Below are 72,089 nucleotides of genomic sequence, written 5' to 3'. Positions count from 1 at the left end.
GTCATTGCCTGTGGGAGAAGTAATGGGGCCATTCCAAGATTCAAGTTGTGCGGGGGCATCAGCATCCTTTGACCTCTTCCCTGAGGCACCTGGACCAGCTGCCTGGTACAGAATCGTGTACAGCACTAATGCTGAGCGTGGGCCCCGATCTGAAAGACCTTGTTTGTTAATTCTCAAAGCCCTAGTTTCCTCAGCATAACACAGGGAAAAGATGATAGTGCCTATGATGTGGAGTTCAGAAAATGAACCGTGCTCAGCCCGGAGCTTGACAAAGTGAATCTTCGGCCAGTGTCATTTCTTCTTCTTGTTTTTACTGCTAGCACTTAACTTTCCTGCTCAATGATTTGGCACTTTGGTGTTATTCTCTGCAGGAAAAGTTGGTGTTGTGCTTTGTGGAAACCTGTCTTGGTGACCTCAATGACCTGCTGCTGTCCATACAGTGAATAATCTTTCCCTGGACCAGGCAGCTCCTCAATTCTAGAGAGAGGGAAAGGAGATGGGAGGGTTCTCAGTGTCTGCAGGGAAGTGGGGTGTTGACTGCACGTCAGGAACCTTCCTCTACACACTTTGTCTTCCAAGGAAGCCACAAATTGGGTCCACAGTTACTAATTTTTTTCAATCAGGGACGAATAAGGAATTTTTCCAGCATGTGGTCAGTGAATATTTGCAAAGAAAACAAATGAATGAATGAATGAATGAATGATTTCCTTTGCTTTTCTTTGAGAGGAGGTCTGCTCAATGGTGAGAACACGTGCTCAGAGCTGGATGACACAGGTCTAGATCCCAGCCCTGCCACTGCTGCCAATCTAACTGTCATACCTCTCACCTCCCAGAAATGGCAGGGACTGAATGAGGTAATGCGAGTCCCTTAGCACGGGCCTGGGGGATTCTTTGTCAGCAACACCAGCAGCTTCTGAGTCACAGCCAGCGGTCTTCCCTGGCTCCCGTACCTCCACCTGAACTGCTTGTTAGATGCAGTCCCATTATGAGTTTCAAAATAGTGGTGGCTGTGATCCCACATATATTTATTGGCTAGCTGTATTTGGACAGAGTATCTATTTTTGCTTAAGTCTATATTTGAGTGTCTGTATGCATATGTCCTACAGTCCCCTCGGGCCCTCTGTGGACACATTTTGTGTATTTAGATCTTTTCTTGCTTATCACCCTCCTCATCAGTGAGCACTTTCCACGCCTGGTGGAGATGGTTTAAATTCTTAAAGTTTTTGAGTGAGCCAAGGGCATCCAATTGTCTTTCTCCTTTATTGCATTCCTTACTAGGGGCAAAAAAATGGCTGAATGAATATCTTTTTGAGCTTTCCAAAAAATAAATCATTTCTAGGCTGAGAGCTAGCGGGAGAGATGTCTGCATAAATGTTAATTAGGGGGAAAATAACACTGTGGCCCACAAAAAGGATCAGAAAACGAATCCTTTCTACCAGTGCTAGAAACGTACATTCCCCGGTTGAAAACCAATCCAGGAAAAGAAATATGGTTCCAGATGATGGATGTATTTTGAAAAGAAATCATGGGGCAAGTCCTTACACATTTGATGATGGAATTGTAGGTTGCGGGTATGAGAGACAACAATTTGTATTCTCTGGTAATCAGGCAAGTTGTGGTCTCTCTACTGAGAGGTTGAGGGTACTCTCTCTCTGAACTGTTTTCCTCTTATTTTCCAAGGCTTTGGAATAAGAAACGTACTGCATGCAGCTGCTTTACCACTGCCCAGGGCCTGAATTACCAGTGTTTATGAGTGCAGGAGGCTCTACTGAAGCCCTGTATTTATCTGTTGCAGTGTTGTTTGTTGCCACAGAATTTGAGTTCTCCTGAGAAAGAGGCCAGTGGAAACCAGAGTTCTTATTAACTTCATTTTAGCCCATTAAACAATGTTCTTATTGTATATAAACCTGAGGCAGGGATCAATTTAGGGGGAGCTATCAGGCCCCAAACAGGAGTGAGGTGGTCTGAAGACAAAGCTTGGCAAGACTCAATTTTGGCTCTGGGGAGAAACCTGGCAGGACTTCTGGAAGGCAGCGTGGGAGGAAGCAGGATTTGCAGTGACTGGGAGTGGGAAGGGGGATGCCTGGGCAGGGGAACCACCATGAACAAATGCACAGGGAGGTGACAGCTTGGTGTTCTGATGACTGAGTAGCTCTGTCCAACAGAAATATAATGTGAGCCAGTTTTTTAGTAGCCATGCTAAAAAAAGAAACAAATGAAATTAATTTTAATAAATATTATTTTAACCTGATATATATAAACTATTATCATTTTATCATTCCATCAATATAAAGATCATTCATGAAATATTTAGCATGCGTTTTTGTACTAAGTGTTCCAAATCCGGGATGCACTTTACCCTCAGAGCACATCTCTGGTCCGAGTGGCCACTTTTCAAGGCTCAAAGCCCCATGTGGCTGGTGGCTGCATATGGGCTGGGCTGGAGTGTTGGGGTCCTTTCCTGGCGATGTCTCCAGGGAGATGGACATGCAGACATGACATGTGCTCCAGTGCAGCGAGCCTTGACTGCCTACATTTGCAAAGTGTCCATGGCCACATGTGTCTCCTCTCCTCCCCTCCCAGCCCTTTGGGCTCTGTCAGCTTCCTCAACACACCTCCTGACCAGGCTGGTATGGCTTCTTCTCCACGGAGACACCTACTCATCCTTCCAGTGCTGACCAGGGTCATCTTCAGGGGACACCTGCCCTGCCACCCTCCCTGGGGGAGGTTGTGTTTTCCAAGAATGGCGGTCACACACCCCCATCCCAGTGCTCTTTTTGTTATATGGTGTGGACACTCCTTCTCTGGAGTGGTGGGCTCTGTCTGTCCCCTTGAATCTGGGCTGGCCTTAATGACTGGCCAAAAAGTAGAGACACTGGAAATGACCTACGTTGCTGCCGAGGTGAGGGCATGAAACGTTATGTAGCATCTCCTTCTTGTCTCTTGGGATGCTTGCTCTTGGATTCCAGCCACCATGCTCTGAGGGAGCCCAGGGCACACAGTGAGGCCAGGTGCAGTGCTCCAGGCAATCGCCCCAGAGGAAGACCAGCTGACAGCCCACATTCACCACAGATGGGTGCCTGAGGGATCCTTGGGTGAACCCAGACTCAGCCACCAAGTGTCTGCATCTGCCCAAGAACTGCCGAGCTGACTGCAATCAAACTCCAGGATGGTGAGAGAGAGTAAGAAAACAATCATTGGTATCACAAATCAATAACCCATAGGTTAAGCCACTAAGTGTTGGGGTGCTTTGTTGTAGATATAGATAACCGAAAGAATCCCTTTCCTGACACCCCCATCTTCAGGAGGGTCATTTGGCTCCTTTTGATCTTGGGACCACCCTGGGTGGCCCTTGGCCACTGGCCCTCATTGGACCACAGGCTGTAAGTGCATGTCTGTTCCCCTCTAAACCACACTCTTCAAGGCAGGGACCAGGTTGTCTAGGTTTATGGGGTGGGTGGCTCCATGCCAGACACTCGGCACAGCCCTCGAGACTCTGAGTTCTTATTTGTTGAAGTGAAAGGGATGAATCAATATTTGTTGAAGTAAAAGCACACAGGCTTGTGTCCTCTGGTTGGTTCTTCCTGTTAACCCTATCAGGTGAGGAAACTGAGGCCCAGAGAAGTTGAGGTGACCGACCCAAAGTCACACAGCTGCCACGTGGCAGGATTGCATGTCAAGTCCAATGGTCCACCTATGAGTCCCACAGATATGCCTTTGGGGCTGGCAGGGTCAGACCCGGGCTGCCCCTGGTCAGTGCTGCATGATTGTGCCCAAATCCTTAAGCACCTCGGCCCTCTAGGCTTCCAAACATGGGGCTGAATCCCGCCTTCCTCACCACATCTGACCAGGCTGGTATGGCTTCTTCTCCACGGAGACACCTACTCATCCTTCCAGTGCTGACCAGGGTCATCTTCAGGGGACACCTGCCCTGCCACCCTTCCTGGGGGAGGTTGTGTTTTCCAAGATTGGCGGTCACACACCCCCATCCCAGTGCTCTTTTTGTTATATGGTGTGGACACTCCTGTGGACACATGAGGCCAGAACCTGTGTCCCGTGGGATCTGAGTGGACGGATCATGAATGTAGGGCTACGTTCACGTACGGGGGAAGCTCCTCGTGTCAACTTCCCAGATCTGCTGTCTGCACCGTGGTCCCCGCGTTGCCTAAACCATGGACCCCACATCTCCCACCTTCTCCACTGCTGATGATTCTCTCTCTTGGGGATTCACCCGGCCCCACCCCAGCTGCCATTCCACTTGTGTCTTTGCAACTTGAACTTGAAGTGGCCTCCCTTGACCCCACACATCCCTGCAGCTGCCGCCTTTTCCCCCCTTCATCATCGGTTGGACTTCTCTCAAGAGCTGTCTGTGTTCCCGTGGGCCTTCTCTAACAGGACCGCTGTCCCGTCATTGATGAGGCCTGCAAGGACTCCATGTTCTCCTCTGCTAGGCTCACTGCTGGCCCCCCATGGCCTGCCACCCCGTCCTTCTGTGGCTTGCAGGCACCACCCCCTTCATTTTCCCTCTGGTGTTCTTGGCCCCTCCTCAGCCTCCTTCCCATTTCCTTTGCAGGGAATGCTGTTGGCACTGTGTCTGATTCCGGCTTTCCTGATTCCTGAGATGAAGATGTGAGAGCAAGTCGTTTATGTGAGAAGTGACTCCAGAAACACCCCCAGGAGTTAAGACAGTGTGAGAGTTGTTCTACTGCTCTGGAGCCTGATGATCTGGATGCCAGCCCTGAGGTCAGAGTGTCAGACCTGCAGCCGCTGCTCGATGCAGTTGCTAGAGGCTCATGTGGCGAGAGGCAGAGCCGTGCCTGGTTACGCTGTGACGAACTTTCCCCGAGGTGACTCCTCTATGGTGTTTTTAAAACCCCAGGTTGACAAGAACCCCCAGGAGGGCTTTGGAAACGCAGTCTCCTAGGCCTCATTCCCAGAAACTCAGATGTGGGCCTGGTGAGGTTCAGGAGTTTTACTTTTTCACGAGCTCCTTGGGTCTGTCAAGAAACGAACCCATGAGGGACACTCAGCCACAGGTTTTCTCTCTGACATTTCATTATGAAAATTTTCAAACATATAGAAAAGTTAAAAGAATTGTACAGGGACCACTAATATTCTTACAACTCAGATTGTGCAGTTAACATTTTGCTATATCTGCTTTAACACAAAACAATCCTTCCATCCATCTACCCATCTGTCTCCCCATCCACCCATCCACTCATCCTATCAGTCCATCCATCTATCCATATCCATCCATCCTGATGTAGATTTCAGTATACTCCATCCTCTAAATTGTTGCCTGCTCAGATCTCTGATTTTCTATGAACAGGCAAAATGTGTCCCGGCAGCAAATTTTTGTGAAATCATAAGAAGATTTCACAGGCTAACCCTGCTCTTTCTCTACCTCTTTGCATCCTAGTGGGGGGTGACTTGTTTATTTGCCTCTCTGAACTGGTCCCTTCAATCTCTGATACAGGTTTCTTTTTATATTCATTTACCACAAATATCTTACTGTAAAATATCTCATTGTTTTTGAGAGTGCTTTACCTCATTCTCTGTATAGTCCTTACTCCTGTGTTTCTAAGTGGAGCTTTTCTGAGATGCGGATGTCCTTGGCTTAGTTTGTGCTTGGGTACAGTGGGCAGACCCCTTGACCAGCTCTTGATGTAATTTTAGAGCTGTCACATTTGCAAAGGCTTGTACCAGGTGACAAATGGAGCTCTGAGCTCTTTGCCCAATAATGTTTCAGAAATGTAGGAAGAATGTAGGTTACCTGAGAATTTGAGGGCGATGTGAGGCTTGACAATCCAATGCTCAGAGCCAATCTACCTGTACTCAGAAAGCTCTTGTGGGAATGTGGCATAATGTAACTGAGCTAGCAAAGCTCATCACCAGAATGGTTGGTGGACGGACTGCCCAAGGGGAGGTAAGATGCAGTGTCACCAGGAAAGAGAAGCAAGGAAGTCTTAACAAAACAAAACACTGAATACAAGATGAGCATTAGTTCTTGCATTTTCTAGGTGATCTCGTGGTCCTAGCAGCAGAGGCAGGGAACTGCTTGCTCCTTCCCTGAGCCCTAGTCTGTGCTCACCCGGTGTTAGTCTATGACTTAGGACCAAGTGTGTGATGCTTGTCGTTCAACACAAACACCCCTTTACAAACACGGGATGTGATCTGCCCGCTAGCACGGTAAAAGGAAGAAAGAACTCGTGACAGGACTTAATATTTGATAAATAACAGCCTTAAAACTCAACCCTCAAACCCTGCATTTGAGCTACAGACACATACATAGATTTATTCAGGTCATTGGAGACTGAATAGCTGCATATAGATTAAAGGTCCAGGTAGCATTAAATTGCATTTAAAAATTGAGCATTTTAGGAACATTATACTTTCCTTCCCTTCTTAAAACAGTTTTCTGAAAACAACTTGACCTTTTCATAATGACTTAAATCATTTCCCAGGAGAGGCGCCAGGTGAAATCCAAACCCCTGTGGCTCAGGGGTGGTAGGAAACTCAGAGAGGTGATTCATCAAACAATTCTTAGAGGCTGGCTTTGCTCTCTTCAGGACTCTTCTCCAGCCCCCACCAACACACACTCAAAAGAGAACAACCAGATAGCAAACCCCAAATTCCATGGACAACAAGGGCAACAAAACCAGCTGACAAGGTATACTTACAAGTCCCCCAAACTAGTGGGCAGTGATGAACCACCAACAACCAGAGACCATGGCATTGACATCTGTGTGGGTACAACAAGGAGGAAAGAGAGGGGAAGGATCTAAGGATCCAAAACACGAGAATCCAAATATTCTAGCAAGTGGTCCCTGGAGAGTGTGGTCAGGCATTGAGAACAGCAGATACTATCACATGAGTGAGTGCATGGGCCTACCTGAGATCACCCCAGGTGAGTGCTATGTATAAACTCTACCAGCAGGACCGAAGAGGCTGCTTGCTGGGTAGAGGATTTCCTTTTGGGGTGATGAAAAGATTCTGAGACTAGATAGTGGTAATTGTTGCCCGACATTTAAAATAGACTAAAAACCACTGAATTGTACACTTTAAAATGGTTAAAATGGTGAATTTTATGTTGTGCATATTTAATCTCAATGGCAAAAAAGGAAGATCCAAAGGGCTTGGGCAGCCTAGCTCCTCTGAGCTCTCAAACTGACCTTGCAGTACAGACCCCTACTGAAGAGAGGTGCTGGCACAGGTGTCCAAGTGTATCAGGTACAAACCCAAATGGGAGGAGACAGGGCCAGGTTACCCCAGAAAGTGATCCCAGCACAGTGGGTCACTACACCAGAGGATGTTGGAGATAGCTCTGTGAAGTAAGGGGAGCTGTCCTGGAGGAATTGCAACTACAAGGCAAGAAAGCCTCTCGGGGGGTGTTGGATGGGAATAGGAGATGTTGGCACTAACTCTTGGCTTTTAATACATATACAGATAGATAAATAAAAATAGGTATTTATGTTAGGGTATTTATATTTATCTTCTAGCTGTGACTATTGAGAGGGCTTAGAAGCTGTGACACTCCAGTAGCAATGAGCATGCCCAACACTCTCCTTCACGCATAACTTGTCTCATCATTTTCAACTATTTTGTTTACAGGAATACAGGGAGCACTATAATATAGTCATATAGAAGAGAAGAGAAGAGAATAAGGACTGGGGGGCAGGGGACTTGTCTTTGTTGCCCACAGCTCTGCCCCAAGTAGCTTATGGTACAGGGCATGTAGTAAGACCTCAGTGAATTTTTTGTTGTTGTTGTTGTTTGCGGTACGCGGGCCTCTCACTGTTGCGGCCTCTCCCGTTGCGGAGCACAGGCTCCGGATGCGCAGGCTCAGCGGCCATGGCTCACGGGTCCAGCCGCTCCGCGGCATGTGGGATCTTCCCGGACCGGGGCACGAACCCGTGTACCCTGCATCGGCAGGCGGACTCCCAACCACTGCGCCACCAGGGAAGCTCCTTGTGTGCACTTTGTTCTGACCATCCTAAATAGCCCAAGGAACCATGGGGCTATTAGAACCAACTTGGAACCTGGAGGCGCCCCTGCACACCTGGATCAAGAGGTAGTTGGGGCATGGGGAAGGTCCAGAACACATCTAAACCTTTTAAATTGGGACCTCAGGGGGAAGGTCCTGGGCATGCATATTTCTTAATGCCCTGAGAGTAAGTCCAGAAGAAGCTGAGGTTGAGGACCACTGAGGCTGCAGAGAAAACGGAAGCTTTTAAGGACTCTTCCCAAATAAGATTCTTTTCTCCTCTGATTTGTTACTATTTATTAATACCTGTGATTGGAAGGGGACAAGTGTGTTTGACTCTAACTGAATTTGCTTCTAAATTCACTTCAGGAAAAAGTACAAACAAAGCCTACATACTCTGGTCCAATTCAGGGGTTCTCAACCTCATTCACTCACTGGAATCCCCCTGGGGAGCTGTTGAAAGTTCCAGCAGTGGCCCCACCCCATGAGGTCTTGCTGTGATCCATTTGGGGTTCCAGATGCCCCAGGGGGTGATCACATGAAATCAGAGCCAGAACATTGCCTTGGACCTGGACATTAGCTAGCCTTGGTCCCAGTAGAATAGCTCTGGAGGTTGCTTTCAAGAGCTGTCAGCCTTCCACAGACCAGAAGTCCCTTAGGCTCTCCTTTATCCCTCCATGCATGTCACTGTTTCATATAATTTGCATAAATTCAGGCTATGTTTCCACCCAAGGTTAATCTTTTTAATTAGTTAAGCTGCTATATCATAGGAAGCAAACAGTGACCCTTAAGTAGATAATTGGCAAAATTGAAACAATTAAGTGATTTTCCCCAGGAGAGCATTCAGCAAAGCCATTCTAGCAACAGGCGAAGGAATGACACAAAATCATGGAAAGCATTTCGTGGCACGTATGAAAGAAAATATAGTGCGTGTTTGCAGTCTACTCAGATTGCCCCACTGGAAGAAGGATTTCCACTTGCTCCTTGGTCAACTCTTCGAGTCAAGTGGTCAACTCCAGGCTTCCTTTGTTATCAGACTCTAGAATGACTGACAGAAAGAGAGGCGAATATTGTCTGCACGGTAGGTTGCTCAGTCAGAGGCAGGGGCAGAACCTGCCATGGGCAGGCCAAGGGTGCAGGGCTTTGCATCTTTTGAATTGGCAGCCCCAGCTCTTCCTGAGTAAAGACAGCCCCCAGGGTGTGGTGTTTGGCACAAAGACCCAAATCCAAGCTTTACTCCACTGGTCCCTTCCCCAACACCATTCCTCAGCTACAACTGATACAATGGTCTACCATGAATGACACCACAAATAAGGACTGTTAATGATCAAAAAAGAACCAGCGAAGAACCTGAGTAAGGGTGGAAAAGGGAAGGAGATGATAAAGACGGGTGAGGAACACACACAAAATTGTGCTAAAAGCCAAAGGACATAGCCAACCCATGTTTCTCCATGAAATTCAAAGACTAGAAAATATATGGCCACTGTGAAACAAGCTCTCAAAGGAAAAAAAAAAACCTGAAGGGAAGAGGTGATGATATGAAGAGTGTCAACTAGATAGAAATAAGAAAAGAGCAAGCAAACAAGGAATCAGGAAATGTCTCACCAGGAGCCCTGCTGACAAGGAGTTTGAGGTGGACCCTGAGCACGCCACCAAATTCAGAAGCTGGCAGCAAAGAAGTGGTCATGAGCATGGAATTCAGGCAAGCTGGATGTGTGTGGGAGCAGAATGCAAATGCTCTAGCATGACCATTTTGAGATAATTATCTAATTAGCAAGAATTTGGAGGTGATGAGAGAGAGAGAGAAAGAAAAGGAAACTGGTATAATTATGCTGCTTTCCTTGCCTTTCACAACATGAGGATAAATGATAAGGCTTCAAAGTTATAATTCAACCCATACTCATTTAAGTATATTATATAATCTTTTAAAGGTAATTATAACAGGACTAAAAGCTTCTCCAATTATCAGCAACCCAATAATGTTGCCAAGACTGAACCGGCACAGGAGTCAGACACTGCTAGTGGTGTGTTGATTCCTGCCATCTCTTTGCGGGGAGATGTGGCATGATCTAACAGTTTTAAATAAATATGCCACTTTAGGAATTTATACAACAGATTTTGGGGGAAAATGCTCATGGCAGGTGGACATCCTAGGGGCACATGGAGGGAGGGGTGTCCCCAAGGCCATCTCTGTGTCCCAATAGCTTAAGCATGTTTCCTTCCCTGAAATGCACACTTGATGACTCTACATTTACAGCAAAATTACTCACTCAAGTTGCTTTGCCATTTTCTAGCTATGTGAATCTGAGTTACTCTTCATCTCATTTTTCTCTTTGGCAAAATGAAAATTGCAGTATCTCCTGTTTTATTTTTTGTTTTAGTTTTTGTTTTTCTTGCTGTACGCGGGCTTCTCACTGCTGTGGCCTCTCCCGTTGCGGAGCCCCGAACGCGCAAGCTCCGCGGCCATGGCTCACAGACCCAGCCGATCTGTGGCATGTGGGATCTTCCCGGACCCGGGCACGAACCCGTGTCGCCTAGCATCGGCAGGCGGACTCTCAACCACTGTGCCACCAGGGAAGCCCCAGTATCTCCTGTTTTTGCCAGCATCAGTTACCTTGAGTATGTAACAAGTGAACATATAATATAGTGGTGTGAAACAACTTTTACTATGCTCATGGATTTGGTGAGGTGGGAATTCGGACAAGACACAGAGGGTGTGGCTTGTGTCTGTTCCACTCTGTCTGGGACCTCATCTGAATGACTCTGAGCTTGGGGTCTGGGATCACCTGAAGCCTCATTAACACATGTGTCTGATGGTTGGTGCCAGCTGCCATCTGGGGCCTCAGTTCTTTCCCACGTGGTCTCCTCATGTAGGCTAGCTGGGGCCCCTCACTGCATGGTGGCTGAGTTCTGAGAGCAAGCATCCAGGAGAGACAGAAAGCCCGATGGAAGGCCTACTGCTTTCTTCTGATCTAGTTTCAGAAGTCACACAGTGCCACTTCCACTGCATTCTGTTGGTCGGGCCGTTACAAAGTCTGCCCAGGCTCAAGGGGACACGTAGTAATTGGCTCAGGCTACCAAAACAAATACCACAGACTGGGTGGCTTAACCAACAGACATTAATTGTCTCACAGCTCTGAAGCCTGGAAGTCTAAGATCAAGGTGTGAGCAGCGTTGGTTTCTCCTGAGACCTCTTTTCTTGGCTTGAAGATGGCTCTCTTCTCCCTGTGTCCTTACATGGTTTTCCCTCTTTGTATGTCTGTGCCCTAGTCTCTTATAAGGACACCAGTGACCACATTGGATTAGGACCCAACCGAATGGCCTCATTTTACCTTACTCACCTCTTTAAAGGCCCTACCTCCAAAAAAGTTTACATTCTGAGGTTCTTGGCGTTAGGACCTCAACACATGAATTTTGGAGGAACACAATTCAACCCATAATAGGAGGGAATATAGACCACACCACTTGAGAGGAGGCTATTGTCACATTGTAAGAAGAGCTGGTGGGATGGTTGTACCTACAGATATGGCCTTCTTCGGAAAATACAGTCGACTAATAGTCTAAATTACATAGATAAAATTGATTAATAATGACACCTGGTATAATTAGTAGGGTGTAATTTACTGGTCTCAGGAAATAGGCCCTCTGGTTGAAGGGCCTGTACACACCCAGGGCACATCATCACCCACAGGGTGATCTTAGCACCTACCATGTGTAAAGGTACATATGGTTGGGACTGTGACCATGAATAGAAGTGTCCCTTTGAATTAACCCCTGAAAACAGCTCCTGACTCTAATCAGGTTTTTGGCTCCCATCTCTTCTGACACAGGGTTCAAATCTAAGCCTTAAAAATAGCACTCCTGGGGGACATCTCCGGTGGTCCAGTGGTTAAGACTATGTGCTTCCAATGCAGGGGGCCCGGGTTCGATCCCTTGTCAGGGAACTAAGATCCTACATGCCACATGGCATGGCCAAAAAAAAAAAAAAATAGCATTCCTGAAAATGAAGTCTTGGATGTTGTAGCCAGTGCTGCCAACATGCCCCACTCATATCCCCACTCCCACCAGGATGTGCACGCCCCTTAACTCCTATCCTCCACCCCTGCATCTCCCAGATGGGCTGTTTCTGGCCTTTGGGCCGCTTTGCCTGACTGTTCAGCAGGGCAGGATGCCTGCAGGTTAATGGTCCTCCTGCACCCAGCAGCCTCTACCAGTGGCCCAGGGGAGCAGCTTACACACACTCCAGGGACCTCACCTCGAGTCCCACACTGGCATCCCAGGGTCCTGAGTGGGACTGGGCTCAGTTATCACGGTGACGACAGCATTCTTGCTGCCTTCTCTGTCCCATCTCACTTCCTGTCCCCCTCACACCTCACAGTGCTCTGGGAATAACCCCCACCCCCAAATACACTGCCTGCCCTGGAATGTTACCTGGAAGAACCTAAACTAAGACAGATACACTGGGTGGCTCTGTAAGGAGAGTGTGGAACAGACAAGAACAACCACTTTGAGGTTGAAATCAAGTCTTTTATATTGCTTCTCTCATTTGAACTTGAGGAAGCCCTCCCCACTCCAACCCCACGACCTCCCTACCCCTACCCCGTGTCAGCCTGGCCTCCCAAGAGTGCTCCCCCAGTCTGGGCCCTACAGCTCCCCCCCATCCTCGCCACATCACAGGAAAACGCAAACTGGGTGTGATGGCACACCCCGCTCCTGCCGCCTCCAGTGGGCTCTCTGATGAATGCCTGTAGGATTACAGAAGCCACTCCATTTAGAGCACCCCGTTAATACAATGGGAACAGCCTTCCAGTGATTGAGTTTATCTTCCCAACAAAGCCAGCACAACAGTTTGGCTAGAATGGGAAACACAAGGTCTAGAATTAGCCTATGAAAAGTCATTGCCAAGCATGGTGACATTTCTATGATGACAAGATAATCACTGCCTTGGTGATTGGTCATCAGACAGGAGAGGCAGGCTTGAGAATCCTGGGTGTCCCTCTTGGGAGGAACCATGGAAGCAGTGACTGGGGTGGGTCCAGGAGGGCCCCTGCTTGACCACTGCTTTCTGATGACTCCCAGCCCTGCCAGCTCCCCCAGGACTGTCTTCCAGCCCAGGGATCCCAGGGGCAGCACCTCTCTGGGTGTGCCAAGGAATTCTGGCTGTATGGGCCACTGCAGGGCCATCACAGATGTGTGCTCCCTTCCCAAGCCTTCCCCATACCCTGCCTCTCCTGGGGCCCGGGCAGCCGCCAGAGCCCCGCCAAGCCTGGCTGGAGACTGTCTCCTACAGCAAGGGTGGCCTGTCCTCCAGGCCTTTCCAAATGGGCCCAGTCTGCCCCCCTGCACTTGCCTTTGTCCACAGAAGCCTCCTCTCCTTTCTCAGACGTGTTTGCCACTGCTGCCCTTCTCTTTGAGTCCAGTACTTGGGGAGGCTCAACAATCCCTTGGTGCCGTTGGTGGTATTGGGTGTGTCTGGCTGAGTCACAACCCCCTTGGACCTGGGGGATGGTAGGGGCTAGACGGGCAGTCAGCCTCCTGACCCAGTGCCGCCTGGACAGGACACACTGACCCGAGGCCCTTCTGGCTACAGGTGTGGCCTTGGGGTTGTAGAACTAAAACCAGTCACTGCCACACAGGCTGGGGCCTCAGCCACAGCTAACTGAAATCTGACTAAATAGGATCCCCAATCCTATGCATCCAGAAATAGAAACAAACCAAAGATGAAAGGGAAATGAGCCATTTTGGAAGGGTTTATGTTTCTAAAATGGAAGGAAAAAGAAAAACAAAGAAATGAGGAAACTGGGACAAGTTGAAAAATACATTTGGCAATCAAGAGTTGTGTTTGTTTTAAGTAGATGAAGAATTTTGAAACACAGAGCTGGGTCAGGATTTGGAGTGTTGGATGGAATGCTTTCAAAAGTGATGTTAAAGAAAAATTCAGCTGGGGAAATTTAAAGATCTTAGTGACTTTATTCAATGATTCATGAATCAGGTAGCATCCCATCTAATGAACAGAAAGGAGCTCTCAGGACCTGAACAAAATGAGGCTTTTATAGGCAGAAGGGGACAGGAAGAGGAAGCTTCTAGCAAAGAGTAGATTGTTTCAGGCAAAGTCACCTTTCTATGGGGGACAGAAGGGGTCTGTTGGGCAGGTCACCTCACTAGTGCTGACCAGGTAATCCCAGATTGACTGGTTAAAGGTTACATTTCTGGGAAAAGCTGAAACTACATTTAGTCATAAGTATTAGATCTCAGTTTGCTGACATGGGGCTTAGCACAAGTGACTCCATTTTGGGCCTGTGGTTTCTTCCTTCTTTTTTTTTTTTTAAACAGTGATTAAAAGAACTTTACAGAATTTACCCCGAGAAGGAAGAAATAGCCTTTGTTAAGCTCTGGATGTGGGAATTAATATGCATTCATTTATATGGCCCAGGCTAAGAGCTGACTATACTCTTAAGGAACGTGTAAATCTCTGCCACAGACAGTGGAGCGAACAGTGATGATTAAACGTTTCATCAGAGGCCTGATACTTTGTTGTATGTTCATTGTGGCTACAGGAAAGGATGCTGTAACAGATCTTTAAATAGCAAACCTGCGGCTAAATTTCACTTCATCCATCAAAAGCCGCTGCTATGCAATGACCTAATTTTAGCTGCTTATCAATTCCCCAGTGCTTGTTAGTTGATGTAACTTTGATCCTCTGATGTTAGATGACTTTTGTGCTGAATATAGCTAGAATTTAATATGAATCATTTGGATGGCTGCCCAGCTGAGCTCAAGTGTGTGTGTGTGTGTGTGTGTGTGTGTGTGTGTGTGTGAGAGAGAGAGAGAGAGAGAGAGAGAGAGACAGACAGACAGACAGACAGACAGAGAGACAGAGGTGATGTGGGCTTGGAGATGGATGACAACACAGATACCAGCTTCCTTAATCCTGGGGCGGTCAACTTCCCATCACCAGCATTTCAAGCATTGTGTCCTTGGACTTTCATTTTATTTTCCCTCCGAACCAATGAAATTCTTCTTGTGGCAGGCACACATGAGACACCATGATCTTGTGCTCTTGCTAAGATCTAATGAAAGTGTCAATAATTGCAAGACATTTTAAGTGAATGTTTTCTAAGCAAATCATTGCCTTTCAAAGAGCTTTTCTTTCTGCTTATGGAAAGAGCAGCTGAGATGCTCCAGGGGAGCAGAGAGCATTTTCATGGCCCTCTTTCTCTCATATATTCTGGATTATTAGAGAATGCCTTTTAAACTTGTCTACTGTCAGGTTTTTCATCTGAATTGTGATATTTCTTTCTGTCATCCTAGCTCTTTAAGGGCGTCTGGGTCACACATGTCATTCCTGGGGGTGTGTGGGTGCCTCGGCTCTTCTATTTATTTGGCCTAGTTGGTGTAATTTCTTACCACAAAACAGAGTCACGTGGTTTGATCTCTATTTTCTGAATGTTGCAGGTGAAGTTGAAAGCCAGTGGGACTGGGAAGATTTTCTGGGATGCACCAGCCTCCCTGGATGGACCTGGCCTGGGGCTGCCAGCCTGGGTCTGCCCTCTCACTCAGGCTGGGGTGGGAGTGGGGCTGTTTAATTTCTCTAATTTGATTATAGAAATGGGGGGATGTAATGAAACTTAAATCTGAGCTGGCTGCCAGATAAGTTTGGTGGAGGAAGAAATCAAGGCTCCCCATCCCAGGGATGTATGTGCATTTTACTCTTCGCTGCTATTTCTGTCTGCCATCATCAAGGGTGCACATGAAAACAGGCACGTGCAAATACCATACTGGTGTGTAGTGCAGGAGGAGTTTTTCATGGATATAAGGTGTCTTAAAATCCTCAGAGGAAAGCTTCATTTAAAAAGAGATAATCGGCTGCCGTAATGAAGTGTCTAGAATGAAATCAACTTAAATACACACACTGACTGTTCAAACCAGTTTCCAGGTAGCTTGACAAATGTTAAAGATGTGCTTCCAGACCAGTCTACGGGACACCCGCAACTAGGAAAGATCAAAACATTCTATTTCATACCCTAGCCTCTCAGTGACACTTCAAATACTGTTCCCGCAATTTGTTTGAGTACCATGTCCCCTTCCCCGGGAAAGTGGGGAGACCTGGGCTGGTCGGCATGTCTATGAGTATCTGCAGAGATCCAGTTGTGTGTGTCAGACTCCATCCTGAGCAAAGCATGCAGTGGGGAGAGTAGGTGGGGATGGAGGTCACGTCAGAGTTAGAGAAGAGAATCACTGGATGTGAGGGCCTCCACCAGGAATGGTTCGCCTAAAACAGCAGCAGTGGCAGCCCACATCGGCCACAATGCAACGTAAGACTGGGCATAGTTTAGAGAAAAGTGATCAACTCCACAAGGTGTGTATTAAATAGTGGTAAAAGCACCATGATAATAATTTCAGGAAATACTTGTAGAACACTTACTACATACTAGACACTCTTTAAATGCTTTTTAAAGATAGCTACATTTAATCCTCCCAATTACCTTAGCGGGTAAGTATTATTATTGTTCCTACTTCACAAAAGAGTAAACTGAGGCCCAGAGAGGTGAAGTACCCAAGGTCACAAGGCCAGTACCCGGAAGAGTCAGCATTCAAAGCTAGGCAAAGTCCAGACTGTGTGTTTTCGATACCAGCCTATACTGCCTCTAAAGAACTAGACAGCTCCAGCAAGTGCTCTCTGGCTCCTCCAAAAATGGTCTGCCAACCTCAGTGAAAGTGGCCAGTGGTGCTGGCTGGCGATGGAGGCCCTGGTCTGTAGTTACTCTTGTTGGTCATGAAGGCACCTTTGCGATGGGTGTCTGATGAAGTAGCCCCAGGTGCAGTAACATCCATGCTGAATCCCGGTGCTGATCCAAAGCTGGAGTTTTCAGCCTGAAAGTGGTTTAGTCCATGGGTCTGCCTGAGAGTCTCATGTCTGAATGCAGCCAGCATGAATATTGATAATACTGCAGCTCATGTCTGGCTTGAGTTGGGGATTTCCTTGTGATGCTCCCCTTGGTTGGCGTAGATTTGTGGGGGAAACAGGCACTCAGGGTGGGTGGTCTGCCCTGAGATTCCTGTGTGTCAGAGGGTCTACAGCCTGGAATCACATGGGAAGCACAAGATTAATCAGTCTCTGAAACAGTGGAGACAGATACCAGCCCCAGATGGTCCTTCAATCACAGAGTGACCCAAGGTCAGGGAAGGCTCTCCAGTCTACAGGTGTGACTGTTTGGTAGTAGCAAAGGATATAGGATGGTAGAACATCCTGAAACATAGACCAGAGAGGATGGGTCCATGAATGGAAAACAATCAAGTGCCTGGAGTGAGACATAAAGGAAGGAGGATTTCAGAAGGTCTTTCCAGAACCCAAGGGAGTGGAGAGCAGAGGGAGGCAACCACCTGTTATGGGCTGAGTTGTATACTCCAAAATTCATATTCCTAACCCTCAATATCTCAGAATATTGACTATATTTGAGATAAAGCTTCTAAAGTGTGAATTAAGTTAAAATGAAGTCATTAGCGTGGACCCCAATCCAAGCTACCTGGTGTCCTTATAAAAAGAGGTTATTAGGACCCAGACACACACACACGGCGAAGACCATGTGAAGAAATAGGGAGAAGACAGCTGTCTACAAGCCAAGGAGAGAGACCTCAGAGGAAACCAGCCCTGCTGACACTGGGATCTCAGATTTCAGCCTCCAGAACTATGAGAAATAAATGTCTGTTGTTTTTGTCACAGCAGCCTGCGCTGACCAATACACTGCCCTTCTCAACTCTCCGAGGCCAGTTGGGATCTCTGGAGTTTCTTGTGAGATGGCCCTGACTCAGGTGTAAGCTGCACCTTCTGTCCCATGCATGCTCCTGGAAAATGCACCAGCACCTTATAAAAAGAGAGATAGTGGTCCATTTCCTCTCAAATAAATAAATACTGTGATCCCAAAGTGCTTGTTCATTGGTTCACTCCTTCACCAAGTTCCTACAGCTGCAACCCCAGTCCATACACTAAACTCACCCCTCACTGCTACAGCCCTGAACTGTGATCCAAAGATGCGCTAGCAGGTGTTTTGGAACAGGAGCAGAGATGGCCTGCAAGGCAATCTGGGCCAGGAGGACAGAGGTGTCAGCAGGAACTGGGTCCCACTTCCTATGGAGTCTGAGGAACCAGGGAGAGCCAGGGGGCCCTCTGAGAGGAAGGTTGTATGCGTGAGATCCTTCAAGGGGATACCGGAATAGATTGGCCCTGAATTTGGCAAAGGGGCTTAATTGTGAGCTGAAATGTGCTGCTGGGAGAGGGGTCTCCCTGCACTTGAAAAGCCCTTTCTCCAATCCCAGGTTGGAGCATAACCCCTTCTGGCTGTTAAAACAGCAAGGCCACCTCTGATCTGGGGCTCCCTACCACCTAACCTGAAGGCATGTGACACCCTTTGAGTGGGCAAAGGGAATTGCAATCCACTTAGGAGGGTTCAGGACTACAGAGGGAAGTCAATCAAGATGACTGGTTTGTCTTGAGGTGGAACTGATGGAATAACTTGAGAACTTTAGTGAGAATAGGAGGAGACCTTTCAAAGAGATGAGGTCACATCATCTCTTTGAAAAGAGGACTTTATGAAAATAAAATGCATGAATTCTGATTTAAGACTTCAGTAGATGAATCAAAAAAGGATCACCTTTACTGAGTCCTGAATGTACCTCTGGTTTGAAAGATGGAGTGGGATGAACCTATCACAAAACAGAAAAACAGAGCCAGACAGAGAGCCAGTGAGAAATTATGAGTGAGGAGATAAGAAGCACCAGAACCAGGATGACTAACATAAATAGTAGGGGTCTGGAATGAAGAAAGGGGACAGATGGACAAGTAGTAACTAAGGAGCTAGAGCAAGAAGACCACCCATTGCTGAAGAAACATGTGACTTTGCACAGTCAATGGTCTCTCTGAATCTCAAGCACAATGAACAAAACAAGACACGTCTTTGAATATATTCCAGAGAATTTCCTGATAAAGTGAATAAAACCTATAAGCATTCAGAAAAAAATTAAAAAGCATGTTATATATAAGAAAAAAATAATGAATTTAGCATTAGATGTTTCATCAAAAACATTGGAAGATAATAATTAAGGAAAAAGCCTCTATTATCCAAGTGAATTATATTGAGAAAAATGGAATTCATATTCCATAGCAAAGTATTGTCATTTTGGCTATATAGGGCCTCAGAAATATAACCATGTACATTATCTGAGGATAATATAAAGAAAACTCTTGAATCAAGCTAGAGAAGATGAAGAGTTCTGGGCCCTTGTGAACAATGTCTTGTGCTAGCAATATGACATCAAAGTGAATACTGTGAATCACCGGAAAATGAGCATGTGAATGTTAACTAAGGACTCTCGAGACAGAACATTCATTCCAGAAGAGAAAGCATAATGGTAATCTGCTATTTAAAATACTTACAATATTGAATATTTCACCAAAACCAAGGAGTTAGGGCTGGATGTTTGGGTGTGTGGTGGTGGGAAGGAAACTTGAGGTGTGGAGACAGGGGAAGGAAAAGCATTGGAGGTGATCATGAGCAGGGTGGTGATGCCTTTGAGAACTCATACATTACCATGGAGAGGTGGGTGGGGTGTGGGCAAGTAAGATACTTAGGAGGGGATAGTATTGTCATAATTAATGTCAATATATTAATAGAGAAACAGTGGTGTGATGGTTAATTTTATTTGTTAACTTAACTGTGCCATAGGGTTCCCAGACACTTGGTCAAACATGATTCTGGATGTTTTCTGTGAGGGTGTTTTTGGACAAGATTTACATTTGAATCCATAGACTGAGTAAAGCAGATTGTCCTCCCTAATGTGGGTGAGCCTCATCCAATCAGTTGAAGGCCTGAATATCACAAAAATCACTGAGCTCCCCTGAGTAAGAGGGAATTCCTTCTGCCTGACTGCCTTTGTGCATTGGCTTTGGTCCACATCAAGGACCCTGAAAAAGCACCTTCTAGGTAAGACATTCCTGAATTCCCGATCCACAAAAACTGTGAGGTAATACATGTTTATTGTTGCTTTCAGTCATTAAGTTGTGGGGTAATCTGTGAGATAGTAACGAATATATATATGGATATATGAATATTACTAGGGGCCTAAGTCCCTCTGATGCTCAATGTGTCATCAAACCCAACTACAAAAGTTCAAAATTTGTTTAATTGTCCACTATTAAAACTTCTGGACATGAGAAATTATATCTTACAGTTGTATTAGCATGCTTTGTTAATGGCATGAAATTTGCCACTTCTTCTAATTTTTTAAAGAACACTATATCCAGATCAGAAGAAAGAATCCCTGGTTCATCCCAGGTTGGATGAACAAGGAAGAATTTAAGTTGTAGACTGCCGACATGTGGTCTAGTGTGTCCTAGAGGGTTACTATTTAGTAACTAGTCATGTTAGTCTGGGATGAGCTTTGATTGATTACATTGGCCAGCTATGACTTAACCAGGAGACTTATCCAGCCAGTCACAGCCTTGAGATACATTATGGAAAACCCACTTAAAGGACTCACAAGGAGACAGGGGACAAGCAGATACAGGTTTTGAAGTGATATCAAAAGGAGGAAGGAAGAGGCTCACAAACTCTCAAGTGTGTGAATGGGTCAAAACTTTATGGGATGCTATAAAACAAGAGCTATTGGTGAAATGGTTTAAATAGTGTGAATTAGTAATGTTCTTGGCAACCAGAGCACGGTTTATTGCTTGAGATGGTTTTGGCTCAGTTCCTCATGTAGTGGCGAATGAAGAGATCCATGTAGAACTCAATAGTAGAAACAGTTCCAGGCTTTGAAAATATTCCTTTATGTTTTGAGGATGAATATTAAAACCTTTGTAATACTTAAAAATGATGTTTGTGGCTATTAAGTAGCCATTATTCACTGAATCCCTGCCTTCTAAAATCATTAAAATGTTTTTTCTCCTGTTACTTAATGTGTATTAACATTCAGTAAAATATTGCCTTTATGTTTGAACATGATGTTGGAATTCTTTCAATTCAAGACATTTTCTGTGTGTTTTGTTCTGCTCTTTGAAATTGTTTTCACTTTGTAAATTCACATGCAGCAGAGATCCCATATACCTTTCACTCAGTTTTCCCAGTGGTAACATCTTGCAAACCTATAGTACAGTATCACAGCCAGGATGTTGATGTTGATGCAGTAAAGATACAGGACACTTCCATCACCACCTGGATCCCTCATGTTGCCCTTTTATAGCCACACCCACTTCCCTTCCTCCCCACCCCACCCCTTTAACTCCTGGCATTCACTAGTCTGTTCTCTACCTCTATGATTTTGTCATTTCAATAATATTATGTAAATGGAATCATACAGTATGTAACCTTTTGGGATTGGCTTTTTTCATTCAGCATAATTTCCTGGAGATTCATCCAAGTTCTTGCATGGATCAATAGTTCCTTCCTGTTTATTGCTGAGTGGTAAACTGTATGGATGGACCACAGTTCAACTCTTCACCCTTGATGGACTTTTGGGTCATTTCCAGTTTTTGATTATTACAAATAAATCTGCTGTGAATATTTGTGTACAGGTTTTTTTGTGGACCTGTTTCCGTTTCTCTGGGATAAATGCCCATGTATACAAATGCTGGGTTGTATGCTGATTTCATGTTTAGTTTTGTATGTAACTGCCAAACTGTTTTCCAGGGCAGCTGTGCCATTTTCCATTCATTCTCACCAACAATGTATGAGGGATACAGTTTCTCTGATCTTATCGAACAGTTGGTGTCATCACTATTTTCTATTTTAGCCATACTGATCGGTATGAAGCAATCATGATTCAGTTTGCACTTCTGTAATGGCTAATAATGTGGAACATCTTTTTTGTGTGTTTATTTGTCATCAGCATAATCTCTGGTGAAATGTCTCATATCTTTTACCCATTTTCTAACTGGATTGTTTTTCTTTATCGTGGAGTTTTTTTTTTTTTTTTTTTATATATATATATATATATTTTTTTTTTGCGGTATGCGGGCCTCTCACTGTTGTGACCTCTCCCCTTGTGGAGCACAGGCTCCAGACGCACAGGCTCAGCAGCCATGGCTCACGGGCCCAGCCGCTCTGCGGCATATGGGATCTTCCCGGACCGGGGCACGAACCCGTGTCCCCTGCATCAGTAGGCGGACTCTCAACCACTGCGCCACCAGGGAAGCCCTATCGTGGAGTTTTGAGAGCTCTTCATATATTCTAGATACAAGTCCTTAGTTGGTTAGATGGATGGGTGGATGGTTTGCAACTATTTTTTCTCAAATCTCTAGCTTGTCTTTTCATCCTCTCTGCAAGATATTGTGTAGAGTAAAAGTTTTAATTTTGATGAAGCCCAGCTCATCAACTTTTTCCTTTCACAGATGATACTTTTGGTGTCATGGCTAAGACCTATTTGCTTAGTTCAAGACCCTGAAGATTTTCTCCTGCCTTTTTTTTCTAAGTTTCATAGTTTTAAGTTTTCCATTTGAGTTTGTGATCCATCTTGAGCTAATATCTGTAGGAGGTGTAAAGTTTAAGTAACGTGTGATTTTAAGTGTGTAACTATGACTGTCTCGATCACACTTTTAATACCTAGAATATAATTCCTAATAATAAAAGTTATGCTTTGCTCCTATGGCCATGAGCACATCATTGGTTACCCCATATTATCTGCACTGGCATCAAGTGTATTTCTTTCTGCTTCTTTGATTTCAGACATCATCTCCTTGCTCTGAATTGTGCTGGGTCTGTCACTTTTGCAGACTAAAAATTGGAATTTTAGCTTCACAGTCAATAGGGTCAGAACACCACCACACCTCTGAATCTGCTTTCCTATTATTAGTATGTTTTTCTGCTAGTCTATATTTGGAATACTTTAATATTTATCTGTTCACATGGATTTAGCCCATTCTCATGTGATAACTTTTATTTGCTTGTCTCTTCTTAATTCTTAAAAACAAAACACAACCAAGCAATTCATAGGAAGCAGAGGATGAAGAATCTTCCTTAACTAGAAGCTTAAATTCAGCTTTCTGCACAAGCTGAATCTGAGATAAGAACTTGGGTACAAGTTTGAACCCAACTTGGCTGTGCTTGGTGCACCCAGTAAAGCCAATAGGGTTGTGGTGGAGAAAAGCTCAGTGTTTATTTCAGGGCACCAAGCAAGGAGCCCAGGGCAGCTAGCGCTCAAAACACCTGAACTTCCTAATGGGTTTCAGCAAAGCATTTTTAAAGGCCAGCTGAGGGAGGGGCATCCCAGGATATGTAGTCAACTCCTGCAAAATTCTCTGATTGGTTGATGGTGAGGTGTCACAGGGGTTAACATTATCAATCCTTAGGCGCCAGTAGGTCTGGGGGCTATGCGCTCATGATCATCAAGTAGTTGTTTTTTTCTATTTGGTGGTAAAACAACTCAGAAAATATGCATCGCATACTATTATCTAGGTACTTCAGAGAGGAGCTAAAGTAGGCGATATGGAGGAGGGGTCTGTCCCAGGAAGGCCCATAGGGTCCTGCTCAGTTACAAGTTCTTTGGGTGGTGACCCCCTGGAAGCACAAGTGAAGGAAAGGGAAAAGGGAGAAGGAAAAGCCTTTCTTAATGGGATTAATGATTAGGTAACTGCTGCGGTGATGGGGACACTCTGATGAGCCCTGATGAACATGCCTCAAGATTGCCCCAGCGAGGGACAGGAAAGCTGGGGTGCTCATCTACCATTCCCATCCCTCTTTGGCTGAGGGTTGCTCCTGGACCATTCCTGGCATGCGGACTGAGCAGCTTCTGTGTGTGGGAGGCAGCCGTGCAGAGAGCCAGAGAGACGTGGTGACTGGAGGTGGCTGCAGAAGTGGCCCTGCTGGTACTGTCACAACTGGGAAGTCCCAGTGTGTGACCTTCACATGTTAACTCATCAGGGAGGGTGAAGGACATGCTGCCTCTCAAAATCCTTTCCCATTTCTAGTCTAAGTAATTATTGTGAATGCAACAAATTCCGTATGGTCCTATATTCTGACATTTTTGATGTTTTCCTTGTCAGACTGCCATAGATGGCCGTATAGATTCCAGAGCCTTTGGTGGAACAGAAATGCAGAAGCCCTTGATTTCCAGCTCTTATCCCAGGTGACCCACCACTCCTTTGATACAGGCTGTAGGGTAGAATAATTCCAGTTCTCTGCTGGGCTTGTGGTTCTCTAACTGTAGTTGGTGACTGACCTTCCTGGAATCATGGCATATTCCTGGTTCCCACCCACAGATCATCTGATATCACAGATCTAGGAGGGCACCTTCCATGTAATAAACAGCCCAGGTGATTCTCTTGCACATCAGGGCTTTAGGCTGTGTGTGAGACGTGTACACCTCTCTGGGTCTGTCTTCATTCCCCAAACCCCAACGCCAGTGGGACCATAGAAGCATCCCGCTGAACATTGAGACTAACTTTAGCATCTCTGGCTCAGGCTGCAGTAAATTCAGTTCCACTAGTAAAACTGGAAGTCAAATGAATATACTCCTTGCATTAAATGGAGAGAAACAGAGAGGCACCCTAAGAAAGAGAGACACAGTGACACTCAGAAAGAACTCAAGACAGAGCTGGAAGCACGACAAGGTGAAAGAGCATTTGCCCGGCTGCATCCCTCACTTGGGAGTGAAATAAGTCCTCAAAGCTTGAAACGTTACTTTTGTGCCACTTCCATAAAGTCACAAGAGCACTTGACATTTCAAGGAGGCTTTGAGAAGAGGACATTTAGCTGTTCCTGATGGACCTGAGGCTCTTTGCCAGGAATTTAGAATATTATTAGAGTCTTTGTTATATTTCAATCTGATGAGGAAAAGAAACAGCTAATGAATCCACAAGGTGACATGTTTTATAGCATTTAAAGGAACTGCTGAAGAGCAAAACTGGTAGCTTTGGCCTCTTGTTGCCATAAAATAAAATGCTACATGCATGGATACATAGGATATTTTTCCTTGTAAAAACAAAATGATAACAACAACAACCACACAATAATCAGTCCTTGACTCTCCTGGCTTCCACCCCAAACCCTGGGCTGTTAACCTGAATTCTTTGTTAATAGTTTTCTTTTGTCTTTTATCTTTTAGGTGTGTTTAGAAATCCCTGGGTTGGGTTAAGCCTTGGGAGCAGCACAGGGGCTTTACCTCTGTTGGTATCACTCCTGTTGGGTCACCATCCAGCATGGCAGGAGGTCTTCCCCAACCAGAATGGGCAGGTTCCATGACAAGGGAAGAGCTGGTTGACCAACAGAACCAGCCGCCTCCAGGGGCTGGACATGTACATGCTTACAGAGGCCCAGAAGTTTCTGTAGGTGAGAGAAGAGACTCAGTACAAGACAATGGGGAGATGGGTGGAAAACTGGACCCCACTGCTACACCTAAAGGGGCAGCCACTCTGTGGCTCCAGCCACTGGTCCTGTATGACCCAGTTGTCACAATATGACCACTGTATTGTTGCTCAGAGGTTGGATATCTGCACTTTCATCTGGAATCTACCAATATTGGGGCAAAAATAAAAACAGAATCCAAGCAGACACCTCTAAAGTTTGGGTCCATGGCTTACCTGTCTCTTCAGTTAGTTTTATCTGCTTCTGCTTCTCTGTCTTCCCAGCACTTTTCTTCTACTTAAGTAATAGGACAGTTTTATTTTAGCTCCTTTATTTCTTAAAAAAATTTTTTTAAATCATATTTCTTACTGAAGAGGTAATGCATGCACTTGGTACACAATTCAAAAGGAATGAAAAGATAGATAATTAAGTCTCTTTCCCAATTCTGCTCCCAGCCACCCAGAAAATTTCTGGAAATGTTCTGTTTACAAATGGGCTCTGTGTATACATATGTATTCTTCCTCGCTCCTTGTTTTTGCAATCAGCAGATTCTTTAATTCTTTTAAGCAGAATTTTAGATTTACAGAATAATTGCTCAGATAGCATATAGGATTCCACATACCCAGTTTCCCCTATTATTAATATCTTGCATTAGTGTGGTCCATTTGTTATCATCAATAAACCAATGTTGATACCTTACTATTAACTCAAGTCCATAGTCTACATTAAGACTCACTCTTTCTGTTGATCAGATCTGCATATAATGTCAGGTACCCCCCCATCACAATACCATAGGGTTTCATTTATAGGGCAGATACCTTATCTCAGAGCACTGCCATCCAACACAGTACATCTCTATGGGGGGCATTTAACGAGTGGTTACTGAAATGACCTCAAAATGATCAGGCTCTGACAGTAATGCCAGTCCTCGGTAGAGCAGGGTCTTCCCAGACATCACCTGTGGTCAGTGATGAGTGGTTGTCTGCAAGGCAGTGATCTCTCTCCAACCCAGTGGATCCTCCTGAAAGTCGTGTATGACCTCAAAGCCTCTGCAGCATATTTGCAATAGACCTGAACATCTGTATCTGCCCAATTCAAAGGACATTTCTACCAGGAGCGGGGGCAGAGTTTAAATCTTCCTTAGGAGCATTCCCCTTATGCAAAAGTGCTGAAGAGTGCTGGCTCTACCCGTTTTTTTTTTTTTTTTTTTTTTTTTTACCTGCTCTGCAAATTCCTGCTTATACTCCTCCTAAAAGTTTCAAAATCCAAAGGGTATCTACTCTCTGGCTTTAGGATTAAACTCACTGGAAATAAGAGGGAATTTTAAGAACTATGTCAGGAATCTCAGTGTTGATTTTGGGTCTGGAAATCAAGTTCCAGGACACTGTGGGTAACTGAGTGGAGGATGGATGCCTGAATCCATGTTGCAATGCTCTGTGCTCACCTGTGCTTCTGTTCCATTGCCCTCATCAATTTGGAGGTTTACCTCTGTGCGGAAATCATGTTAGGTTCACTCTTCTTCTTGAGCGAACAATTCACTTCCCTCCTGCACTTGCCCCCTGCTTTGGCAGGTGGCAGGTGATGTGGCCTCGGAGGGTCTCCTTCAGCGGTACCTCTGCACTGTTTGACCCTCACAGGCAGGCTGCACTTGTGTTTCTTTCCCATTAACAGGATCACTGGGATCTGTGATTACCGAGTGTCTAAATTTCTGTTCACTGTTCTTTCCTTTGGAAAGCTGTCCTGGAAATGGACTAGCTTTTCCAAAAAAGCTTGTCCTGTATGTTTATAGACTTTTAATTTTGTTCAATTTCCTGCTACCAGTGATAGATGTGAGATTGTCAAAGCAGGCTGCTGGGAATTCCCCAGGGTCAGAGCCAGAGCCACTTCTTAAATCTCTTTCTAGAAGAACACACAACAGAACCTTATTTTTATTCCACATGTTCTTATATCCCCAGAACTTCTTGCTCAAAACAAATAGCAAGATGCTCTACTTACATGCATATGGACTCTCCCACGTAGAATGAAAACCAGTGCATTTTCACCAGGCAATTCTTGCAGGCCAGGGTTAAACTTCCTCCCACTTTTCCAGAATCTTTTGTGGGACACCACAGGGGAAAAAGAGGGAAAGGGGTTATGATGGTTAATTTTACATGCTAACTTGGTCAATGTGCCCATATATTCTGGATGTTCTATGAAGGTGTTTTTTGGATGAGATTAACACTTCAGTTGGTGGACTGCTGGTAAAGCAGATTGTCCTCCATAATGTGGGTGAGCCTCATCTAATCAGCTGAAGGACTGACTAGAGCAAAAGACTGAACTCCCCAAAGGAAGAAGGGAGTCTGCCAGCAGATGGTCTTTGGACTTGAACTGCAACATTGGTTCTTCCTTGGGTCTCCTGTCTGCTGACCACCATGCAGAGTTTGGACTCTCTAGTCTCCATAATTGCATGAGCCAATTCCTTATCATAAATCTTTCTCTTTCTATGTACACACCTCCAGGTGTCTCTGTTTCTCTGGAGAATCCTGACTAGTAGTGCAGGGGTAGATGAGAGACAAGTGATAGATGTGTTGCTTAACCCTCTGCAGCAGAGGGGTAAGCAACACATCATTTCTCACAACTCCTGGAGGGTCTGGTAAAGGAATGTGTAGGTAGAACTCCATAAATAATATTTGTTTTCAGATATTTAAAGAATTCCTATTTTACTTCCCTGTCTTGTTTTTACTGCATGACAGGTTTACCAGATCCTTGCTAAAATTAGAGCCAGTCATTTGATGCTCTGTAACTAAAAACTTAAAAATTAGGCAGAGATGATTGCAAATGCAAAGTGGTATCCTCGACTGCATCCTGGAACAGAGAAAGAACATTAGTGGAAATAACTAATGAACTCAGAATGAAGTTTAGAGTTTAGTTAATAGTTATGTTTCTCTCTTAGTTTTGACAAGTGCATTATGGTTATGTGAGATTTTCCTAATAGGGGAAGCTGGGTGAAGGGTGCATGGGAACTCTCTGTACCATCTTTGCAACTCTTCTGCAAACATAAAATCACTCCAGAACGAATAGGGGTCCATAACATATGATGGTCAAAGTTTTTCAGGAGTGATGTTATTGCAGGTGATACTGTTGTCTTTCAGTTTATGAGAAGTATTAGTATTAGATTGCTAAATTACATAGTTCATGTATCTTGGCCAGTTAATGGAAATGAAATGTGATTGTATATTATAATGATACAGAATCATCATGTTTTAGAAATTAACCATGAAGAGCTAACTAACCAGACATAAATGATTAGGTCCAGTGTTAATGAGCAGAGATGTGATTAGATATTATCTATGGGTCGACTACTTTGAAAAGTGATGATTAAGCTCCTAACAGATTGACAAAATAATTCTGACAACATCAGTCATGTATTTTGACATGACTGTAATTATATAAATTATTGTTCACAGGATTTTTGGAAGCTCTTAGGGACTGGGTGGACATTTGTAAATGGTTGGCATGACCACTTTGGGTAAATATAGCCTATCATTTTCTATTGTGACCACTAGAACTGCTCAGAGCCCCACAGGCTGGCCTGGCTTCTCAGATTCCATAGGAGAGCCCTGGAGACCTGGAGTGTCACCACTCTCTGTTTGAGAACTATGTTTCTGAACTGACGAGATGAAATGCTTTTGGAAGATAACAAATATATAACAAATACATATGGTCCACATGCAATTTCCCTAGGCCCTACCATCTACCAATTCATTTTGCTTGTCTCCTTGCAACAAAACCCCATGCAGGGGCTTACCTGCTATAATGCCCTGACTCATTTTTCAATTGTTAATTTAATTGTGTTTAAAAATTTCCCCAGTTTCAAAAGCAGTTTCCTGTCCACATCTCCATCCCTGAGCCTCACTCCCCAGAGTTAACCTTTTTCTTTTCACTGCTTCAGTTGGCATTTGCCCTTATATTTCTCCATATTTCTGATACTACTATTTTTGGGGGTTTTAGGTGTTATCTTTGGGGTTTTAGGTGTTATCTATGGGTCGACTACTTTGAAAAGTGATGAGTAAGCTCCTAACAGATTGACAAAATAATTCTGACAACATCAATCATGTATTTTGACATGACTGTAATTATGTAAATTATTGTTCACAGGTGGCATGCGATGATTACATTCCCTTCCTTGTATAACTTTTGAATTGCCCAGGAATAAATAATTGCCTTATTCTATGTTAAAAATTGTTTAATTTCTATGTGCTTATTGTTCATTCATTTTTGAAATTTCCACTAGACTAGTAATTTTTTTCACTATGTTCAAACCCTCCCATCTATTTCTCGAAAACCCTCTTCTTCCTGTGGCTCCACCTGGCCTGGTCAGTGTTCAGACCTGCTGCCCCGTGTCGTCCTATGGCCTTGTTTTGTTATCAGTTTAGGGGTTGTGTTTGCATCTCTCCTGTGGTAAATCCCCACTTTCCTAGATGTCATGTTCTCCTCTTTTGTTGGTTTCCTCTCATTTTTGTGGTGCTCCTGTTCCAATAGGCTCTTGAGAAAAGTCCCTTTGAAGTAAAACACTATATCTGTATATCTATTCTTTTTCAGATTCTCCTCCCACATAGGTTATTACAAAATATTGAGTATAGTTCCCTGTACTACACAGTAGGTTCTTGTTGTTTATCTATTTTATATATAGTAGTATGTATATGTTACTCTCAAAATCCTATTTTATCCCTCCCCCCACCTCACCTTTCCCCTTTGGTAACCATATATTTGGCAAATCACTGTATCTGAAAATGTCTTCATTCAAAACGATAGTTTGGCTACATGTACTATTCTGGGTTGAAAATAATTTCCCCCTAGAGCCTCAAAAGCATTGCCTGTTTGTCACCAAGCTTCTGCTGTGGTATCAAGAAGCCCCTGGTAGCATTTAGGATCTTCCCCTGTGCTGTAATCTCCCCATGACCTGCTCCAGTTACGAGTGTCTTCTGTCTCATGTTCTGGGATTTCAGTGGGCGCTGCCTGCCTGGGAACTCATTTTCTTGAATTGGTTCATTGACAATTTCTTCCCCTGGGTTTTCTCTGTTTTTTTTCTGGACTTCCTGTCATTTGGATGTTGGGTCTGACCCGCTCACTGTCTCAGCTGTTCTCTGCTGTTTCCCACATCTGCTCTTCTGGTCTGCTTTCGGAAGCTTGCTCCACAAATTCTTTCAAACCTCTATTGACTTTTTCATTTCTGTATATATTTTTAATTTCCCTATTTTATTACCTGAATATCCCCTTTTTGATCACTTCCTGTTTCTGTGGGTGTGATGCAGTGTTCCAATTTTTAATGCTCCCTAAGGAACCACCTCAAAATGAGTGGTGCCAATGACTTCCAGGCAGGAAGTTGACTGGCTGAGTGGGACAGTGGACCAGAACTTCATCATGAGGACCCCCATGTGGCTTGGGCTGTTCTCAGTGTGGTGGCTGGGTTTTGAGAGGGATGGTCCTGACTGAGTGAGGGAGCATCCAGGAGAGCCAGATGGAAGCTGCAGAGACCTCAGCAGCCCATGAAGACCCGAGGGGTCACCTTGGCAACATGTGCTGCAGGGAGATGGGACAGGAGATGGAAGAGGAAGAGCAGTAGATACTGGGAAGGCTGCCACAGGTCTGGCTGGAGATGATGGAGGCCTGGGCAGGGTGGAGGGTGGATATGAGGGACATTTTGAAATAACAAGGTAGAACCAACAGAACAATGTGAGATTTGAGTCTATGTGGAGGGAGAGGGAAGGAGCTGGGTTGAGGATGAGTGCTTGAGCCACTGACCAAGATGGAAAAATTAGGAGGGAGCTTTTGGAAGCTTGGGGGGAATTAAGACTCCTTTTGGCCACACAAAGTATGGGATTCTGGTTGGATCTTCAAGGAAATCAAGAAGGCAGTTGAGTGTATATGGTGCTCAGTGGAGAAGCTGGAGTCTGGAGTTGTTGAGCCTTAGACAACGTTTAGGACAAGGACCTGGATGGCATCCACGGGGAGCCACACAAAGCCTGGAAGGATGGGCAGGGAGGAGGAGAAGGGCACACGACTGACGCGGGAGGACAGGAGAGCATGTTATCCTGGGGTCAAGACAGGCTCTAATGCTCCTGAGAGATGAGGCAACTCAGAGAGCAGCCTCCGTCTTTGTTTACCTGAAAGTCATGGGAGGTTCTCAGTGAACTTGACCAGCAATTCCAGGGCGTGGAGTGGGACACATAAGGTGGGAGGGGGCCCCGCAGAAACTAGAAGGCAGAGAAAGTGCAGATGGCATCTATAGACAGCATTCTGGGATTTGTGATGAGAAACAGGGAAATGAGACTATTGATGGAGGAAGATGTGGAGTCAAGGAAAAACATTAAGACTGATGTATTAGAACATGTTTTCTTGCTGTTGGAAGTATCTGGTAGAGAGGGAAAAATAATGTTTCTGGGAAAAAAGTGAAGTTCCTGAGAAGGTGGTCGGGTGTGTCCAGCACCTGCGGAGGTGTGCTCTGGGCAAGGAGCAGGGCTTTAATCCGCAGATCCAAAAACAAGCAGGTCAGAGACAGGAGAGATGGCAAGGGAGTCACTGCCTGCTTGCTTTTTTTTCACCCCGAAGAAGTTATGGGGGAGGGTGTGTGTGTGTGTGTGTGTGTGTCAAAGGAAAGGTCAGCTTTGGTGAGTGGAAGAGGTAACCCAGAAGGAAAAGGGAGTAAGTGTGCTGGGCTGGTTGAATGTCTTTGTTGGATCTTGTGGTCTCATGTGAGGCCCTCACCACAGTGTAATTGTCACCTCCAAAGCTCACCCATCATCCTACAGCTGCTCTGTGGTCTCAGCAGGGGATTGGAGGGCACAGAGGGCAGTAGCACCAGGCTGGGCTGGAACAGGCCCTGGGCAGCAAAGTGCAGGCAGAAGGCGGAGAGGGACCTGGGCAGTGAGGCAGCACCCAGAGGAGAGAGGAGGGGAGGGGATGCTGAGACTGAGGGGGAAAGGGAGTGGATGTTCCAGGAGAAGAGAATGTACCTCGGCTTCTATTTATTTTTATTTTGGACACGGCTCCATGGTGAGAACTACTAAAGAACTCTGTGTTCTGGTTCTAGCTGTGCTGCCTTTCTTTTCTCCTTTTGATGCATTTTCTCATGAGTCGAGGGAGCCGGATGAACTGTGGTGCTTTGCAGATGGAGATGTGGACACACAAAGTAGACGGTGTGCATCCTGCTGAAAGCCGGACACCAGGCTCTCCAATCCCCGAGGGCTGGACGTGAGGACACATGTTTTATTTGTTTACTATGATTTTCCACTTGAAGCTGCCCTGCCCCATCCTAGGGAGAGATCTGGGGCTTGTCTTGGAGGGTAGATCTTGCCTTTGCTCTGGAGAGTTGAGGAAATGACCCAAACACACATTTCCAACTGGACCTGAAAGATGTTACTTCCCTGTGCACAATGGTTTTGTATGCTCAGGGTGAGAAGCATGTTTCTGTCCTTCGGAAGAAGTGTTTTGTCTTTCTGGTCCAAGAATTCAAGGGCTTTGCTAGAGGAGAGTTCTGACCTGCTTCTCTTTTCTCCTTCTCCTTGAGGTTTGGAACCCTGAAATCTCAGGCTCCAGGTCCTCAGACAGGATCAGCTGGACCTGCAGAGCAGTGCTGCGAATCCCACAGTGCCTTGGCCCCGCTCCCGGAGGAGTTTCCCTGACTGTGTTGTCACCAGAAATGAGGCCTCAGGAGGGAAGGGAGGCCTGGACACTGGATAGTGGACCAGTAAAAAGGGAGTTCTATGGGAGATGGCTGGACTGGGACACTGCTGGCTGGTGGCCCGAAGCACAGCCTCCGGACTAGAGGAGAAGGGGGTCTGCAGAGCAGGGGGAAGCTTCCCTCCTGGGTTGGGATTCCGTCTGCCACCTAGGCACCCTGGCTGAGGTTGCACAGAACCCTGCAGCCCCGTATTCCCTGTGCTTTGATGAATAAGTAGGGGCTTCATCCATGCCTTGGGCGATCCTGGGAGGAACTCAGAGAGTTCTGTGACACTGAGTGATTGATGGAGAAGCCCAGGGCAAGAGGTGGCAGGTGGTAGCTGGGACAGATGTGGCCCGACAGCTCTCTGTGGACAAGCTCAGAAATCAAGGGTGGCCCCTGGACACAGCTCCAAACTTCCTGCAAGGACTTAGGTGTGCCTGGGAGACTGAACCCTTGGGGGTCAGGTTGCATACATGTGGGGTGCGCTTGGACTCATTTGTGAAGACCTTCTGTGGCAGGGGATGCACTCTGCCCACCGCTGCCCCAGGGAAGGCACTGTACTTTTCCTGAGTGGCCACCATGTTTTGTGGCTCCAGGGGTCAAGATTGGAGCCAGATTAAGGAAAAAAATCAAAAGCCCAAATGCTGTTAATTTCAAGCTTTGTTGGCAATTCAGATAAAAAGTAAGCTGTGGGGAGTAGAGCGAGTTTGGTGTGAGGGTTAGGAGGTAACGCAAGGCTGGCACTTCAATCAGGGCACAAACACCGCAGAGAAAAATAAACACTTTAGAACGCACTTGACCTTTTAAATGCTGAGCTCTAAAAATAGAGATGGAGCGCAGTGATGCTTTTACAGAGGCAAAGACGAAGCCGCACCGCTGTGCGTCTTTCTACCTTGGGAGCCTGGCTCCCCTCCCCGACATCAGCCCTCTCACCTGTACCTGGTGCGCAGCCCGGTTACCTGGCTGGGGGGTGAACTCTCCTCTTGCCCAGAGGAGCTGAGGCTGGGGACCTCCGATGAGATCAGCGCATATTTGGTTTCACTTCATCGACTTGCTTCATCACTATGTTAATCTCTTTCCCTCTGTACCTTTTAGCAGGAAGCTTATTCTCCAGGTTGGGAAACAAGAGTTGCTTGCCCAGTTGGGCCTCATCCAAACACCAACATTTTCTTTAAACCTCTTTCAAGTATTTGGTCAGAGCCTCGAGTTTTGGGGGCCATGTCTGAGGTCCCAAATCCAGAGCGCTTGCTTGGCCCAGGGAGAAAAAGGCAGGGCAGGGATGGTGTCTTTCTGTCGCCACCCTTCCTCTGCAGTAATTTCTCATCCCTCGTAAAGCACTGGCCACATGTCAGGCTGGATATTAGTGAAAAAATCGATCCTCAAAAGTGCAGTCAGGCCACAGTCACGCGGGCATCGTGGTAAGAGAGCCTTTTGTAAAGAGTTTTCTGAGCACAACAAGCTTTCCTTTCAGTCACAGTTGTGGCACATTTTAATAAGAAAGTTCTGTCTGAAAACATGCCAACTGGAAATCAGATTATGTGGAGGGGATAAAAATAGCCCTGCCCTGCTACTCAGCACAATGCATCCCATCTTTGAGCTCCTGTCCTGGGGGAATTAACTTTGCAGGGACATTGCCACCCTCCTGGCTTCTCCCAGGAGCAGTGGGTCAAAGGCCGTTCATCTGTCTTTCCTCCCTTTTTCTCCAGGTAATCTAAAAGTGAATTGGACTCAGCTTATTTTTATTCCCTGAGAGCTCTGGCTGGGTGTGAGGAAGGGGGACCCAATTGGCTTTTGGTCACTAAGGCTCTCCAGGGAAGGGAAGAGACTGGATACATGTCTGTCAAGGGGACAGTTTTAATCCATTCTCACCCCTCCCCTCTCCTCCCCTGACCACGCTGGGATTTTGAACTCAGGACAGAGAAGTGGGTTAGTCTAGAGGTTCTTTGGGATCATGTAAAGAACCCAGGGGGTCAATGTCTGCATTTGCTTGTAGCTGTTTTCACCGACTCTTTTTGAGGCACTATCCGTCACAGGCTGGAAACAACCGTCTTTGTCCTCATGACTGGTTTCTGCACTGCGGACGGGCCTCACCAGCTGCTGATTCACCGTCCTCATCCAGGAGGCCCTGACCCAAACACCACTTAGCTGGAGGCGAGAAATCCAAGTCCTTTCCTTTCCGAGTCAATCCTCTAATTCAAGAAACCCAGAGAGCAGGTGAAAATCCTTTCTCAAAGTTCGGGAATGAATGGAACCCTTCTGTTCTGTGAGCTGAGCCAGGCCTTCTTCTTCCACTGGCATCCTTGGGTTGGCTCCTTTTTGTGGAGGTCTGGGGGACTGGAAGGGGGTCTGTCAGGTGGATGGGGAACTTCTGACCCTAGGTGCATCTGCATCGCCAACAGGACCCTCAGGGCGGAACTGCTCAGCTGCCTGCAGCCCCAGGTCCCTTGGGTGCTGGCCAGGTGAGTGCTGGCTCCCTGGTGTTGGCACTTACTTACAACTTAGAACTTTCTCTAAGCAGACCTGGGTGGTGCTCTCCCAGGGAAGGCCTCAGGCCTGGCCACAAAACCAGGGTGCAGCCGAGAAAGCAACCTGGCAGCTTTGAAATAGGGGTTGGGATAAGATGTGATCCCAGAGTTAACAGACCATCCCTATTTGCATCTCACCCTTGACTGAGAGTTTTTAAACCTTGTGAGGAATTTAGGAAAGCAAGCATATTTGTAGATCTGCCAGGCTGCCTGTTCGAATGGTGTTTAGTTCGGCCAATACACATTTGAAACAATTCCCTTTCCCTCTCTTTCCCTGACAGAATAAGCCAGTGTCTTGGTACATCAGTCTTAGCTGGTGCCATGTGCCCCTTTGGTAGCTTAGTGCAGCCCCCAGATGCCTTGTCAGAGTGGTGCTCTTAATACATGAAGTCCATCTGATGGGCAGACCGGACTTTCCAAAGGGGGCTGGACAGTGTCCCCCAGGCCACATGCCCTTTTTCATTCACCTTATCACTACGCCTCAAGCTGAGGGGTCTGTTTCTTTACCCCCCCAAATCTGGGTGGCGCTGACAATACTTGGTCCAATAGAATACGGTGGAAGTGACGCCATCCTGAACCTTCATCTTCTTCTGCTTGGAAGACAGCTTGTGCAGGAATTTCGACGGCCCAGAGACCATGGTGCTGTGAAAGGGCAAGGAGCACCGAGGAGGTAGAGGCTGAGCGAAGAAGCATCTGTGAGGGGACCCGGAAGTCCCCCAGCCCTGCCCACACCATGTGGGTCAGACTCGACGGCCTAGCTGAGCCTCCCTCAATCTCCCGACCCACAGAACTGTCAGCAAAAGAAAAGGGTTGTTTTAGGCCTCGAAGGTTGTTTAGTTTTTATTTATTCTGGGGAGAGGGGTGTTGTTACCCAGCAGTAGAAAACCAGATCATGAGATTACCAAGGAAATTAACTACATTGAAATACAGGTTATGATGGTTAGTTTTATGTGTCAACCTGACAGAGCTCCGGGTGTCCAGATATTTGGTCAATCATAAGTCTGGGTGTGTCTGTCGGGGTGTTTTTGAATGAGATTAGCGTTTAGATTTCTGGAATGAGTAAAGCAGATTGCCCTCCCCAACGTGGGTGGCCTCCTCTAATCAGCAGAAGGGATGAATGGAATAAAAAGGCAGACCCTCCTAAGAATGAGAGAACATTCTTGGGCATTCCCTGGAAGTCCAGTGGTTAGGACTCAGGGCTTCCACTGCCTCGGCCCCAGGTTTGATCCTTGGTTGGGGAACTAAGACCCTGAAAGCCGTGGGGCACGGCCAAAAAATAAAAAAAAGAGAGAAAGAGAATTCTTCCTTCCTGACAGTCTTTGAACTGGGACATCAGCTTTTTTCTGCCTTCAGACTGGAACTACACCATCGGCTGTCCTGCGTCTCCAGCTTGATGGCTTACGCACTGACCCTGGGACATGCCAGCCTCCATAACGTTGTGAGCCAATTCCTTATAATGAATCTCTTCCTCTCTCTTTCTATACACATCCTATTGGTTCTGTTTCCCAGGAGAACCCTGACTAATACACAAGTTAAACTGACAGAAGAACTCAGAGTTTAAGTGATCATTATGTTAAAATGACAATGCCCTAGATTCTCACTTATTGGCAGGCAAGAACAGAAAATACTTAGCCAGCACCCAGGATGGGTGGAGACTATACAACTCCTGGGGAAATAAAAGCAAGTCTAAGAGGCAGGACTCCTGGAGGCTTCCACTCTGCTTGGAGAAGCCCCAGAACACAAGCTGAGGATGTAGACAGATGCACTGGGGTGGTAGAACAGTGTGATAGAGAGAGGGGAGACAGGCAAGTCCCCAGGAGGAGCTCCAGGAGGGCCCAGAGTTTTGGGGCAGCTGGAGTGGGCAGTGGTCTGGAGGTGGCCTGTCCACAAGCACAGCTGAAAGAGCCCTGGGGACTGTAAAAGCAGAGTGACAGGTGCCAGTGGAAATAGGCCACCTCCTTCAGACAATTTTGGGAGAACTTCTGAGGGCTTCTCAGGGGGTCTGCAGAGCCACCCTGTCTGTCCACAATGGGACCGGACGAGACACGCTGCTGACCAATACCCCATGTCAAGAAAACCCCGCCCCAAGGCTCAAGATGCCTGGGTCCCTTCCTCCATCAGGACTGCTTGGTCTCTCTGTGTCCCCAGGGCATCCTGGAGGGGGCAGCTACTTCTCAGCACAGCAGGGCCAGTGCTGAGACTCCTGATGGCAGTCGTTCACCTTGTCAGCCTACTGTGTGCAGGTGCTTCACTTGCACGGTTGCCAATCCTTGGCACTGCTCGGCCAGGCGGGCACCAGAGGTTCCACGTGACAGGAAACCGGTTACCAGAGGTGCCACCGCCCAGCTCAAGCCCATCAGCCCCTCCTACGCCAGGTCCCACCGCAAGTTCCTGCTGTGGCTTCGGCCCCACCACGGCCTCCTGGTGTTAGAGCAGCTAACTCCACACCTGGGCTGACCACTCGCTGTGCCAGGGGTGGCTTTTGTCACGGCCAGGACACGGCAAGCAAAATGCTCTCCCGTGGTTCCAGTGTCATTCAAAACAGCAGCAAGGGCCCACCTTGACTGGCAATGCTGGTGCTATCTTTTCTCTCGAAGCCTCTAGCCCCTGGATACGAACGAGCAGAGGAGGCCCACGTGGGAGTTAATGGCACAGGCTTCCTGAGTCTCCTGCTCCACGTGGAGTGAGCACACAGCCCTGTGACCAAGGCGTGTGTGGGCTTTTCACGTAATCTCTTTAACCATTTTATTGACTGTCCCATCACCTGGATTTTTAATTGTGCAAAAGGCACTTGCTCTGTTCCTAGGTCTGTCTTTCTCCGGGCCGGGACCACTTTGATCCTTCTAGTATTTCTCTAGGGGGCAGGTGGTTAGCCCAGAAGCAAAGGGCCAAACCTGGAAAGCCAGGAGTCATGTTAGCTGTAACACATGGGCAGCAGAGCTGCAGCAAGAAGCACCACTTTGTCAGCACATCTTGGCTTCTAAACTGGCTGCCTTCTCTCCTCCAAAAAGACCCCCTTTACATAGTTCCTGTGGGGTGCAGCTCCCTGGCCCAGCTCTGGCCAGAGTTCACAGGTTCACAATTACAGCACATGTGGGGCCTCTTCCGAAACATACACTCACTCAGCCATCTACTGGAACCTACTGATATGGAAGGCCAACTCTGGGACTTGAATATCCCAGATTTTGGTATCTGCGGGTGTCCTAGAACCAATCCCTCATGGATCCCAAGGCATGACTATCCTTCCATAACTCCTGGTGTGTAGTTTGTCTCTTCGTGTTTACTGACATCACAGCGTGCTAATGAGATGGTCTGTATTACATGCTGGCTGGCCTTAGAGCCCCATTTTCAGTTTCCTCAAAAAATTCTACCTGGGGCTTCCCTGGTGGCACAGTGGTTGAGAGTCCGCCTGCCAATGCAGGGGACATGGGTTCGTGCCCTGGTCCGGGAAGATCCCACATGCCACGGAGCGGCTGGGCCTGTGAGCCATGGCCGCTGAGCCTGCGCATCAAGAGCCTGTGCTCCGCAATGGGAGAGTCCACAACAGTGAGAGGCCCACGTGCCGCAAAAAAAAAAAAAAAAAATTCTACCTGGCGAGGGGCCCAAGTTCATGGACAAATTATGCAGTGTGTGTCTTGGTAGGGGGTCTGAGTGCAGTGGACTCCCTTCTCCTTTCTAATCTGAGCACATCTTCCCTCCTGTGGAATGCCTATCTCGATGATTCCTGGAATTCCTGTCCTCAGAAGTACCCCTGTCCTGGGCTCTGTCATGGCCATAGCCTGTCCTGAGTGGTCTGCTGACCGTCAGGGTTGGGTTCCCTAGGGAGAGCAGTGCCAAGATGAGTGATATGGAGAGGAGGAGTCCCTTTAGGGGTAGGAAGGGTGGAAGGTGTGTTGGGGGATCTGAGAAAAATCTCTGTCCAGGCTCCTGAGGCTGTGCATGAGCAGAGGTGTCGGGAGGGCAGGGCACCTACACAGCGGGTGAGGAAGTCTACCACATGCCGCCACATCAAGTGTACTGTGCAGGCTGGGGGGTCAGGAAGAGACCTGGATGTGGAGTTGGGGGAGCATGCCTGACGCCCTGGAAAGCCACCACAACCTTCAGGAAGCAAAAGCTGCTTCTGCTTCTGCCTTGCAAAATCCCTCTTTTGGCCAACTCTGTGACATGGAAGGGGGTTCTGGGAAATAATTCAGGTGTGATCATGTTTCATCCAGGCGAATCATCACATCATACAAAGTGCCACAGTTGGATCTTATTTTTCTTTTATGCCTTTTCTTGTCTTACCCAGACTCGGTGGATATTAACTAAATATTTTTTGAGTGTTAGGAAGGAAACAGGCTAAGGAGGCAAATCAGATGCCATTGTGGACCCCAGGCTTCATTTTGGGACCACCTATCCATTAATGTAACAGCAACGTGTAACCCTTCTCCCAAGGCTGTGATGAGGAGCAGGTCAAAGCAATCTGTGTCTATTTCTAAAATTGTCGTTTCAAGAGTGTTATAAAAGTGGAATCATAAAGTACATACCCTTTTGGGATGGGTTGTTTTCACTCAGAATAATTCCCTGGACATTCATCCAAGTTGTTTTATGTACCAATAAATCATTCTTTTTTTTTTTTTTTTTTTTTGTGCGGTACGCGGGCCTCTCACTGCCGCGGCCTCTCCCATTGTGGAGCACAGGCTCCAGACACGCAGGCTCAGCCGCCATGGCTCACAGGCCCAGCCGCTCCGCGGCATGTGGGATCTTCCCAGACTGGGGCACGAACCCACGTCCCCTGCATCGGCAGGCGGACTCTCAACCACTGCACCACCAGGGAAGCCCTAAATCATTCTTTTTGATGGCTGTATAGTATTCCGTGGTGTGGATGGACCATGGTTTGTTGAACCATTCACCCATTGAAGGTTATCTGGGTTGTTTCCAGATTTTGACTGTTACAAATAAAGCTTCTGTGAACATTCATAGTACAAGTTTTTGTGTGAACATAAGTTTTCATAGCTCTGGGATAAATGCTCATGTACACAATTTCTGGGTTGTATGGGAGTTGCCTATTTAGTTTTACAAGAAATGGCCTATTTTTCAGAGTGGCTGTACCATTTTACATTCCTACCAATGTATTTTGTTTTAAAAATGAATTGCTATTAATTTAGTTGTTAGGAGGGGAGTGGTGGATGTGGTTATCAAAGGGCAACAGGAGGGACTCCTTGGGGAAATGGAAATGATTTAGTGTCTTGACTATGGTGGTGGATATGTCAATGTGCACATGTGGTAAAACTGTATAGAACTAAATATACACACACGAATCAGTACATATAAAACTGGGGGAATCTGAATATGATTGGTGGACTGTGATATATTATAGTTTTGCAAGATGATACCATTGGAGAAACTGGGTAAGAGTAACCACGTGTGAATCCACAATTATCTAAAAATAATTAATTAAAATAAATTAAGTAAAATATACGGCATTAATTTAAAATGTCTATGGAAAAACATTATAAACTATTAAATTTTAGGCAAATACTGTTGTTACTTGCTTTTCTGATTTTTGTGGCCCAGTGTACATTACTAAGATTCCCATCCACTGGTAATTTAGTCCTCCTTTGAGGTCATCCTTTCCTCCACACACCTAGGAGAAAAGACCCTTTAAACCCGACTTCACCCCCTCTCCAGGCTCATTTTAGGGAACAGAAGTGTGAGTTGGATAGAATTGAGGGAAATGCAGTTTGGGCATCTGGGGACTCACTCAGAAGTGCTGTCCACTGCAAAGCAGCGAGGAAATGCAAGAATTGACATGTGTCTGGGAAAAGGAGACCCGAATTGGCATCTCCCAAGTTGGAGCTCCATGATGGAATGCTTGGCACACCAGTGCTTAAAAGCCAAGTGTGAAAATTCACTTCACAGCCAAGCAGAAGTGGTACAGGAGTGACCGTGGGGCTGAAGCATCAGCCCATCCCTGCTCTGTGTCAGCAGAGATCACTGAGAGCTAATGATGCTGAAGCTTAAGAGGTGAAAATGAACTTTTCTGGAGTGCTTGGGGCCAGGCCAGGAGTTCAGGGCTGACGAGGCTTAGGGCTGGCGGGAAGCTGCCTTCTCTGGTTCGCTCCCCTCTGACGTTTGGGAAATGGACTCTGTGTTAAAGTACCAGGAGGGCGTATTAAGTACCACCTGTACTCCCTGCATGGTTCCTGAGGTGGCAGATTTCCTCCAGGGAAATGTTGACCTTTACTATAGACTATCTTATGACTCAAAGCTATGCAGCATTAAAATGTGATCTGTCTCATTAGGTTGCCTTATGAAGCCTATAAATAACTCCAGAAATGAGATCTTGTGACAGCCTTTCACTGTTATTATTTAAAACAAATATTGGTTATTTATAGCTAGGTCACCAAGGTAGCCATTACTTTCCAAAGCCTCTTATTTCCCTCAGTCTAACCTCGGAAACAGGGCCTGTAAAACAGCCCAGGCGGTGGAGGAAGATACTGCAGGCTGCTTCCCCTTTTTGGCCTCCTAGGGACAGAAGTTCTCCTCGCACCGTTTATCCCCTGGTTATCTTTCTGAAAAGCCAATTGAGCTGATTCTGTCTTGGACGTTCTTATCTATATATGATGTTTTCTCTTCCAGTAAGTCTGCCCTTCCAAGAACTGTGAAGGGTCTGAGCTTTCCCCTTCTTACAAACTAACAAGTTAGCCCACAACAGTTTCCTGTATTCTTGGCAGAAGACAAGAGACTCCTGGGTTAGAGACAAAGAACAGTTTGTTACTTGGAGCAATCACGGCAGCCAGAAGATCAGCATTTTTGTGCTGGTTCCCTGAGCCCTGAGCCCTACAGGAATTCCCATTTCCCCTGATTCCAAGACTCTGGTGACCTCTTCACACGCAGTGGGTTGCATTACAGAAGAGGCAGCCCAAACTTAGGGAACCTGAATTTTCTGGACCCAGGCCTGCCTCTGACGCTGCAGAGAGGCTTCATCTTTATCATCCTAAACAGTCAACATGCCAGCTGTTTGTTCCAGAGGAAGTCACTCTTTCTTTTTTCCACAAATCTTCACAAAGATAGTCCAGAACAAAGGGGAGTGAGCACCTCCTTCCTGACTCATGCAGAGTTGCCAAAGACCCATGGAGAATTGTCTCCTGAAGCACCAGAGACTAAATTCTTATTTAAAAACTATTTTCTGAATCAACTCCTGTCCCCAGTTCTGCAAGTGATGGCCTATTCTTACATCTACCATGCTAACAAGCCATGTGGTCTTGGGTGGCAGCCACGGAGTGGTGCTGGTTTTCCCTTCAAGAAAAACCTCTGAAGTTCAGCTGTAAAAGGAGCACAGTCAGCTGATAGCCTTCACCTGCAATGACCTGGGGATTCACGGAAGTGTTTAATCTGAGGCAGCCCCAAACCAATGCCTGAAGACAACAGGGCAGTAGAGTCTCAGTATTTCTGCCCAATGTGGAACTTCTCTACATCTCTCTTGTGCACAGCTCCCTGTTGTGCTGGCTAAGACCCTCTCCAGGCTGCACCACAGCCTGAAGCTCACTCTCACCAACTTTTCTTCCTTCTCCCTCTCCTCTCAGAGGTGTCGGGCCTGCGTCATGGTGTGAAGGCTTCCATTTTCTGTCCCCTCCTGCTTCTCCTCCCCTTTATCTCACAGATGTTACTCCCAATAAATTTTTAGCACTTTGAACTTTGTCTTGAAGGACCCAACTAACAGACTTGATTGAACCAGCCACTGAATTGCTCTTGGAAGAATTACTTGAAAACTTCAAGGCAAAGCTAAGCTTCCTCCAAGACTTGGTTCAAGACCTTTGAGGTTCTGAGGTAAAAGCCTGAAGTGTTTCCCATTCCAGGGATATTTTAGTATTTATCTCCCATTTCCCAGGAACCTGTCCACAACTCCTAGAAACTAGGGACAGATTTCCCTCAAACCCATGCCCTTGGTTGGACTTTTGTTTGCTCTTGCTTGAGTTGGAGGCTCAGCTCAGAGATTGCTTTCCTGACAAATCTTCTGCCACTCTTTTTATGTGTATTTGTTTGTAAATATCTGTATCCTCCATCTAAAGTTTAGATGGTAAACTTTATGACTATAGGGTCCATATTTGTCCTCAATGGCTGGAACAAGGCCTGACATATAGTAAGTGTTAAATAAAAATTTACCAAGTGAATAATGAATGACAGATTCTCCAAGTTATCCACTGGCTACATCTGGAGCCTAGTAATGATTCCAACTCAAATTCCCTGCTCCTAAAACTCCTTAATTCCCTCAGCTCACTCCTCTCTCAAATATGCTCTGGGAGTTGTCCTGTAAAACATTGTCATCATTGTCATTACTTTGCATTCAGAGTGAATATATCAATTGTCACTCTTGCCAGGGAAAGAGGACAGTAGTAATTTCCCAGCTGGTGACATTCGGGAGCTGTGGGTGTCCCACGACTGCATTTTAAAGCTCCAAAAAAGGTTTATCAGCATCTATGTGGGAGTCATTCCAGCTCGAACTGTGCTGAGAAATGGACTTCCTCTGTGGTTACCTCTGGGAAAACCCACAATGATGAGAGAGTCCCTTCACGGGCAGAGGGACGTCCCCAGAAAGGGAAACAGTTGGAATGGTTGGAACTCTGAATTTGCTGCTGAGACCCAAGAGTGTTCTTTGATCAGCTTGATGGCCATTTCGAAAAACATGACGCTCCAGCTCTCTGTCACCCCTGTGCCATTCCTGGAACAGGCCCTAATAATATCAGAATGTTCCTGTGTTTCTGTAAGCCCACACCCTTCCCAAGCACATGACGTTCCTGAACAGTCAAATTTTGGCATATTTTTCAAACCTCTGGGGATGACAAAACCAAATTGTCCATGCAGTTATGTGGCACATCTAGTAATCCATACCTCGAGACTTGATTTTAATTTAGCAGCTGTGAGGATATTTTCTGACACCGGCTTGTATATTTAAATAGTCCCTTCACCTCTGTTTCTCTCCCTCAACTATGACCAACCAGCCTGCAGCCTGAGATTTGGATAATTGCCAGTGAAAAGAAAAGAAAAGAAATGGATAAGTTGTCACAATGCCCCATAAAATGATTTCACAAGTAGTGTGTCCACTTGCTCAATAAAACAACCTTCCTATAACCAGTCATTACTTATTCCCACTTGCTGCTCTTGTGGTTTTGCAAAACAGTCCTTTACTTATCTTTTCCATATTATATGAAATAACATCTTTCAGCTCACTCTTCATGCTCCCTCATACAAACTCCCCGATGGCCAACTTTAGGTTTTGGATCATTAATTTTGTGTTATTTCACTATTGTGCTCACTATTAACATTGTGATCTTTGTGCTTTATTTTTTCCTCTGCATTTGTATCAACAGTTTGAAACAAAACTGTCATCAAACTATACGAATAGTTTAATATTCTGCCATTTTCTCTCAATATTTTATTGTGAGACTGTTCCCATGGCTCCGAGAGACCCTCAATATGTCAATTTTATTTGTTGTGAAGTATTTATTATAGTATTATACTATACCACTGGCCATCATTTATTTGGCCATCTTCTATTTTTTTTTAATTTTATTTTATTGTAGTATAGTTGATTTACAATGTTGTGTTAATTTCTGCTGTACAGCAAAGTGACTCAGTTATACGTACGTACACATTCTTTTTCATATTCTTTTCCATTATGATTTATCCCAGGATATTGAATATAATTCCCTGTGCTATATAGTAGGACCATGTTGTTTACCCATTCAAGAGATAATAGTTTGCATCTGCCAATCCCAAACCCCCAATCCATTCCTTTCCCACGCCGCTACCCTTTGGCAACCATAAGTCTGTTCTCTCTGTTATTTTTGACATTTAGGTTGTTGCTAGAATTATACTATTATATGTCAGGCTACAAGGAATCTCGTTTGACATAAGTTTTTGTGTATTTGTCAGGACCATGTAAGCTTGAGCTAATAACAAACAACCTCAAAATCTCAGTGCCTTAACACAGTGAAGGTTTGTTTCTTGTTCACTTTCAAGTGAAACAAAGGGTGGCCAGAAGCTCCACTCCACATAGTCACTCAGTCCTGGAGGCGAAAGGAGCACCAGCACTGCAAGCTGCCTTCTAGAGTTTGCTGCAGGAGAGCACAGAGTGAAAGGAGAGCTCCAACTTCTCTTCTGTGCTGTGGGTGGGTGGGGATGTGAAACTCATCACTTCTGCTCACAGCCTTTGCCCTGAGTCAGTCCCAGGGCCCAGCCAGTCAAGGAGGTGGTTTGTAACCTTTTATGAGTCCAAAGGAGAAGAGAGCAGGATGTAGGCAGGCAATGATAATATCCCCTCCTGTATGAGGGGGTGACTTTTACTTAGGATGCATGTCCTAGAAAGGGAGTTATTGGGTTTTGTGAACTTTTTTTTTTTCCTAGGAAGCTTATAACACTTTTATCATCCCATCAGCATTTTTTCAGTCCCTGAAAAGCTTCAAGTGTTACCACTTTTTACTATTTGTTGATCAAAGAGATGAGAAATGCCACCTCATTGTTGTTTTTAATTTGTATTTCTTTCATTACTATTGGGAGTACAGAATTTTTTCATATGTTTATTATTCATTTTTATTTTTGCAAGAGGTCCCTAGACTTACAAAAAATTAACCTGAAAATTCGCTGAGCATCTCTTGCCCCACTTTATCTTTGGAGCTTAAAATGTTTTAAAACACCCATCACAAAGGCCTCCACCACTCAGCTCACCATTTCTCTCCCTATGGTAATTTAAATCCTTTCCTTGGGGTGTAGGTCTGCCCCTGGTATCTTCCTGCATCTTATAACTAACTCATGATGAATCTCCGCTTCCTCATCTTAGCAAGGTTTCAAAAACCAAACCTCCAACAGAAAACCCACATGCTGTTGTTTGACATCATGTCAGAGGGATGGGAAGTTTGGGAGTGTCCAGAGTCCTTCCGTAGGCAGTGGGGTTGGGGGTAAGGAAGGATGGCTCAGAAGAGAGATCTTGTTAATCCTTTGAGAGTTCAATAGAAAATTTTAATTTTAGAAGGCAATTTCAAAGAGACATATCTGTGGATGTCCGTGGAACTCCACATCTTCTCACACTTCTCTACTTCAAAGGGCCATCAGAGGCAGGAAACTTTCACTTTCACGATGGCAGCATGTCAAGAGCCTTTACATCTGCCTCCCCTTCAATCTGGCCTTGGAGCTGTGTCTCAACTTTCCAGAAGCACAGCTGTCAAAGAGCTGTAGAACTAGCCACCTTGGAGACCATCTCTTGGAGAAGGGGCCATCAAGTTATCGAAGGAAGGCTTTAGAGGCATCGTTTCCTGCAAATTGGTCAACTAGGATGTCTGCAAAAACTTCCCTGGCTGATTCAGCTGACACACCCAAGAAGTTCTGAAAACAGCACTCTCAAATAGAGGTTAATTATGATTGAACAACACAATGAATAAGAGAAACTACAGATTAGATGCTGCTTGATCTATAGTGTTTAATATTTATAATTGAGGAGAAAAAAAATGCTCAAACATAATGAGAAAAGCAAAAAACCTAGGAAGAGAGAAAAAAACAAACCTACTAAAGTCAAAGAATGTAGAAGGAAAGAGGTAACAAAAATAAGAGCAATAATTTATGAAATAGAAAAGAAATATAAAATAGAATCAATAAATCTAATAGCTGTTTTTTTGAAATGACAAATAAAATAGACTAACAGTCAAAATAGATGGAAAGAAAAGAGAAGGCACAACTAAGCAACACTAGGAGTGAAAAAGGCATATACTTGTAGATGGAGTAAAAATTAAAAGTAAGAGTACACTAAGAACAACAACAATTTAAAAAACCCCGTAAAAACATAGAGGTGGATAATTACCTCTAAAAATGTAACATGGCAAAACTCAAAAACAAAAAGAATATGAACAGACCTTCAACAATTAAAGAAATGTTAATCAGCAGTTTAAAAGTCTACTCTGCTTAATGCTATACGCAAAATACCAGGACCAGACAGTTTTACAAGAGAATTCTGCCAAACAGTCAAGGAACAGTTATCCCAATATGATATGGAATGTTCCAGAGACTAGAAAGGAGGCACTGCTCTCTGACACATCTTCTGAGGCTAGCTTATTTTTTGTATCAAAGTAGACAAGGACAGCATGAGAAAGGAAAAGATTCATCTTCCTTACAAATGTGAACATGAAAATTCTGATAGATATTAGCAAACAGAGTTCAGCATAAATAGATCATGACGACTATGGGTTACTTAAGAAATGTAAGACTGCACTGAAAAATCTATTTGTGTACAGTTGGCCCTCTGAATCCTTGGGTTCTGCATCTGCAGATTCAACCAATCACAGATTGCAAATATTTTTTAAAATTCCAGAAATTTCCAAAAAAAAACTTGAATATGATGCAATGCTGACAACTATTTACATAGCATTCACATTGCATTTACAACTATTCACATAGAATTTACATTATATTATATATTATAAGTAATCTAGAGATGATTTAATGTATACGGAAGGAGGTGCTTAGGTTATATGCAAATTCTACAGCATTTTATATAGGAGACTTGAGCATCCTTGAATTTTGGTATCTGAGGGTGTCCTATAACCAACCTCCCTCCATACCAAAGGACAACTATAATTCATACCTTAACAGTTTAGAAGTCTGCACTCATTCACGAGACACACTCATAGGAAACTGGGAATAGAAATTGGGAATAGCAAGCATCTACAAAAAAAGGTAGCAAGAAACACCCAACGGTGAACCATTAGAATAAGTCTCTTTAAAGTCAAGAAAAGCTGAGAATGGCTGCTGTCACCCTTTGTATCCAATATTTTACTTGAGCTACACATTTGTTGTAAGATAATAAAGGGAAATAAGAAATGCAAGAATTTCCAAGGGGAAGCAAAGTTGAGATTATCTATTGTTGATAAAATTGTTTACATAAAAAAGTCCAGGGGAATCTACAGACAAATGGTTAGAATCAACAAGGGTATTCAATGTGATACACCACATTAACAAATTGAAGAGTAAAACCATATGATCATCTCAATAGATGCAGAAAAAGCTTTTGATAAAGTTCAACATTCATTCATGATAAAAACTCTTCAGAAAGTGGTCATAGAGGGAACATATCTCAACATAATAAAGGCCATATATGACAAACCCAGAATTAACATCATACTCAACAGACAAAAGCTGAAAGCATTTCCTCTAAGACAAAGAACAAGACAAGGATGCCCACTCACACCACTTTTATTCAACATAGTTTTGGAAGGCCTAGCCACAGCAATTAGAGAAGAAAGAAAACGAAAAGGAATCCAAATTGGAAAGGAAGAAGTAAAACTGTCACTGTTTGCAGATAACATAATACTGTATGAAGAAAATCCTAAAGGCACTGCCAAAAACTACTAGAACTCATCAATGAATTCAGTAAAGTTGCAGGACATAAAATTAATATGCAGAAATCTGTTGCATTTCTATACACTAACAATGAACTATCAGAAAGAGAAATTAAGGAAACCAGCACATTTACCATCACATCAAAAATAATAAAATACCTAGGAATAAAATCTACCTAAGGAGGCAAAAGACTGTACTCTGAAAACTATAAGACACTGATGAAAGAAATTGATGATGACCCAAACAGATGGAAAATATACCATGTTCTTGGATTGGAAGAATTAATAATTTTAATTACTTCTTTGAAACAATAGCTAACTAGAGTTTTTTTCTGTTTATTGTTTGGTTGACTGATTTTTGTTCAAATCTGTATGGTTAAATTTTAATCTAGTTCTCAGACTATACGACTTTTACAATTTCTACTCTTTGTAGCTAATAGGAATTTTGTTTATAGCCTAGTGATGCATTTTATGTCTTTCATAAAAGTTCAAAAAAGAGCCTTTGTAAATAGAGTATATAGCATATATAATTTTACCTTATTATTTTTATTACTCAGAATCCTTACATATCAAGTATATATGTGCATATTAATGAGTAATGTGCATTTGAATTACCTGGGGATCTTGTTAAATGTAGATTCTGATTCATTAGGTATGGGGTGGGCCCTGAGATTGTTCTTCTCTAACAGACTCCCTGGTGATGCCCATGCTGTTGGTCCATGGACCTCACATTGATTAGCAAGAGTTAAAGCCATTGTTCATTTGTATTTTGTAACTTGGAGCACAGGCATTCTCATGGGTAGAGTATTCCAACCTGTATGCATTCCTCTTTGTTATAGTAGATTAGCATTTCCAAGTTCTCATTAAGTGTTTGCTTCTATCATTTTGTCTATAATTAAAACTTCTAAAATATTACATTATTTACTGTCAGGATATTTCTTGACAGTGCAGCTTTCCTTTTATCAGTACGAAGTGATTCTCTTTATCTTGTCTCATGCTCCTTTGCCTTGAACTCTATATAATGAAACCATCTTGATTTCTTTTTGTTTGAATTTGCCCAATATATGCCTAAAACACAACAGATGCTTAATAAAAATTACTTAAATGGGAAAAAAACCCCAAGGGTGTTCAGCTATATTTCTGGACACAAGGTTAGTATACAAAAATCAATATATTGTCTACTCACCACCAGTCTCCCCCATCAGGAAACCTGCACAAGCCTCTTAGATAGCCTCATTCACGAGAAGCAAGAAGAACTACAGTCCTGCAGCCTGTGGAACAAAAACCACATTCATAGAAAGATAGACAAGATGAAAAGGCAGAGGGCTATGTACCAGATGAAGGAACAAGATAAAACCTCAGAAAAACAACTAAATGAAGTGGAGATAGGCAACCTTCCAGTAAAAGAATTCAGAATAATGATAGTGAAGATGATCCAGGACCTCAGAAAAAGAATGGAGGCAAAGATCAAGAAGATGCAAGAAATGTTTAACAAAGACATAGAAGAATTAAAGAACAAACAGATAGAGATGAACAATACAATAACTGAAATGAAAAATACAGTAGAAGGAATCAATAGTAGACTAACTGAGGCAGAAGAACGGATAAGTGACCTGGAAGACAGAATGGTAGAATTCAATGCTGCAGAACAGAATAAAGAAAAAAGAATGAAAAGAAATTAAGACAGCCTACGAGACCTCTGGGACAACATTAAACGCAACAACATTTGTATTACAGGGGTCCCAGAAGGAGAAGAGAGAGAGAGAAAGGACCAGAGAAAATATTTGCAGAGATTATAATCGAAAACTTCCCTAACATGGGAAAGGAAATAGCCACCCAAGTCCAGGAAGTGCAGAGAGTTCCACACAGTATAAATCCAAGGAGAAACACACTGAGATAGATAGTAATCAAATTGGCAAAAATTAAAGCCAAAGAAAAATTATTGAAAGCAGCAAGGGAAAAACAACAAATAACATACAAGGGAACTCCCATAAGGTTAACAGCTGGTTTCTCAGCAGAAACTCTACAAGCCAGAAGGGAGTGGCATGATATACTTAAAGCGATGAAAGGGAAGAACCTACAACCAATATTACTCTACCCGGCAAGGATCTCATTCAGATTTGCTGGGAAAATCAAAAGCTCTACAGACAAGCAAAAGCTAAGAGAATTCAGCACCACCAAACCAGCTCTACAATAAATGCTAAAGGAACTTCTCTAAGTGGGAAACACAAGAGAAGAAAAGGACCTACAAAAACAAACACAAAACAATTAAGAAAATGGTCATAGGAACATACATATTGATAATTACCTTAAACGTGAAAGGATTAAATGCTCCAACCAAAAGACACAAGCTTGCTGAATGGATACAAAAACCAGCCCCATATATATGCTGTCTGCAAGAGACCCGCTTCAGACTTTGGGACACATACTGACTGAAAGTGAGGGGATGTAAAAATATATTCCATGCAAATGTAAATCAAAAGAAAGCTGGAGTAGCAATACTCATATCAGGTAAAATAGACTTTAAAATAATTAATGTTACAAGAGACAAGGAAGGACACTATATAATAATCAAGGGATCAATCCAAGAAGAAGATATAACAATTATAAATATATATGCACCCAACATAGGAGCACCTCAATATATAAGGCATCTGCTAACAGCTGTAAAAGAGGAAATTGACTGTAACACATTAATAGTGGTGGACTTTAACACCTCACTTACACCAATGGACAGATCATCCAAAATGAAAATAACTAAGGAAACAGAAGCTTTAAATGACACAATAGACCAGATAGATTTAATTGATATTTATAGGACATTCCATCTGAAAACAGCAGATTACACTTTCTTCTCAAGTGCAAACGGAACATTCTTCAGGATAGATCACATCTTGGGTCACAAATCAAGCCTCAGTAAATTTAAGAAAATTGAAATCATATCAAGCATCTTTTCTGACCACAACGCTATGAGATTAGAAATGAATTACAGGGGAAAAAATGTAAAAAACACAAACACATGGAGGATAAACAGTACGTTACTAAATAACCAAGAGATCACTGAAGAAATCAAAGAGGAAATCAAAATATACCTAGAGACAAATGACAATGAAAACATGACAATCCAAAACCTATGGGATGCAGCAAAAGCAATTCTAAGAGGGAAGTTTATAGCTATACAAGCCTGCTTCAAGACACAAGAAAAATCTCAAATAAACAATCTAACCTTACACCTAAAGGAGCTAGGGAAAGAAAAACAAACAAAACCCAAAGTTAGCAGAAGGAAATAAATCATAAAGATCAGAGCAGAAATAAATGAAATAGAAACAAAGAAAACAATAGCAAATATCAAGAAACTAAAAGTTGGTTCTTTGAGAAGATAAACAAAATTGGTAAACTATTAGCAAGACTCATCAAGAAAAAGAGGGAGAGGACTCAAGTCAATAAAGTTAGAAATGAAAAAGAAGTTACAACAGACACCACAGAAATACAAAGCATCCTAAGAGACTACTATCAGCAACTCTATGCCAATAAAATGGACAACCTGGAAGAAATGGACAAATTCTTAGAAAGGTATAACCTTCCAAGACTGAACCAGGAAGAAATAGAAAATATGAACAGGCCAATCACAAGTAATGAAATTGAAACTGTGATTAAAAATCTTCCAACAAACAAAAATCCAGGACCAGATGGCTTCACAGGTGAATTCTATCAAACATTTAGAGAAGAGCTAACACCTATCCTTCTCAAACTCTTCCAAAAAATTGTGGAGGAAGGAACACTCCCAAACTCATTCTATGAGGCCACCATCACCCTGGTAGCAAATCCAGACAAAGTTACTACAAAAAAAGAAAATCACGGACCAATATCTCTGATAAATATACATACAAAAATGCTCAACAAAATACTAGCAAACAGAATCCAACAACACATTAAAAGGATCATACACCATGGTCAAGTAGGATTTATCCCAGGGATGCAAGTTTTCTTCAATATATGCAAGTCAATCAATGTGATACACCACATTAACAAATCGAAGAATAAAAACCATATGATCATCTCAATAGATGCAGAAAAAGTTTTTGACAAAAATTCAACACCCATTTATGAAAAAAACTCTCCAGAAAGCAGGCATAGAGGGAACCTACCTCAACATAATAAAGGCCACATACGCCAAACCCACAGCAAACATCATTCTCATTGGTGAAAAACTGAAAGCATTTCCTCTAAGATCAGGAACAAGACAAGGATGTCCACTCTCACCACTATTATTCAACATAGTTTTGGAAGTCCTAGCCACTGCAATCAGAGAAGTAAAAGAAATAAAAGGAATACAAATTGGAAAAGAAGAAGTAAAACTGTCACTGTTTGCAGATGACATGATACTATACATAGAGAATCCTAAAGATGCCACCAGAAAACTACTAGAGCTAACCAATGAATTTGGTAACATTGCAGGATACAAAATTAATGCACAGAAATCTCTTGCATTCCTATACACTAATGATGAAAAATCTGAAAGAGAAATTAAGGAAACACTCTCATTTATCACTGCAACAAAAAAAATAAAATACCTAGGAATAAACCTTCCTAGGGAGACAAAAGACCTGTATGTAGAAAACTGTAAGATACTGATAAAAGAAATTAAAGATGACACAAACAGATGGAGAGATATACCATGTTCTTGGATTGGAAGAATCAATATTGTGAAAATGAGTATACTACCCAAAGCAATCTACAGATTCAATGCAATCCCTATCAAATTACCAATGACATTTTTTATTGAACCAGAACAAAAAATGTTAAAATTTGTATGGAGACACAAAAGGCCCTGAATAGCCAAAGCAGTCTTGAGGGAAAAGAACAGAGCTGGAGGAATCAGACTCCGTGACTTCAGACTCTAGTACAAAGCTACAGTAATCAAGACAATATGGTACTGGCACAAAAACAGAAATATAGATGAATGGAACAAGATAGAAATCCCAAAGGTAAACCCACGCACCTATGGTCAACTAATCTATGACAAAGGAGGCAAGGATATACAATGGAGAAAAGACAATCTCTTCAACAAGTGTTGCTGGGAAAACTGGACAGCCACATGTAAAAGAATGAAATTAGAACATTCCCTAACACTGTACACAAAAATAAACTCAAAATGTATTAGAGACCTAAATGTAAGACTGGACATTATAAAACTCTTAGAGGAAAACATAGGAGGAACTCTCTGTGACATAAATCACAGCAAGATCTTTTTTGGTCCACCTCCTAGGGTAATGGAAATAAAAACAAAAATAAACAAATGGGACCTAATGAAACTTAAAAGCTTTTGCACAGCAAAAGAAACCATAAACAAGACAAAAAGACAACCCTCAGAATGGGAGAAAATATTTGCAAACAAATCAACGGACAAAGGATTAATCTCCAAAATTTACAAGCAGCTCATGCAGCTCAATATTACAAAAACAAACAACCCAATCCAAAAATGGGCAGAAGTCCTAAATAGACATTTCTCCAAAAAGGACATACAGATGGCCAAGAAGCACATGAAAAGCTGCTCAACATCACTAATTATTAGAGAAATGCAAATCAAAACCACAATGAGGCATCACCTCACACCAGTTAGAATGGGCTTCATCAGAAAATCTACAAACAACAAATGCTAGAGAGGGTGTGGAGAAAAGGGAGCCCTCTTGCACTGTTGGTGGGAATGTAAATTGAGACAGACACTATGGAGAACAGTATGGAGGTTCCTTAAAAAACTAAAAATAGAATTACCATATGACCCAGCAATCCCACTACTGAGCATATGCCCAGAGAAAACCACAGTTCCAAAAGACACATGCACCCCAATGTTCATTGCAGCACTATTTACAATAGCCAGGTGATGCAAGCAACCTAAATGCCCATCGACAGATGAATGGATAAAGAAGATGTGGTACATATATACAATGGAATATTACTCAGCCATAAAAAGGAATGGAATTGGGTCATTAGTTGAGATGTGGATGGATCTAAAGACTGTCATACAGAGTGAAGTAAGTCAGAAAGAGAAAAACAAATATCGTATATTAACGCATATATGTGGAACCTAGAAAAATGGTACAGATGAACCGGTTTGCAGGGCAGAAATTGAGACACAGATGTAGAGAACAAACGTATGGACACCAAGGGGGGAAAGCTGCGGGGGCATGGTGGTGGTGGTGTGATGAATTGGGCAATTGGGATAGACATGTATACACTGATGTGTATAAAACTGATGACTAGTAAGAGCCTGCTGTATAAAAAATAAATAAAATAAAATTTAAAAATTTTATAAAATCAATATATTATCCATAGCAACAGACAATATAAAATGCAATTTAAGGAACATGCCATTTATAGTTGTAACAATAATATTCGGTAACTATGAATTAAACTGAAAATTTGTGAAAGATCTTTATGGAGGAAACTTCAAAGTGTAATTGAAGTACATAAAAGATGGCTTGAACAGATGGAGCATTGTTAAGATATTCATGGATGGGAAGGCAATAACATAAGGGTGTCTATTTCCCAAATTAATCAAATAATTCATTGAAATTTCAAATAATATCCAACAAATATTTTGAGGGAAACTTAACAAACTGATCAAAAACTCACATGGAAGAAGAAATGGCAAAAGATAAATAAGATAAATCAAGGTAGGAGGATTTACTTACCAGGTATTTGGACATTTTATGAAGCTATAATAATAAACAAAGGTCAAAGGAACAAAATAGAAAACTTAGACTCACACCTGAACATATGTGGAAAATTGATATACTACAGAGGTAGCCTTGTAGATCAATGACAACATGATACACAGTTCAATCAGTATTGCCGGGAGAAGTGTTGGAAAACAAAATCAAATGTCCGTCTCACACCATAGTCAAATACAACTTCAGGTTAATTAAAGATCTAAATGTGAAAAGCAAAATTAAAAAAGATTGAAGTACATACAGAAGACATTTGTGAGCTTAAAGTTGACAAGGATTTCTAAAAGACAAAAGGCAAAAACAAAACAAAAAAACAAAAACTTGGTCCATTTGGCTATACTAAAGTTAAAAATGAGCATAGAAGATGATATTAAACTGTGAAAAGATGAGCTGCAGTCTAGGAGATAATATTTGCAAATATATAAGTGACCAAGGATTGGCATCCAGAATATATAAAGAACCCTTTCAGTTTTAAGAAGAAGCAAACAACCCAGTGGAATAATGGACAAAAGATATTAACAGGCAGTTAATGTTAAGACATATCCCCAAAGACCAACAAACAGGAGAAATGCTCAGTCACTAGTAATCAGGAAGGTGAAAATTAAAATAAAATAAGCAGATTGAAAAAAAGTAAAAGTTGGCAGTACTATGTGATGGTGAAAATGGAAGGGACTCAGAACTCTGATGGCAGAAGTGTAAATTAGATGACCTTAGTGAAGGGCGATTTGGCAGTATCTGGTTGAAAATATGGATCCCTTACAACCTGGCAATTCCACTGCCCGGTGAGTCCCTGGAGAAACTCATACAGATGCCCGAAGAGTCACAGCCGAATGTTCACAGCCGCGTGACATATAATAGTAGAAAACACATGAACAGTTTTAACATACACATTCAGGAGAATGGATCAATAAATTGTTGTAAAGTTCATACAGTGTGGACTGTATGTTTTCCTATTTGCTAAAATGAATGAATTAACTTTGATAAATATCAAAAACATAATGTTGACAAAAAAACAATTTACAGATGGATATTTACATGATAACATTTATAAGTAATTTTATAAAGCAAACTATACAATATATATATTGTTCATGGATACTAAAGAGTACAAACATGTGTGGGACTTAAGAGTTCCATGATTAGGATGGCAGTTACTCTGGGGGGAAGAGATAGTGGGGATGTGATTGGAGAGCGGCATTTAGGGGTTTTCCACTGTAACGCAAAATCTTATTTCTTATATAATAAAAGATCTGTCTGAAGCAAATACAACAGAATATTGAGATCTTAAAAAGTTAGGTAGATGATCTATGGGTTTTGTTATGTTATTTTCTTTTTTTGTATGCTTGAAATATTTCAGAGTAATAATTTACAAAAAGAATATCTTTTTGATCATTTTAAAATGTAGTGTGAAATAAAATCATCAATAAAAGAACAATCTTTGTCATTCAATTTAACATTTTAAAGCAAATGTAAGACCATAAATACTTTTTTTTCCAAGTTTCAGTCTCCCACAAGTTAACTATTCCCTTTGCTATTTTACTTTGTTTCAGTAGTTTGACTTTTTAAACACGCAAGAACTTTATTGAGATATAATTAACACACCACAGAATTCACCCTTTTAGAGTGTATAATTCGTGGTTTTTAGTTGAGAAGAGTTGTGCACCACTTTCCAATTTCAGAACATTTTCATCACCCCAAAAAGAAACATTTAGCTGTCAATTCCCATTCCTCCCTTCCCCCAACCTCCAGCCCCTGGAATCACTACTCTATTTTCTATCTCTATGGATTTGCCTATTTTGGACATTTAATATCCAGAATAATGCAACATGTGGCCTTTTGTTTCTGACTTATTTCACCTAGCACGATGCTTTCATGGCTCATCCATATTGTAGCATGTGTCAATACTTCATTCCTTTTTATTGCCAAATAATAATCTATTTTGTGGATATACTACATTTTGTTTATGCATTTATCAGTTGATGAACATTGAGTTATTTCCTTTTATTTTATGGCTATTTTCAATAATGCTGGTATAAACTGTATCTTACAAGTTTTTTTTTAAATTTTAATACTATAGTTTACTTATCCTGTATATACAAAATATTACCATTTTCAACATAAGTAATGTAATCAATAAGCAGCTTACAAGTTTTTGTGTGCACACGTTTTCAATCCTCTTGAATATGTACTTAGGAGTGGAGGTGTTTGACTTTATGGTAGCTATATGTTTAGCTTTTTGAGGAACTGCCACACTGTTTTTCAAAGCCACTGCACCATTTTATATGCTCACAAGCAATGTATGAGGATTCCTATTTCTCCACACATCCACACAAGCACTTACTGTCTGTCTTTTTAATTTTAGCCATCCTGGTGTGTGTGAAGTGATATTTCATTGTGGTTTTGCCTTGCATTTCTCTAAGATTGGTGAAGTTGAGCATCGTCTCATGTCTTGTTTGCTGTTTGTATATTTTCTTTGGAGAAGTGTCTATTCAAATACTTTGTCACCTTGTAAACTGGGCTATTTGTCTTTTTCGTATTGACTTGTTTCCTGTATACAAGTGCCTTATTAGATAAATGATTTTCATATTTTTTCTCCCATTCTGTGGGCTGTCTTTTCACCTTCCTTATGCTGTTCTTTAAAGCATGAACACTTTTAATTTTAATGAAGTTAAATTTCTATTTTTTCTTTTGTTTCTTGTGCTTTTGGTATTATATTTAAAAATTCATTGCTTAATCCAAGATCACAAAGATTTACTCTTATGTTTTCTCCTAAGAGTTTTGTAGTATTAGCATTTACAGTTAGGTCTATGATCAATTTAGAGTTAATTTTTTTATGTGGTGTGAGGTAGGGGGGTCCAACGTTGTTCCTTTACATGTTGGTATCTAGTTGTTTCAGCACCATTCAATGAAAAGACTATTCTTTCCCCATTGAACGGTATTGGTTCTATTCTATTCATCTATATATCTATCCTTATGCCAGAACCACACTGGTCTGATTACTCTAGCTTTGTATTAAATTTTGAAGTGAGGAAGTGTGAGTTCTACAGCTATTCTTTTTCAGGGTAGTTTTGGCTACTCAGAGTCCCTTGCATTTTCTTATGAATTTTAGGACTAACCTGTCACTTTATGAAAAGAAAAAAAAGCCAGCTGGAAGTTTGAGAGGGGCTGCACTGAATCTGTGGACCAATTTGGCGAGCACTGTCATCATAACAGTATTAAGCCTTCTAAACTATGAACATGGATTGTCTTTTCACTATTTATGTCTTCTTTAATTCTTTCAACATTATTTTGTAGTTGAAAGTGTATAAGACTTTCACTTTTTTTGCTAAATTTACTCCTAAGTGTTTTACTCCTTTTGATAATATTTTAAATGGTGTTTTCTTAATTTCACTTTTGGATTACTCATTGCTATTGTACAGAAGTACAATTGATTTTTGTATATTGCAACTAGTTTTTTTTAGCTCTGATAGATTACCTTGTAGATTATTAAGATTTTCTACACACAAGATCATGTCATACTGATTTTGCTGTGCCAGGTGCTCTGACATGCTGGAAGGGGTGAGAGGTGATGAGCAGCTGTGTTCCACTAACAAGAAGGGCTCAAGCCCAGAAGAAATTGTTGGTATGTCCATTAGAAACTCCTCAGGGTAACATCTGACAGACTAGATAGTTTTACTTCTTCTTTTCCTTTTCTTTCTTTTTCTTGCCCAAATGCTCCCAAAGAAAATTTTATCTTTTTTAAAGAAGCATCCTAGAGGATGAACTAAGGGTAAACTAAGCCTGATGCCTCATTGACTCAGAATTGAAAGGAGTCTTAGAAATCATTCATTTACTCATTTCGTTACTTGTCAAATACGTCCTCGGTGCTCACTATGGGCTTGGTGCTGGAGAGACGATAGGGAGAGGGGCCCTGCCTTCATGAGTTCACAGTCAGGTGGCAGAGGCAGAAAAAAAAAGTCAACAGGTAAAAAAGGAGATGATTGCAGATTTTGATAAGATTCTATGAAGGAAATAATTGTGATGTTATGATAGGTGAGGGGATTGTGGTACCTCAGATACCATTCAGAGAAAGTCATTCAGCTCAACACTTTATCTGCTTTATAAGTTCTCTCTGCAAAACCCCCAACAAGTGCTCATTGGGACTTGACCTTAATACTTCATGGGAGAGGTAACCCACCCCCTCTTGTGAAAACCCATTCTGTGGTAAGCCTACTCCAGTTTGTAGAAAGTTCCTCCTTAATATTGGGCCCAAATCCCTCTCTTGATCCAGTCCCACTGCTCGTCTTGACTTTTACAGTGGAGCTTATTTCTCTGCATAATTGAGCAGAGCAAGTCTCTCCCCTAATCAACTAGATGCCCTGCTGGTCACCCAAGTGAGGGCTGTGCTGAGAAACCACAGGCTTAGATTAATGCCCTTGACATTCTAAGATTTGTGTGGTTATTATTGCCCCCAATTTACAGAGGGAAACCTGAGGCTTGAAGAGGTGTGAATACAGCCAGGAAGGGGTATCATAGCACCAACTTAGATTTTTATGTACCTGAAGCCAACTCTCTACCATGCCAGGTGCCCCAATGTGCTTCAAGGAGTGAGAGGTAAAATGAGCAGCTGTGCTCCACTAACAAGAAGGGCTCAAGCACAGAAGATATTGTTGGCATTTCCATTAGAAATTCCTTGGGGTAACCTTTGACAGGGTGACAGACTGGAAATGTCAATAGGGAAACTCACACACTTGTTTTTACTACCGAAGTGGAAACAAACAAACAAACACACAACATGGTTTCTGCTATGGGGCAGATCTCAGCACTGAGAGAAACCTGCCATCACCCCATCTTCTGCTGACTCGAGTGTAGAAATGCACTCAATTTTTGAGGGTGTGGGTCTGATTTGAGACAACCCACTGATGTTCTTTGGCAACATGTCTACTCATTCCCCTCAATTAGACAGTTAAAAGTTACTGATAAAGCATGAGGGACTTTTGTGAAGTTTTTAAAGAGGCTTGAAACTGAAATCTAAGTATGCCAGTAGGTTAAAAAAAAAGAAAGAAAAGAAAACTAGCGTATCATTTCCTTCCTTTGATGAATTAGATTTGAACTTTAAAATGAAAGGAAACCAATTTGGTTTGTTTCTTCTGAAGTCTCTCTTACCCATGTGTAATCTTCATGGTGTAGAAAGTGAAAGCCCTGCTCTGAGGCGGTGCCAGCAATGTGATGGTTTGAAGCAAAACTCTGGGTCATGCTGCAGGCTCGCATCTCTACTGCGCAACCACTGGGCACAATCCTTAAGTAACTTGTAAGTTTCCTCATCTGTAATAGAGGAAAATGAACCTCCTGGGGTTACTATAAGAGTGAAATGTGTAAAAATATGCAAAGTGTTTAGGACAGGACCTGTCACGGAGTAGCAGTTTATAAACATGTGTCATAATTTCATCCCCAGCTAGAGAACACCAGCTGATTTAAACTCCGATTTTACTATTGTTCACACTGAGGGCAGGTGGGCAGGTGAGATATTTTATCATATTATCTTTTTAAAAGAGGCATGTGAATTCTATGGAACAGGATCCTCAGACAGTTCCTTACTTCTGCTCTTCAAAGACCAGACTGCTAACTGAGGGGTTATCTGTCATGTAGGTGGTAACCAGAGTCCTTTTCACACCAAAGTCTGGCTTTGACTTGTGACTGTACATGAATAAATATTTAAAGGTATATGAGAAAAAACTCCTCTAAGATGGAGAAGTTTCTACCCAGTTATGTGGGTTATTTGAAACAACCATCCTGAAATTCCTCCAATTTCTCAGAGCTATTCGTTCAACTAAAATTTTTAGTAAGCTTCTATTTCTAGTCTGTTCTGGACACTGTGCTAAGAGCTAGACACTATTTTCAGCCTTCTAATGTTTTAAAACCTGTTTGTGATTAAGTTTATAACTCAAGATCCCTGGAGGTCAGAAACCTCGTTTAAATATTCTTGTCAGAGGGGTAATTAATTTTGAGGGAGAGTCTGAACGGGCAGTAGATGTGCCTGTCCTCTTCCCATCTCTATACACCTCCTCTCACCCAGGCCCTGGCCCCTGGCCATCACTAGCATGGACTAGGGGTGGATCCTGACCCAGGAAGGGACCATCATATTCCTTTGCCCATGGATGTGCAATAGGAACTGGGACAGGGAGCATCAGTTGGATGATGAGGGGTGTCTGAGTGGTGGAGGCACCCAGAGTCTTGGCTGAGTCTGAAGGGGTCCAGGCAGTTCATGGGGGAGCAGAAAAACCAAGAATCAGCAGAGGAAGCTGTTTGCAGAGGGAAACCGCCTGGAAGCTCAGAAGCCCCACAGAGAACAGCAGGAGTGTCCTCAAGGCTGGTTTGGGAATATCCCGATCCCCGCGGGGCTCTGGATGCCCCGAGACTGAGGCTGAATTCTTTCAACAACCAACCTCTATAGCTGAGCTATCAAATTGCCTTGTCTGAGGCAGAAAACTCCTTCACAAAGATTATTCTTGTTTTCAGGAAAGAAGATAATTTGTATATACGTCTTCCATTATTGATTTTTATTTATTGTTTTATTTATCTTTTCAAAATGTTGGTTTATTTTTCTCTATCTTTTATTTTTTTGAGAAAAATGATGTCAGGGCTTCCACTGAGCCTATGTTTAAGTTTTTAAAAGGCACAAGCAGTAGAAGCTCACTGCAGATAAGCTGAAAATAAAAATAAGCGAAATATACAAATCACCACTAATTTCCCCTTCCAGCCCTCCCACCGAAGAGATGGTCACCATAGTATTCTATGTATCAATAGTATTCTGTTTGCCTGTTTATGTGCCATATGACGTGGGTGGTAGGTCTGGGTTCATTCTGACTTTTTGCTGTCTCCCCAGCTCACCAGTGGTCAGTCATGAGTTGCCCAGTTGTCTTATCACCTCATGAATGCTGGCCAAGCCAACAGCTCAGTGGGAAACAGAGCTAACCAAGGAGGCCAAGGGGACCCTGGGAGAGAGCCCCTGGGCACCCTAGGTTGGAGGAATTCCAGGCTTCTCCCTGGGTGCTGAGGGGGAGGGAGAGGAGGGAGGAAGGAGTAAAAGGGGGAGGGGAGAGAGAGGAAGAAGGAGAGAGGGGGAGTGGGGAGGGAGGGAGGGAGGGTGGAAGTCGGGGAGAGGAAAGGAAGAGGGCAGAGAGGGAGAGGGGAGGGGGAGGGGCTGGTATGGGGCTGGTGCAGCCTAACTGGAGAATGGTGGAATAGAAGGAACTAAAGTGATTGACTTTAGAAAGGACCAGAGGCTACTCCTGGAAGGAAAAAAGAAGGTGGAAAGAAGGGAGTGGGGAAAGGGGTGATGCCAAGTGAGAAGACCAGGAAGTAGTGGGGGGGGATTTTGAGCAGTTGCTGTAAGGATTTTGTGGCTGGGGGAAGAGTGTGGAAGCCTAGAGAGTGATGTCCCATGTATGTTGTGTCAGCAGCTCTTTGCACCTATTGGGTGCTCTGGTAAAGGCCCATGTGCATTTTCGAAGTGGCTGGGTGGTCCCTCTGTGCACACCCCACTCAGAAGCTGACCACAGGGATGATGTGGCCGCACTCCACCTTTTTCCCATGCGTGGTCCCTTTTGCAGGCAGGAAACTGGTATCCAGATCTTAATTCCCCTTTTATTGTTCCTATAACTGTCGGCCCTCCACAGAGAAGAATGCACAACAGAACATTCTTACAGGAACTGTGAAAGAACAGAAGGTCCTAGCAGCCTGCCTGCTCCTGCTTGGTTCCCTCCTGGACCCATCCCTGGCTCCTAGCATGCCCTGGGATCCCTGACTATTCCCCCAGCTTTAGTCCTGTGGGGTCCCCGTGTCCTGTGCCTGCTGAGGGGGGCCTCAGGGCTAATTGGTTCTTCACTGGGACAGGACTCCCTGCCTTTGCTGAATTGCCATTTCTATTTAATGCAGCATTTCTGCATTTGAAGCAGGATGGGAGAAAGGGAGTCCTGAGGAGAGCTGTGACACCCCTGAAAGTGATGGAAAAGAGAGCGGAAGAGATGCAGGACTGTCTCCAAAGATGGCCTTCAACGTATCTTCCCCTCCGCAGGGGGATATTCCCTCCATGGGATCTAGGCTTGACCACGACACAGGGCTGGGATTACGGGGAGACAAGAGAGGTGCTTGCCTTAGAGTCAAATTTAATGGGGAGTCAAAGAGCTCAAACATCTGGACTTCCCTGGTGGCGCAGTGGTTAAGAATCTGCCGCCCATGCAGGGGACACGGGTTTAATCCCTGGTCCGGGAAGATCCCACATGCCGCTGAGCAACTAAGCCCATGTGCCACAGCTACTGAAGCCTGCACACTCTAAGGCCTGTGTGCCGCAATTACGGAAACCGGTGTGCTCAGAGCCAGTGCTCTGCAGCAAGAAAAGCCACCGTAATGAGAAGACCGTGCACTGCAATGAAGAGTAGCCCCCGCTCACTGTAACTAGAGAGAAGCCCGCCTGCGCACAGCAATGAAGACCCAATGCAGCCAAAAAAAAAAAAAAAAAAAAAACTCAAACATCAAAATAAATAACATTTTTTTTTCAGCTTGTTATATGTAGCTGGGTATTCTAATTTCTTTTTTAATTTTTTTATTATTATTTTTTTATAAAAAGGTTAGGAATACCTTATTTTTCTTTCTTTTTAACGTTTTTATTGGAGTATAATTGCTTTACAATGGTGTGTTAGTTTCTGCTTTATAACAAAGTGAATCAGTTATACCTATACATATATCCCCATATCTCTTCCCTCTTGCGTCTCCCTCCCTCCCACCCTCCCTATCCCACCCTTCTAGCTGGTCACAAAGCACCGAGCTGATCTCCCAGTGATAAAATTGATTTACAATGTCGTGTTGGTTTCAGGTGCCCAGCACAGTGATTCAGTTGTATATATATAATATTCAGATTTTTTCCCTAATAGGTTATTACAAAATATTGAGTATACTTCCCTGTGCTATACAGTAGGTCCTTGTTAGTTGTGCTATATATTAGGTCCTTGTTAGTTATCTATTTTATATACAGTGGTGATAAATAACATTTTAATGCAGTATTTTAAAAAGCCAATAGTAATGCAAAGCCATCTGGGATTGTTAAATAAAGCCCGTCAGTGATGAGGCCGTGCTGACCTGCCTTGGAGCCTGAAGCAAAAGGAAAAATCAGTGAAACAGATGCCATCCTGGCCCCACAACCTAGTCGAAATCTGGAAGAACATTCAATAAACACAACTGAGGGGTATCTACAAAATACCTGACCAGTGCTCTCCAAAAAGGACAGGGAGAGACTCAGAGGCTGTCTCCCGTCTCAGGAGACCAAGGACATGGCAGTGACATACAACACGGGGTGCTGGAAGGAAAAAGGTGTTAAAGGAAAATGACTACAATTTGGAGCGAGTCTAGAGTTCAGTTAACAGCATTTTACCAAAATTGTTTTCTTGGTTTTGATAATTGCTCTATAACCATTTATAGGATGGTGACGGCATGGAAAGTTGAGTGAAAGCTGAATAGGACATCTGGATACTACTTTTGCAACTTTTCGGTAAGTCTCAAACTGTTTCGAAACTTAAATTTTTTTAAATTTAAATAAATCACCTGACCTGGCAAAAAAAAGAAAAAGAAAAGATAATAAACTTCTCTATTAATTAAGCCTGTGTTGTGTGGAGACGGTTTCCTGCAGCTGGATCAGCCCTTGCTGAGAGGGGGATGGAAGTTGTGAGTTTGATCTTTGATGTGGCCTGTGTGAGGGTGTGTTCGATATCCAGGAGAATTTGAACAGATTGTTGGGTACACAATTCTGAGGGTCAGGGGAGAGAGTCAGTCCAGAGACTTCTGAGGGCTCTCGTCTCAAGCCCAGAGGCCAGCTGGGCACCAGGAGAGCGAGTGTAGACGGTCGTCAGTGGACGGACTTGGGCCCACCAGTGTGCAGAGCATGGGATCTCAGAACTCTTTTCTGGATGAGGAAATAAAATCTACAGTATGATTAAGGCAACTCAATGCTGGTTCAGTCTACATAAGAGGCTGTGAGACAACCATCTTCTGAGATGCTTGCAAATACGGGGTGGCTTTTCGGTGAAAAAGGAAGTTGGCAAAAATGACCTCTTGGTATCCAACCAGCCTTGCAAGGATGGCATTTTGTGAATAAAGATAAACAGTTTAATTTTAGGTGATTATGCATTCACAGAAGCACAAATCCTGGCTGGGCTGGTATTCTGAGAGTTCTAAGTGCAAGGATGGAACCGGTATGGAAACGTTTGTTGCTTCATCACTCGGTGACATGCTGCTCTGATGGGAGCTTGTTGCAGGGAGGGAACAGCTTTGGATCAGGCTCACCATGGATAAGGTGGAATGCTCGGGAAGCCCCAATAGTCCAGGGTGGAGAAATCCCGCCTCCATCAGTTCTTACCAAAGGTGTGACTGGTGGTCACCAGACGGGACCATGTGGGCTGCACACAACATGTTCCGAAGCTCCTCTGGTCCTGAGGGAAAGATGCCAAGAAAAGGATCTGTACACTTCAACACGACGGGAAGGAAGCTGTGGCATGCCGCTCCCATTTGAGAGAAGTGGGATGTGTGACCCTGGGCCGCCGGGCAATCTGCTCCCTTCTTGCAGGGGTTCGGGCCAGCCCATGGGGCACTTTGGGCAGAGACAGTGGGACAGACTGCCAATGGGCTGGCCCAGGTCCCCCAAAACAGGTGTCAGAGGTACCCTATCAACTAGCCAGTAGGGGACTTGAGGTCATGGGTCTGTGCCCACCTCAGACAGCTAGGTTTGGGGCATAGGGTGGTGTGGGGCTGGGGTGGTCTCACCCAGGACCAGGGTGTGGGTAAGTGTGTGTGTATGTATGTTTGTGTGAATGTAGGTGAGTGTGTGAATAGTTATGTGAGTGCATGTGTGTGAATAGAGGTGAGTGTGTGATTATGAGCCTGTGAGAGTGTATATGTGGCCTTTTGTGTGTGTACAATGTTGTGAGGGTGTGTACATGTGTCTGTGCATGTGAGTATATGTGTATGCATTTGTGTTTGTGTGTGTAAGTATGTGAGTGTGTGTGGTGGTGTGAGGGTGTGTATGTGTTTGTGCTGATGTGTGAGTATGATTGTGTCAGCAATGGCTGCCCCATGTGTGCCGGGTGCAGCGCCACAGATACAGGAAGGCCATGTGCGGGGAGGTCCCCATTCTTACATTGTCCTGACGGTGCCTGATTCTAGGGCTCACCGCATCCCTGCAGGTGGCCATGAGCTGGTCATCATCTGCCCAAAGCATCACAGTTAACAGAGGAGAAGCCCAGGGAAGCCAGAGGAGCTGGTGCTCTCACCCATCACTGCAGGAGGCCTGGAGGCTTGGGAAGGAAGGTGGAGCCCACTGATCAGGGAGAGTACAGACTTCAGCATATGGATGGGACAGAGGAAGTAGAAAGCTTTCCTGACTACTGTAAAGTTTTCCTCTTCCTGAACCATGGCAGTTCTCTGGCTCCCGTGTTTCTTCAACATCTGTCTGGTCATACTCTTGTGTGTGGATCCCATTTTCAGCACCTCCTTTTCAAGGAAACCTGAAAGCAGCGAGCTTCCCCTGCCAGGGCCCCCAGTTGGTGAGTGTTGAATGGCACTTGTATGCACACACTCCTTTCCTTATGTACTTTCAGCAATTCCCCTAAATGAATCATCCCACCAGTCTGAAATTCTTTGGTACAGAGGACCTTTTGTAACCCTCTGGAGCCCATGGGTGTGTGTTTATTGCCCTAAGTGCGTGCAGACACACACGTATACGCTCATACACTCTCACACATACAACACACATGCACACATTCTTTCCTTCTGGGCTGTCATTTGGGCGTGGATCTGAAGATGTTTTCATCGTAACAATGAAGAAAACTATGTCAAGCTCCAGTAGGACCCCGGTTTCTCTTTCACGGAACTGGATTTGCCCCTCCGAAGGGGGTCTCAGCTTGGAATCACCTGGGTGTGCCCAATGGTCATGAATGGTTAATTTTGGGCAGAGTAGCTGCCACTCAGAAATTCAGGGCAATGCCAAGTGTGACAGAGCAAGCAGGAGGTCATTTTGTTTGCAAGCAAGCCCTGGGTCCCAGCTCTGTGGCAATTCCCCCTCTGCTGGGGTTTCCAAGAACTCCCACCCGGGACTGAGCATATGGACTTCTTAGTTGCTCCTACTGACTTGGCCGGCCACCCCCTTGTTTGTGAAAATGTCCAGCTCTAATGCTGCACTGGTGAGTCATCATCGTATGTCTTACATCACTTGGTTTCCTTTGAACTTTTGCTCATTTATTAACCAGTCCCCCTTTCCGGGACTTGCCATTTGTAAGCATATTGCCTGTTTATTAATGTTTTGGTCCTGAGGTTCTCACAATACTGCTGTGGGGTATTGTTTCCATAAATTAAAATGCTGTGATGAGGGTAATGTAGACGAGAAGAACAAAGAATCCCAAACTCCAGTGAGGACTCTGGCAGAACATACACAGGCTATAATTTCAGTCTGTTTTATGCCCTTCTCTTCATTTGCTTAGGACATAATGATTTTATGAGATAGAAACCATACACGTCTCCTTCACTGAGATAGACTGTCCCCACAGAATGTCAGGGTTATTAAGAAAATGAGAGGAAGAATGACAAGGAAATAAAGTTGTGTGTAGGTGTGTTTCTCTAAATCCACTTAAAACAGTATGTCTCTGAATCTGTTCTCTCTTCCCACTTGCTGAGCCCGACAAGGGGCTGTGATTTATGAGTTTTGCAAGTGGGGCGTGTCCAGCTCTTTCATACCCCCTGGGTGAGCGGTCTGCTGGCTGGCGGGGCTGGCCCACAGTGGCTGAGTGCGAGCGACATCACCTGCGGTCTTGTTTGGGGATTCGACTCCAAGTTGTCAGAGCGTCCTGGAGCCCCCAAATAAAGGCTCTGTTCTCCAGATGAGCAGGAGCCTCGCAGAGGACGAAGTGTGTGCAGTGTCGAATGACTGCCCCCAAGTGTCCTTCTGTGGGAGATGAACGCAAAGGAAGCAGGACGCTGCTGCCACCGCTGGGAGAGGGGCTCTGTGGGAGAGTGCAGAGAGGAGCCTGGGATAAGGATGCCTGCCATGTGGCAAGAGCTCAGTGGGAGCTGCGCTCGCTGGAGGAGTGCCTTTCCAAAGCAAAGTGCCCTATAGCCCCTTCTGGAGCATGGCTGCCTTTACTCCGCGAGCACAGTGGTGGGAGTGGCAGGTGGTGCTGCAGCCCAGGGCAGAGTGGGCTGGGGAGGGGGTCAGCACCTAGCTGGGGCATAGGGAAGGTGATCTGGTGTTTGTAAACACTTTAATCCAGCAGTGACTTTTTTAAAATGTCTTCCAACATCCCTGGTGCACCAAACTCCTGAAACTTTCTGGTGTTAGTGGGGTATTGGCTCAGTTTTGTAAGAATTCTCTGCTGGTTTATGGCTTGTGCCTTCATCTACCTTCTAGACAGTTACTACTTCTCCCTGTGCTTTATTTATTTTTAAAAATAGCTTTATTGAGGTATAATTGATGTATAATAATGCACATATTTAAAGGGTATAATTTGATAAATTTTGACATAGGAATGCACTCGTAAAACCATCTCCACAGTCAAGGTAATGAGCATATGAATCATCCCCAGAAGTTTCTTCATGCTCTCTTCCAATCCTTCTCTCCTCTCCCCACCAGTTCCATCCCCTGGCAACCACTGGTCTATTTATTGTTGCTATATATTAGTTTACGTTTCCTAAAATATATGGAATCATACACCATATATTCTTTTAGTTTGGTTTTTTTCACTAAACATAATTGTTCTGAGAGCAATATTTTTGTAGCCTGTAATATGTTCTCTTTTATTGCTGAATAAATATCCTGTTGTATGGATACATCAGAGTTTGTCCACTTACCTGTTGATGGACATTTGGATTGTTTCTAATTTTTGTAATTACAAATAAAGCTGCTATGCTCATTTGAGTACAAGTCTTTCTATGGACATATGTTTTCCTTTGTCTTGGGCAAACACCTAGGAGTGGAATGGCTGGGTTATATGGTTGATATGTGTATATAGATTATATGTTTAATTTTTAAGAAACTAACTCAGTGATGTCCAAAAAAATTGTGTCATTGTTCATTTGCACTGGCAGTGTTAGAGAATTCCAGTTGCTCTACATCCTTGACAGCACTTGATATGGTCTTTAAAATTTTATCCTCTCTACTAGTGGATGTTATGTTTCATTGTAGTTTTAATTTTCACTTCCTTAATAGCTGCCAATGTTGAGCTTTTCATGTGCTCGTTTGCCATCCATATATCTTCTTCAGTGAAGTGTCTGTTCACATCTTTTGTCCATTTTTTTGTGGTTGTTTGTCTTCTTATTAATAGTTTTTGTGAACTCCTTATATCTTATGTATACTAGTCTGTTTTATTTCTAAAATTAAGGAATATTTCAAATATGGAGAAAATTACAGATAATAATATAAAAATCTTATAAGCCTGATACCCATATTTAACACATGATAACATGTTCTTACATTTTCTTTGGATTTCACTTTTTAAAATAAAATGTTATAGATAAGATACATTGGAAGCCCTCTTCCTACCCCTCCCTAATTTTCTTCTCTTCCTCCCTCCTAAAAAGTAAGCGTTAATATGAACTTGTTGCATATCCATGGCTTTATTCTTTTACTACACACACACACTCACGCATACACATACATACACACACTAAGTTAACAATGTGTTAATTATTATCCCTGAGCTTTTGCCTGTTTTGGGACTTTATACTAATGCAATCATGCTATGTATAGTCTATGTGACTGCTTTTGCTTACACTATGTTGTTGACATTTTTTCATATTGATGCATGTAGCTGTGGGTCACTTCATGATTGTAGGTTTCCATTATATGATAACACCAAAACTTATTTTTCATAGTACTAATGATAGACATTTTGGTTACTTTCATATTTCTCGTTATTATCAGCAATACTGCCAGGAACATTCTTGTGTATGCTTTCTGGAGCATGTCTGTAAGTGCTGCCCTGGGAGTAGAAGGATGGGTCACACTGTGTGCTCATGCTCCACTTACTAGGTAACACCAAACATTTTCCAACTGGTCAAGCAAATTTACAATTCTACCAAGTGTGATGAGAGTTTCCACTGATTCACATTCTCTCCAATTCTTGGTATGGTCAGGCTTTATATGCTTGCCAATCTGGTAGGTGTGAAATGGTATCTCAATATCTTTTATTGACTATCTGCCCAACCTAGATATTTCCTTTCCACTGTCTTCTGGATCCTGTTGCTTCTATCAGCTCTTTTGTAGATGGTTCTTCTTTTGTAGATGATCAGTTTTATCCCTTGAGATGCTTTTAAAACCTTCTCTTTTGGTGTTCTGCAGTGTCGCTATGATGATATCTATGTATGGAGAGAGTTTTTAAAAGTTGATATTGGAAGTTCAGTGAGCTTCCTGGATCTGAACATTTTAAGTAATTCCAGAAAATTCTCAGCAACCACCTCTTAAAAATATTTAATCTTTCTCATCCTGCATTATTTCCTTTTCAAACTCCAATTAGACATATATTTTTCCTTCTCACTTGAGCATCCACATTTCTTAACTACCTTTTGCTTTTCCTGCTTCTTTGTTTCTCTGGATTGTATTCTGGATAACTGATTTATTTCTATTTCCCAATTCTCTCTCCAGCTGACTAAAATCTAATGTTTATCTGTCCACTGTGCTTTAATTTGAGTCAATTTTTTTTTCATTTCTAGAAATTATTTTGCATTTTTCAAAGTTGTGCAGATATTATTCATGTGTCTTGTTCCTGGATCACATTTTCAGTCTTCCTTTTAAAAATTACTTAATAACATAATTATTTTAAGTTCAGTTTCTGTTCATTTCAAAACCTGTGGGATCCAGCAATCTGAGTTTTTACAGATATTCCAAGCGGCTCTGATGCAATCGTTCCTCAGAGCACTCCTTGAGAAACATGGATGATTTAAGAAAAGTAAAAAAGTCCACTTAACAGCAATGGGTTTTCCCATCAATTTTTTCATAACTTAATAGAAAAAAAAATCATATGTTGAGACAACTTAAGACTAAAGGCAGGCTTTTCACATTAGGTAAAATGTTAGGATTTTCTTCTTAACATTTTAGCAAAGTTTGTATTTCATAGTTCCCCTAAGAGTATCGCATATGAAATCCTATGTACTGTCTTATTAAACTTTGGTCAAAAGTTAGATTTTATAGATATCAGGTTAGAAATACTGAGGTTTCCTACAGAAGAATGAAAGAGACTCTCAGAATTCCAAATTTATGAGACTACAGAGGGGTCATGTATTCAGGAGTTCTCAGGGCAAAATGATTTACTGAACCTCTAAAAAATTAACTGCCATTTATTTCCCCTAAACCAGATAGATCTATAGACACACACAAATCCACAGAACATTTAAAGGGTGACTTCCATTTCTAAAATATTTT

Source organism: Phocoena sinus, chromosome 6, assembly GCF_008692025.1.
Source record: "Phocoena sinus isolate mPhoSin1 chromosome 6, mPhoSin1.pri, whole genome shotgun sequence".
In the NCBI taxonomy this organism is placed as follows: domain Eukaryota; kingdom Metazoa; phylum Chordata; class Mammalia; order Artiodactyla; family Phocoenidae; genus Phocoena; species Phocoena sinus.
Note: the sequence above shows the minus strand (reverse complement) of the source record.